A 72089-nucleotide genomic window follows, 5' to 3' on the forward strand; every position below is an offset into this window, starting at 1 on the left:
AGTATAAAAACAGCTTATTAATATGAATTCAGAGGCGCCAAAATTGGGTTCCCAGTTTAAAGTACTTAAATTCACCAACCCTGAACCCTATGAACCGTGCACATAATGAATTAGCTACGTTTCTTCTCAATGAAATAAAAAAAACTCGTTTGTTTCTCGAAATAATTATTCTGTCGTCAATAGTCAAAATCAAGTCAGTAAAGTCAAAGATCAGCGGTCTGACCAAGATGCTAAACTGTTTACATTAGACAATACGAACCTTTATACTAACGTACCTGTTCAAACGCTCATGTACTTTTGAAAAAGATATTTTTGACGAGCAAACCGCTGACCTAATTCGTTTGCTAAAAGTAGTAGTAAAATACATTTTTTTTTGTTTTCAATGGCAAACTATACCATCAGCCTGACGGCCTGGCAGGCATCTTAGCCGATATTTTCATCAGTTCGCTAGAAGAGAAATTCTTCAGTAATTTTTCTTCTGCTGATCCGAGTATTTTGCCGTATGCTCGACACGTGGACGACATTTCGATCATATACAGTGGTTTCCGGGAAGGAATTCATCTTTTTTTTTAAATTTTCAATAGTCTTTATGAAATAAATCAGCTTCATTTATGAATTAAAAAAAAACGATCGTCACCCTTATTACTTGGAGTTCAGTATTGTTATTGAAAACGACAGACTTCCTTCGATATTTTTCAAAATGCAACTAATACATATCAAATTGTGCCACTCTAGCTTAGTGAATCCCCATTCCCATAAAAAAGTATTTTTCCATTCAGCCATTCATCTTAGAGTTTCTGTACCTTCGTCATCGAACAAGCTTAACAAAGAGATGAATATAATAAACACTATTGCGTTTACTAACGGCTATGATCCCTGGATAGTTGAAAAAAAGGTCTTCAAACTTAAAACTAACGCCAAGTGAACACTGTAGGCAGCGATGCTGTTTCTGACAGTGCCGCGCGGGGTAGCCGCGCCGTCTCAGGCGGGTTTTCACGGTCCACGCGGCTCCCCCCGTAGAAGGTTCGAATCCTCCCTCGGGCATGAGTGTGTGTGTCGTCCTTAGCGTAAGTTAAAGTTAGATTAAAATATTGTGTAAGCTTAGGGACCGATGACCTAAGCATTCTGGTCCCATAAGACCATACCATAAATTTCTAAATTTCGTTTCTGACAGTAACAAGCACAAAACCATTTTCCCGATTCCATTTCTAGGCCTTGTTTCTTATAAAATTTGTCGTCGTTTTATTAAAAATACGTATGCGAAGTTACCTTCTCCACCAACAACAATTTGCTTAAAAATGTTATTCACAATCTCAAGTCCAGAGTTGGTCCAATGTACAATTCAGGAGTGTATAAAATCACTTGTGATACATGTCCCTTTTGTTATAAAGGACCAACTGGAACATCCTTTAATGTCACGTACAAAGAACATTACTGAGAAAAAGAGGCAGTAATGTACAAAATTCCACTTTTGATGATGATCTGTTAATTTCAAGTCACAAACTGAAAAGTGTTGAAGAAATTTCCATTCTACATAGCGAAATGAAAGGTCATAGACTGTACGTACACGAAGAGCTGGAGATTTTCAAGAACATTTCTAAGAACGATGGCATCATCGTAACAAAAAATTTTTCAATGGATTACTCCATTACCTGAAGAATTTTGGTTCTTCTATATTTATTATATTTTTCTGCTCCTAATTCCGATACATAATCTTCTTCGAATCTCACAGTTGCGTACTACTATAATTACGTTCATGCAGATATTTTTTGGAGAGTACAGCTGTTTGCATAAATGTTCTGTATTATTCTGTCGTTTAGGTAATAGTAATTTCTGTAAAGCCTATTAGATGACTCCTATACTTCATCTGCTTGACTACAGTGTAATTTCAAAAATACATTAAGCTCTTCCCTTGTAATTTGGTTTCATAATTAACTGTCTTTTTCAGTTATTTCTGTTATAATGTTCCAGTGGGCATGTGTGACTGTTTGTGCCCGATAGGCGGCGTTACTTGTATTGTTCTCGTGACAAAAAATTTAACCCAATCGGCCATCAGTCAGATGTTATTCCTTGCTACGCATACGTGAAAAGACTGGAACTTATTTTATTTTTGACCTGAGAATAGCTGCTCTAATTTCTGACCATTGCTTTCCAATGGTTCAAATGGCTCTATGCACTATGGGACTTAACATCCGAGGTCATCAGTCCCCTAGACTTAGAACTACTTAAACCTATCTAACCGAAGAGCATCACACACAGCCATGCCCGAGGCACGATTCGATCCTGCGACCGTAGCAGCAGCTTGGTTCCGAACTGAAGCGCCTAGAACCGCTCCGCCACAGCTGCCGGCTACCATTGCTTTCTCGTAATGCAGTTTTACCTAAGTAACCTTTGTACATCACAAAAATGGTTATCTTAGTTAAGGGAAGGTTTACTATCTTTTGGTTCAAAAAATCGATTTTTTTAAATTGCCTTTTTTGGATCCATAGAAGTGTTTAGAATTCACCTTTGAAACGGTTTTTTTCGAATATGGAACGGAAATGTTTGTTATTCGCTGTTAAAAAAAATGCACCTGCCTGAAATCGGCCTTTTTCACGCACAAGTTTTTTCTTTCGGAGGACGAGTTATTGTACCGGTGCTTCGGAGGAAACACACGAAATTAAAATGAAAGTTTGAACGCGTGTGTTTGGAAGTTAGCCCCCAAACATTTGCATCCTGGTGTGAAGACTGTGGAGACTGCGACTTTCCTGGCAGTGAGCAGTTTAAACGAAAGATATTCAGCAATTCTGAAGACCATGACCATGACTCTACTCGACGCAGTTCGCCAAGCATTCGGAGACCACCGGATTCAAGCGGCCGAAAACCGTACGAGCTGCTCTGGAACAGCGCAGGATGGCCCAGATCGAGCATAACGCCCTCTATGAGGAAGAGGGAGGACTAGTTTATGGACCCGGAATAGCAGATTGAACGTACGTCACATAATATTGCATTTATATGTAGTCAAAACTTCCAACCTTCTGAACCGATTGGCATGATTCTTTGTTTCTACCGAAGCTAACTAAATTGTCTAGGAGTTGTACCACTTTTATTCCGATCCATCAAACATAAATATTTTTACTTGGCCGACGAAGTCGAAAAGTCAATGAAAAAAACCCTATTTTTTTTTAAAATGGCCGCCATTTTGCTTCCTATGGTCCAAATAACTTAAGAGAGGTACAACTCCTAAAGAATCTTATATACTTCTCTAACTTCAACTCTATTATGATTTCAGACGAGCCGGCTGATCTGCGACATACAGCGCGTGGAGGCCTACATCGAAATTTTGTTTCGTTCCGACGGCATTTCCGCCTTTGCTCTTCGACATTTCCGGTCAAAAAAATTCCAGTTTCTAGAGGAAATAGCAATAAACATTATGATCTAATGTGACATTGATATCTATAACAAATCTTGCGAAAAAAATTCTCAAAGAACATGCTTTTTTTGGGCCAAAGATAGTAAACCTCCCCTTAATATGTTTTTTGTTCTACTTAACTTTGTGTGTACCATTTTATAGTGTCTGTCAAAATTTCAGTCTGATGAAGACACGCTTAGTAGGTGACGAAACCAGTCAGTTGTACCAATTGTATCAAACCGGCTGACCTTATAATTCCTATGATTGAAAACGGTATACGTTTACCGAGAAAAAGTCATTTTTAAAACTGTAATACTGAGTATATGTTATACTTTGTCATCTGCGTTGTCATCTTGGAAAATCGGGTTTTATGACGGTAATACACGTCGTACTTGCACGATACGCAAATACTACCCCTATTTCCAACAGAAATGTGAAATACACGACCAAGCCCTATGCAGTGCGACCAAATTTCCGTTTAAATGCGGCACGTTTGCTATTTTCCCCCTCCTGATCTACAGACAGCGTGCCGTGGCAGTGGGGGTAGTGTGCAGTTTGGCTGAGTGCTATTGCACTTATGCCAGGGCACAGCCCACGAGCCGAATTTTTTCTCGGCCGTGGTCAATGGTATCTACTTGTATGCAACAAACAGACTGGAATAACAGATTGGGCAATATCTCAACAGGTATTGGTTTATAGACGTATCATTATACGCACGTTTCTTTTAGTTTAGACCTGTACTACCACTTGTGAAGTGATAATTTTTTAACGTACCTTGTATTAATGAACAGTAAGTGGTGTCTTACGTGAAGGTCCCTCTCAGCCCACTCCTCATTATACATCCAATGTCGCAACCTGAGGAGAGCGCTGCGTCGCAGACTGGCAGAGCGCGGCGTGCCCTTGCAGAGCGGCCGTGCCGGCCGGCGCGCCCGCAGCCCCTTTATCATCCGCGCGGCCGCGACAATTCATTACCCGCGCGCCATTAGCCGTGATTTAGGGGGCCCGCCGCTACTTAGCGCGTCCGTGCCCGCGGCCCGGCGCCCGACCCTGCAGTGTCTCCGGCGCCACTTGCCGTCATTGTCGCCCGGCAACGGCCGCCGCTTAAGCCGAGCCGTAAATCTGCAGCCGACGCCGACCGCAGCCTCTAATCCGCTTTCACGCCGCAGTGGTGCTTTCTGGAACGTTATTCTCTCCTGTACGGTGTTTAATTTTCCTTCGGTAAACAAGACATCACACAGTAAACGTAAATACTACCACGTATCTATTCGTCATCTCTGTAAGGACGTAATAGTAGCTCGCTGCCAGAAGATAAGGCACTGGGCGTGTCTGCAGAGCGCCTTACTGTCAGCAGATTCGAAAGAGCACCGTTGATAATAAACATCGGGTATGTGCTGACTTTGAGCAAAATGTCTGCTGTGATAATGACGATGATACATGTAGTATGGCGCCATCGTCATACGGAACGAGTTAGCTAACTTTGATGTGGTACGACAAGACTTTCTTGATGTAACTTCCTTCACCCGGCCGATGTTTCCCAGCGCTTCTAGGCGCTTCAGTCTGGAACCGCGCGACCGCTACGGTCGCAGGTTCGAATCCTGCATCGGGCATGGATGTTTGTGATGCCCTTAGGTTAGTTAGGTTTATGTAGTTCTAATTTCTAGAGACTGATGACCTCAGATATTAAGTCCCATAATGCTCAGAGCCATTTGAACCATTTGAACGTAACTTCATTCCATTTCATGTTGAGCAACCATTTAGTCATCAATCTTTGGTGACGTGTGACGCAAAGTAGAGCCAGTAGCAACCAAGAACGTTTCCTGCGTCACAAACGGAATGTTTGAGGCCTGTAGAAAGCGAGATGACATATTGTCGCCGGTCGCGGTGGTCTCGCGGTTCTGGGCGCTCAGTCCGGAACCGCGCGACTGCTACGGTCGCAGGTTCGAATCCTGCCTCGGGCATGGATGTGTGTGATGTCCTTAGGTTAGTTAGGTTTAATTAGTTCTAAGTTCTAGGGGACTGATGACCTAAGATGTTAAGTCCCATAGTGCTCAGAGCCATTTGAACCAGTTTTTTGACATATTGTCTTTATAGTGTTCAGCAGAAGCTCATATTCGGAGAGTTTTATATTATACTTTACACCCCGTGAATATATGATGTTTATGAAGCACCAGTATATTTAATGTCTCGAGAATGAATCGTTATTGGTAAGATTTGTTGCAATAAAACGACGGGAAACGTCATATTGGTGATTTATCAATTTTCGTATTTAGTTATTAACGCGTTACAACTCGTTTTTGCTACGATCTGTTGGAATAAAATGACGGGAACCATCATACTGGTGCTACAAGACTTTAAGGCAGTAAAATTCTTCTGGGTTTGAGGCCGCATTGTCAACTATAAAATTCCGACGTTTCAGCGACTGTTACAAGACGCCTTCCTCAGGGTGTACTGCTATGGAAGGCGTCTTGCCGAAACGTCGTAATTTTATAATTGACAATGCGGCCTCAAACCCAAACGTGTATTATTGACTGTGACATCGGCCGCGGAGGCCTACGTTTACATGACTTTTTGTGTTTAGTTATTATCACGTTAGGACTCGCGTGTTATGTGAGTAAGCCGTTTTAAGGCAACTGCACAATCAAGATTCATGAAAAACCTGTCGTTCTTGTCAGGATATTTTATAATTAAATATAAATTTACAACATTTCGGCTAGTGAAGCCTATAAAAGATAATAAGATAAAATACAAAGTCGCTTATCAAACAGCTACAGCCAAGCGTAGTGGGTAGAGTCACAACGTTGCAGAAGAGAGATTAAGTCAGTAAGAGTCCTGTTGTATCTAATTGTTTCCAGCTTCGCGTTTTCTAAATGGTTGTAGGAATTAGTTGAAATAATTTCCATAATACTTGATGTTAAACACAGCAGAGCCAAAGAAACTGGTACACCTGCCTAATATCGTGTAGTGCCCCCGCGAGGTCGCAGAAGTCCCGCACCACGACATGGAATGGACTCGACCAATGTCTGAAGTAGTACTGGAGGGAACTGGCACTATGAATACGGCAGGACTCGCCATAAATCCGTAAGAGTACGAGGGGCCGAAGATCTCTTCTGAACAGTACGTTGCAAAAATGGTTCAAATGGCTCTGAGCACTATGGGACTCAACTGCTGTGGTTATCAGTCCCCTAGAACTTAGAACTACTTAAACCTAACTAACCTAAGGACATCACACACATCCATGCCCGAGGCAGGATTCGAACCTGCGACCGTAGCAGTCGCACGGTTCCGGACTGCGCGCCTAGAACCGCGAGACCACCGCGGCCGGCGAACAGTACGTTGCAAGGCGTTCCAGATTTGCTCAATAATGTTCATATCTGGGGAGTTTGGGGCCAGCGGAAGTGTTTAAACTCAGAAGAGTGTTCCTGGACCCACTCTGTAGCAATTCTGGACGTGTGGTGTGCCGTATTGTCCTGCTGGAATTTCCCAAGTCCGTCGGAATACACAATGGACACGGACGGATGCAGGTGATCAGCGTCGTATTCTGACTGTTTACATATCTTTGTATTTGAATACGCATGCCTATATCAGTTTCTTTGGCGCTTCAATGGGTAAACAAAAGCACGTTCTCTATCAGTAGTGAGTTTGTTGGATTTGGTGAACTTTTAAAAGTTGATGTCCTTACTAACTGGACAATTTTCTTTTTGTCTTATTACGTATTCAGGTATATTGATGTTTTTTATTTATGTACACCATGGACAGAATAACATGAGTAGCATATGGACAAGGGAGGAAATGTGCGTTTTAGTAGTGTTAACGTAGGAATTTTACGGACATCGATTTTCTGAAAAAAACGTGTAGTTTGGAGGCCAAATAAAGGCGAAAACCGCAGCTGGGGAGCGCTGAGAATGCATAATCACGTTAACCAGATTATCCCGCGTGCCGACAGTGCTGTGTCTCGTGACGCTGGATATGCCGTCTGCGTGCACGTCAACGTTAGCTGCCTCGTTCCGTGTGCCACTCGTTCTTTACTCAAATATATTCGATCTCGTTCCTTATCTACACATCCACTCTGCAAACCAGCAAAGGATACATCAGCCAATATGGCATAATCTAATCGCCACCAGGTTCCAGTCGTAACGGCTACACGGGAAGAACGAATAATGCTGCGCGGCCGATGTCTCGCACGACGACCAGGGATACACACTTCATTCACCTGTCATGTAATCATTGTGAGCCGTAACGCGCAATTTACCTGTCACGCTTGTGATGACTGAGTGATGTATGCGCATTTTAGGTGGTTGTTACCAGAGGGCAGACGGAAGATGCGTGACTACAGAGGAGCGCATGCGAGGGTAGAGCTCTCTGGCGACAGTGCTCTTACAAAGGTAACAAGTGGCAGTATTTTGCTCTGCAAATGGTTTGAGTGTAATGTCTGCGACAATAACGCTCAGCTGGGTTTCTGGGTTTGGCCTCGTGCAGAAGGCCAATGTAGCGTATAAGTCTCGCGTCCAGTGGTGTGAATTCTTCGGGAGATTTCGCTGACCAGGAGTGTATCAGACAGACAGACAATATTTACCTCTACAGTGGTGCGCTTTGAGAGGAGCCGTTGGGAGAACGTCACTGCAGCTGGGCGTATTTTAAATTTACACTCTGTCACGAATAAATTTCTACTGTGGTACTAGACCAGCTTACTTCGACCAGACTGCGTTTGTGTTAGTATAGACAGCATCTGTCTTTAATAAGTTCCTAAGTTCCTTCAAGAGGTTACCGGCTTCGTTCTAGGGAACCTACCGGCCTTTATAATCCTGGTTCCGAAGTCTGACGTATTATGGTTTATTAAGAGGTCACTGAGACTGCATTGCAACCTAAGGTGAATCTAGAATAAAGTGTAACATCGTGAATACGTGTTCCACTGCCATACACGTAGGGAAGTGTTGCCGTTTATCAAAAGTTACTGTATAGTTGTGACCCGAGAGGTGGGCAAGTGATTTTGCCATTAACTTATAGTGCAGTTAATCGGTACTTCCTTATTTCTGGCCTGTAAGGTTCCCGACCTCCTTCTGCTGTGACAGTTGTGTAATATTTCATAGATTGTCTTCAAGTTTTAAGTACTTTCGGCTATTGAGACTAGGTGTGTAGTAACTGTACTTACGGTTTTATGTTGGGTTGGGTTGTTTGGGGAAGGAGACCAGACAGCGAGGTCATCGGTCTCATCGGATTAGGGAAGGACGGGGAAGGACGTCGGCCGTGCCCTTTGAAACGAACCATCCCGGCATTTGCCTGGAGCGATTTAGGGAAATCACGGAAAACCTAAATCAGGGTGGCCGGACGCGGGATTGAACCGTCGTCCTCCCGAATGCGAGTCCAGTGTCTAACCACTGCGCCACCTCGCTCGGTACACGGTTTTATATATTTGATGTATTGCAGGTAGCTTATTTATTATATTGTAAAAGTTTTGAAACTACAATCAGTTACGTGGAAGTGGTGGCGTACGCTCCAGTAAACAGAGGTGGTTCAAATGGTTCAAATGGCTCTGAGCACTATGCGACTTAACTTCTGAGGTCATCAGTCGCCTAGAACTTAAAACTAATTAAACCTTACTAACCTAAGGACATCACACACATCGATGCCCGAGGCAGGATTCGAACCTGCGACCGTAGCGGTCGCTCGGTTCCAGACTGTAGCGCCTAGAACCGCTCGGCCACTCCGGCCGGCAGAGGTGGTTCGCTGCGACCACTTTGCATCTGTGGCATTCACTTTGTACAGCAGAGCTTGCATGGCCGTAGGTTTTGGAAATTACAGTTGTGAACCTGGTATTTTGTTTTCTTTAAAGAACGTGTTTTAAACACTGAAAGTTATTGTTTTAAAGTTTATGCATCGTCATTGAGTTTTGCGAGCTTAATTGACAGAAAAATTTATCAGAATACTTTAAGGTTTCTGTTTGTGAGTTTAATAGTCGCTTTTGGTTGGAGTTATTTTTAATGAAATTCATTGGGTTCAGAATTATTATTTCCTGTTGTCCATTATGGACATGTTGCATTGTAATAGAAAATGTTAAAGCTGTCTTCATATTCTGAGTTTTAGAATATTTAAATATATGTATTTAAAGTATTATAGTTTTTATTAAAGCCCGAAACTTACCACTCCTCCACCTAGCTCCCTGCCATTTCGCATGGCTTATACTGAATGAGGCAATGGACAACAGCGGATTACCATTCCTTCCATCACAGAAAGCCAATCTAATGAAGTTTCCTACTGCTTCCACAACAGGAGAGCAATACTATCAACAGATTTCTTTCTTTTTAAGTATGACATGTCACTTCCAGTAGAGCAGTCGCGAAGGAAAGTAAGCGGATCCTCGGCAATATAGTATACCAGTAGACACAGAGGACTACTGCTTCAAGGGTACCGAAACATCAGATCTATTCAGTGATAGTTCCTTTACAACATCACACGACACCATTCCCAGAGAAAGTTTATGTTAAATTTAATCTGTGTGAATAAAGGATGTGAGATATTACGAAACAGACTGTTGATGAGATACGCCCCTTTGAATGCCAATTTGAATGTGTCTCACTCGCTGTATTGCAGAGGCGGACCTGTATGCTGCGAGGTCTACAGGGTGTAGACTACACCAGGACTCAATATACAGGAATGTTCCCTTGCCATATGTGTCTCGCTTAAGTCTGCAGTATGAAGGGAAAGTGGTAACCTGTTTAATCACAGGAACATCATGAAATGGCTCTGAGCACTATGGGACTTAACATCTATGGTCATCAGTCCCCTAGAACTTAGAACTACTTAAACCTAACTAACCTAAGGACATCACACAACACCCAGCCATCACGAGGCAGAGAAAATCCCTGACCCCGCCGGGAATCGAACCCGGGAACCCGGGCGCGGGAAGCGAGAACGCTACCGTACGACCACGAGCTGCGGGCGAACATCATGAAAACAGACTAATCTGGTAGGGTTGGGTTGCTGATGTGGTTCAAATTTTAGTGGACAGCTTAATTGTGAAATAAAGAGATTGTGGGAATAAGAGAGGGAAAAAGTGCTGTAGAGAACCATTTTACTATAACACATAGGTTTGAGTCACAAGTGTGACAGCACAAAGACATTGTTAACAATGCGTTGAAAGAAACATAGAGACAGTTTGTAGGATTAGATATCACCATAAAGTGTAAAGCAATATATGTTGTGCATGTGGATATGGAGAGATTAATACGATGGCTGGCATGGTACAGAAGACTGTTTACGAAAAGTAGAAATCATTTATACTAAATTTATGCATTTAATCGTTTAACGACGAAGCAAAAGTGTTGTATTTATCACTTAGTTGTTACTTATCGATCAGAGTACGGAAACACGAGCATGACTGGTAGAAAATGAAAAATTTTAGCACCACAAAATATTATTTCCTGTGCCGAATCAGAGCTTAAAAATGGTTCAAATGGCTCTGAGCACTATAGGACTTAACTTCTGAGGTCATCAGTCTCCTAGAACTCAGAACTACTTAAACCTAACTAACCTAAGGACATCACACACATCCATGACTGAGGCAGGATTCGAACCTGCGACCGTAGCGGTCGCGCGGTTCCAGACTGTAGCGCCTAGAACCTCTCGTCCAACACGGCCGGCGAATCAGAGCTTAGTGTCAAGGGAAGTTTACTATTGTGATTCACTCCTGGATTCCGAAGTTTCCTAAATTATTGCATCTTAACGCTCTGTTATATTTTTGTCATAATCTTACTATGTCAAGAGTCTTCTACATGCAACAGGTCCATTAGAATACAAAACAAACATGAATTTAGAAACTAAGTAAAATAATGGTTTCTAGTATTAGAATCAGAAGTGTTTCTCCTTAGACGGCCTTAATTGTGGAGAAAAATAATTTAATCTACTGCGCTTTGTAAACGATGAGTTTTTATTTAGCAAATACTGCCTCTGGAGGCAAGCTCATAATTACATGTCCGTAAATTTCTTTGATATTTATGTCATCACTTTTTTTTCTTTCAACTTATAATTCGACATTATGGCCACCTACAACTAACAACTGTTCAGAAAATAACGGAAATTTTTCTAATTAGGACAATGATATCACCTTCAAAACAGTCGTCAATGGATATTATGCACTTATTTTATAGGTTTTCTTTCCAATCTCCGAAACTCCGCCTTTAAGACAGCGTGTAGCTCCCTCATCGATGCGTTTTTAATGTAACTTATTATTGCAAAACGATAGCCCTTTAAAGTTTTCTTTATTTTTGTAAATAAGAAAAGTCAATGGGCTCATGTCTGGTGAATAGGGAGGTTGGAGCATTACTGCAGTATTGTTCCACTCTCGAACAGCGCGGGAAAGACGAACACTCAGATTTTCCCTTGGGAGCTCTGATTTCTCTTATTTTATTGTGATGTTCGTTTCTCCCTATGTAGGTTTTCGTAATCAGGGGAGAAAGTTGGTGATTTAAATTTCGTGAAAAGATCCAGCCTCAACGGAAAACGCCTTTGTATTAATGATTTACATCCCAAATCGCGTATCATATTAGTGACACTTATTCCCGTATTTTGTGGGTAATCCAAAATGAGCTGAGTTTATTTTAACTTTTCCGATGTCCAGTGTCCTCTGATTCCAGTGTATCTGACGCGGAATTCACGCCGCAAGTGTAGGTAGTCTTTTTGGTAGAATTGTTACATCTTCTGAGTGATGTGTCAATAAATCGCAGTCTTTGCTTAGCTTTCCCCGCATCATTATCTATATGATAATGATGATTCCAATTGAAGTTATTCTAATTCTAGGTGATTCAGTTGAATTCAGAGCCTGTAGATTTGTGTGATTTACCGCGTAACTGAAAGTTAGGGAGTCCTTTTAGTACGCATATGGATGATTTCAGACTTTTCAGTATTGAGTGTCATTTGCCATATTTCACAGCATGCAAATACTATTGTAAATTATTTTGCAATTGGTTTTGATCATCTGATGATTTTACGAGACTGTAAATGACAGCATCATCTGCAAAAAAAAAAAAATCTAAGAGGGCTGCTCAGATTATCTCCTAAATTGTTTATATTGTTTACGAACAGTGTAGGGCCTATGACACATTTCTTGGGGAGCGCCAGATATCACTTGTATTTGACTCGATGACTAGCCGTCAGTTAGTAAGAACAGTGTTTGTTCTTCTTGACATGAACTCACGAAACCCGTCGCACAACTGAGGTGATACTCTGTAAGCACACAATATGATTAGGAGTCGCTTAAGAGGAACGGTCTCAAAGGGCATCTGGAAATCTTGAAATATGGAATCAATATAAGATACCATTTTGCTGGTATTCATTACTTCATGCTAATGAATAGCTAGCTGTATTTCAGACGGCTAGTATTTTCTAAATAGGTGCTGACTTTCTCTTAACAAATCGATTTCTTCGAGGTAATTCATAGTATTCGAATACAGTATATATTCCAGAGCCCTGCCACAAATAGACATTACTGATGTAGACCAGCCATTCAGTTGTTCACTGCTATTACCTGTCTTTAGTACTGATACGACATGTGCAGTTTTCAGTCTTAAGTTACGGAATCTTTCGTCGAGCGAACAGTTGTTTATGATCGCTAAGTATGGAGCTATTGAATTAGCAAATTCAGGAAGTAACCACATGGTATGAAGTCTGGACTTACGTTTGATACATGATTTATACTGCTTCTCTACCTCTAGGATATCTACTTCTAAGTTACTCAGTTGGCAGCTATTCTCGACTCAAATTCTGGAAAATTTACTTTGTTCTCTTGGGGGAGGAAGTTCGGAAAACGGTGTGTAGTAACCCAGCTTCAGTGGTGTGGTATCGTCCAAATATCACAGTGACACAGCAAAGTTGGCAACGTATATCAATACCACAGGCGTTAGAGAGACGAGCCGAGTTTGTGATCTCTGAAGGTGTCAACATCATAGTGTAGGACCAACAAGACTGTAAAGTTCTGATGAAGTTGTTCTTTCGTAAAGGTTGAACACTGAACCTATAGAAAATAGTTTCTTTATTAGTGCATCAAGTGATGCTTTCATAGCCAATGTCAGTTGTAAATTTTCAAGCGATTCTGTGGCAATTAAGTCTTTTATTCCTTTGTGTAATTAAGTAAACTAATATTTGTGTTCCAGTTTGATGAACCTTCTCCCAGAGAAATAAAAAAAACCGACAGTTATGGCCGGACAAAAGTAGTTTTGTCTGCTCACAACAAGTGGCACTTTCATCGGTAATGTTACCATTGCTGTTGCGCAGTGAAGGTATGGATTGTGCCTTGTTGCTTGTGTACTTTACAAATGACAAAAATCTGTTTCGATTTTATGGCAGTTTCATTGCGGAAACTACTGAGAGCACCTCGCATTGAAGTCCTGGTTGATTTTAGAGCCTAAGAAAACATCGCCAGTCTTGGATATTTCGTATTCTTTCAAATATGGTATGCTTTTTCACATGTCATCTTCAACGCTTCACGACCTTTTTCAAAATGCTTATGCTACTCGTTTACCCTTGCTCGATTCATGACTCTTCAAAAGCTACATCTAACTTTACTAAAATGTTGTCGCACTCTTTTACGTTCGTGCAGCAAAATGTAACAGAAATTCTCCAACCCAGCTTTGTGTAAAATAAAATAATCGCCGACAGTACCAAAACACATAGTACCTTCATTCACCTGAAAACAGACTAAATATCTGAATCGGCTAGTAGAGTGCTAATATTTTTCGCAACAACGAAATAATTGCACGAAACTGACTAATAGAAGAAGTGAAACTGCAAAATTCCTGTTACATTTAGAGCACTCCTGATATGCTAAAAAGAAGACCTGCTATCTTTCGGACGTCAACTAAAAATGGCAGAGCTAACTAAGGACAAATACAGTGATAGGTAGTACAGTCATTTTAGTTTATTTTGGTGCCATTATATACAGATGCCAGACTAAAATGCATAGGCACAATTTGAAGGAAATATAATTTATGTTAATTGAAATTTCCGTCGGTTTTTTGCAGAACAACATTATAATAAATGAAAAGCGTTAGTTTGCTTTAATTCTGCAGTATTGATTTATTCTGAGGGCTGCAACTACCAACCAGAGTCCCATGTCCTTCATTTAGCAAACAAAGGCCAAAAACTTAATCTTCTGGAAGCCATGTAAATCAACAGACATGTAGTCCACAGTCCAGATCTAACCTTAAATTATCAGACACAGGTTAATATGACCCGTCTTCTGAACTTCACATAATCCTCTCAGTTTTTCGTTGCTTCCTACTCTGTCTGTTCCTTCATATGCCCTCGTTTTGCTATATTCACTGAGTTCTATTATTTTATTGAAATTGCCTGTGTAATTCATGTAGTCTGTTGTTACAATTGTTCAGTCTTTCTATTAATTGGTACTTGTTTTATTTTCCATGTTTAGTACTTCTTGAAGTTGTCTCGTCAAGTACTGTTCTTATTTTACTTGGTTCATTTATCTAACGCAAACTATTGTATAGGCATTGCTTTCGACTTTAGTATAAATATTTTGCTCCCTTTATATTTGTACACTGTTCAACTTTTTACTTTTTAAAATGCATTACCACCACAACTGTATGTTCCGTCACATTCCTCCATTTTCGTGCATTTACGTATTTCTTTTTATCTTATTGATATTGCTCAAATTCTTCATACATTCTGTAGTTACAATTAATAATTCTTTCTTATAATTGGTTTGTGTATCACTCTGCATGTTTTATACCTCTTGAAGTGGCCTTGTCAAGTACTAATTTTAGCTTATTTTATTACTTTTGTTTAACTGTTATGTAGGCATGATTTTCCTATTTCCTTGTTAAGTTTTTTTCTTGCTTACTCCATTTACATTTACGTATTGTTCAATTTTGTACTTTTTACATTGCATTACGGCCACACTGTCGCAGATGTCATATACTGTGCGTTTGTGTTTCAATCTAAATGTATATCTTCTTTTCGAATGTCGTTTACAGAAATTTTAACTTGTTTGACGACAATAGTCAGTAACTGTCTGATGATGGCCTTGTGAAACGAAAACCGATTAACACAATAAACTAATACTGTAGATCCACGAAACAAGTGACTTATAAGCTGCTTGTCCGACCGATTGTTTTGTTCATCAGTTTGGGATCGTTACCAGGTTGGACTGATAGAAGTAACAGAGAAATCCAAGAAGACCGGGGCGTTTTGTGACTGGGTCGTTTAACCAGGGCAAGAGTGTTGCTGATATGTTCAACAAACTCCATTGGCAGTCTTTTCAGGAGAGGCGTTGACTATCACGGAGAGGTTTACTACTAGAACTTCGAGAGAGCACTTTCCAGGAAGCTTCGGACAACGTATTACTTCCTCCCCCATACAACCACGACGAGAAAATTAGAGAAATGAGAGCCAATGCGGAGGCTTACAGACAATCATTCTTCCCAGGGGCCATTCGCGATTGGAACAGGGTAGGATCGATCAGTTAGTGGCACCAGAAGTACTCTCCGCCAGACACCATTAGTTACCTTTCGCAGTATGATGTAGATATTGTATAGGTAATACAGCTTTTATGCTCATGAGTGTAAAAGAAAGACCTCATATAATGACGTGAGTGAGTGTCATAGCAATTGTAGTCTTCGTTCGATAGAACTGTCTGTCACAGCACAGGACAATTGGCTTCTGAAGACTGCAACAGCGAACTCCCGTGCGCTCGAAGCGTAATGCTCGGCCCTCGCCCCTCGCCGCCTCCCCCCTCCCCGTCTTTCGGCCGAGCACCGCCGCGGACTCGGCGCGGGCTACCGAGGCCGCCCCGAGCGCGTTTGGCTGGGCCGCGCTGTCGAAGAGTAATTGACTGTCATCGTGCGGGACGTCTTGATGGATGGCAGGAATTAACACAGCGGTGTGTTTGCTGCGGGAGCCGGCCGGGGGTGTAATGGGCGACGCTGCGGCGGCGCTTGCGGCCCGTATTGATTCGGCCGGCCCGGGCCGGGGTCACGGCGAGCCACGGGACGCGGCACAGTACCCGCCGAGCGCTCCTGATTGAGCGATTCGTCATGCGGCCGGCCGACCGCCTACCTGTCTCGCCCGTCCGTCACAGCGACCTGCGCAGGCTCGGCTGCGCGCGAGCCGTAATCAGTCCGTCGCCACGCACAGTAAAAAAAGCCACCCAGCCGACGCACCACACCTTGACAGTCGGCGCCCTGGCGGAGGCGCTACACCCATAGAACGATACAGGGTGTTCGACAATTCAATTCATACCCTTCGCGAGGTTGTTGTCCGCAGTTCGTGGTTTCACGGTAGTGCTCTCGCTTCCCGAGCACGGGGTTCCGGGTTCGATTCTGGGCGGCGTCAGGGATTTTCACCTGCCACGAGATCACTCGGTGTTTGTGCTGTCCTCATCATTTCATCATCATTCCTGCATAGTGGCGAGATTGGACTGAGCAAAGATTGGGACTTTGTACAGGCGCTAATAACGGAGTAGTTGAGCGCCCCACAAACCAATCATCATCATCGAGGTTGTAGAGAGGACCTAGCATATCAAGTTTTGTGTAGGAAACCATGTCTGGTGACTTCATCCAACGACGCTACAGACCGTCAAAATGTTTAGGTACCGGCGCCTGTAAAATGTATGTGCAGGAAGAACATAAAGTCCGGGAACACTTTGAATTATTTATTGCACAAGAACCAATTATTGTACAGATATCATACATATGTCATTTTGAAGAGGAACCCTGAAAGCTTTTTTTTTTTCATGTATGCCGCCATAGCGTAGTTTGGTAATTTGCCGATAGCGCTAGTCTCAGACATGGCGAGTTCAGGTACTGAGCGAGCTTTCTTGTGTTTGAGTTCGACAAAGTGTGCTACAGCTGTTCAATGGATGTTTAGAACCAAGTTCGGTAAGAAGCCACCAACAAGAAAGGCCGTTTACCACTAGCACAACAAATTCGTTACAACGGGTTGCTTATGCTTGGCAAAGAATTGTTCAAATGTGTGTGAAATCGTATGGTACTTAACTGCTAAGGTCATCAGTCCCTAAACTTACATCCTACTTAACCTAAATTAGCCTAAGCGCAAACACACACACCCATGCCCGAGGGAGGACTCGAACCTCCGCTTTCGTCCGCAGCTCGTGGTCGTGCGGTAGCGTTCTCGCTTCCCACGCCCGGGTTCCCGGGTTCGATTCCCGGCGGGGTCAGGGATTTTCTCTGCCTCGTGATGACTGGGTGTTGTGTGCTGTCCTTAGGTTAGTTAGGTTTAAGTAGTTCTAAGTTCTAGGGGACTGATGACCGTAGATGTTAAGTCCCATAGTGCTCAGAGACGTTTGAACCATTCGAACCTCCGCCGGGACCAGCCGCACAGTCCATGACTCCAGCGCCTGAGACCGCTCGGCTAATCTCGCGGGGCACTTGGCAAAAAGAAGCGGACGTCCCAATGTGAATGAAGTAACGTGGAGCGCGTACGAGAGACATTCATAAGGAGTCGTAAGAAATCAGTGCGTCATGCATCCTGTGAACTCTAAATGACTCCAGTGACAGTGTGGAAAGTCCTGCGACAGAAGCTGTCTATGAAACCATTCACATTGGAGCTAGTGCAGAAGCTCAATGACGACGACAAAGACTAGCGTGTTGAGTTTTGTTCGCAGTTGCAACAATTGAATGAGGATAGGGATGTCATAGCTGATCGCGCAATTTTTAGTGATGAAGCCGTTTTTCACACTAACGGGGAAGTGAACAGGCATGACTATCGAATCTGGGGTACAAAGCATCCACACGTATGCACTGAAATTGACCGTGATTCCCTAAAGGTAAATGTTTTTTGTGCCTTGTCACGTGGAAAACTGCACGGGATATTCCTCTTCGCCGAGAGCACTGTCCCTGGATATTCCTACTTGGACCATTTGCAGCAATGGCTGATGCCTCAAATGCAATCGGACTCTCCGTTCATCTTGCAGCAGGAAGGGGCTCCACCCCATTTCCAACGTGAAGTTCGTGGGTTCCCGAACACGGAGCTGCTGCATCGACGGATCGGCCGTGCCACAAAAGGGGACAGCAGTTTCATGAAACGGGCTCCCCGATCATCAGATCTCACTTTGTGCGATTTTCTTTTTTTTTTTGTGGGGACACATTACAGATCTGTTGAATGTAACTCCTCTACCACTTGATGTAGCTTCGGGTGAGAATACGGGAAGCGACTGCCACAGTCGACGATGCCATGCTGGGATGGGTATGGCAAGAATTCGATGACCGTATTGACGTCTACCGGGTCACTCATGGTTCGCATATGAATGTTTGTAAAAAACTTTCAGAGTTTCTCTTCAAAATGCTATATGTGTGACATCTGTACAATGTTTAGTTCTTGTGCAATAAATAATTGAAAGTGTCCCCGGACTTTATGTACACCCTTTATATAAAGTGTGATCCCATGATGATGTTACAGACTTTCTAGAGTGACGGAGAAGGATAAATGTATCATTTTAAGGTAAGTGTCTCTGTACCGGAAACGAACGAGTATAAGCGAAAATCGTTCTGATACCTCTGCAAGTGGAACAGATGCACCGGTACTGTTGTTGCTAATATTATAGTGTAGGAAACTTTAAGAATCGGCAGTATGGACCAAAACAAAAAAAGACTACTGAACATGGGCTCAAAAATGTGTACATGAGGAGGTATTAGCACCTGTCCAGTAAAACAGAAGTGCTTCACACCAGCGAAGACGAAAAACTATTCATAGTTCCTCGGGTATTCATTTTAGAGCCCATGTTTTCTAGTCATTTTTTTCATGTTTTGATCCATACGACCATTTCTGAATGTTTCTTACCCAACAGTCTTAGCAACAACGATACCCTAATCAGAAGTAACGGAACTGTGTTCGCCTATAACTTTCGACACGTTTGTTTCCGACATAGGGACGCTTACCTTATACTGATGCACTTATTTTTCTCCATCATCCTAGAAGGTTTATAAATTTATTATGGGATCACCCTCTATATCAAGGGTGTTGCCATGAGAGCTTGCAAAAACTGAGCAGGACACAGAGGATGCTCCACTGAACAATTTGAGGTAGTGAATGTGCGGTCGGAGAAGCCAGACTAAGGGTATGATAGAAATAAAATCACATTACTGTGTACTTTTTATTTACATTAGTTACAGTTAACTGCAAATACCATCAATGACACAGTGAATGTACAATTTGTACTGTATCTCACAAAATGTGCTGAAACTGACGGCCATCAACATCAATGCAAGAATAATATCGCCGAACAAGATACTGACGCACATTGACAAATGTCACTGGTGTGTTTCGAATCACATCATAGCCAGCTAAAATTCTGGCACTCATCCATTGAGAGAAATAAACACCCTTCGTGACGGATGATACCTGTTAGGAAATCGTTCCCTGTACAGCCTTTCAGCAGCGAGAACAATGCAACGTTCTTCCCCTATACACAAGGTGCTTGTCAGTGAGTTCTGCGAAACTGTACCGGTAGGCCTACTACTCCATCGTATTGTACTGTACGTCTCTGACTAGCACCGAGTGTAGAAGGGGCCTTTCGCTGATTCTTAGCACGTTCTGACATGGGACAATGTAAATACGATGCAACGGAGCCACCTTATGGACAAATGAAGTAAACAAAACCTGCATCATGACTTCCTAGTAATGAGGCTCGTCCTCCTTCTTTTCTTGCAGGAAATAAAGAATCTACATGCAAGTAAACAGCACAGTATGCGTAAACTTGTACGCATATTAGTTGCAAATAAGCTGGAAAACAGTGATGATAGAAAAAGCGGTGGACAAGTTTACTAACTTATTTCCTTAAGGTTGAAAGGTGGCTACACTGAGCCACAGCGCCAGAGATCGCTAGAGAGCATTGTTCCGCCGCCTCCACTGGCACAGTGATTATTGAGATGTCGTAGTGGGCAGTGCTTGTCGAGGACTCGTAGTAGTCAGTTCGTATTGAAATGTACTAGTGGGCAGTGCTTGTCCAGGACTCGTAGTAGTCAGTTCGTGTTGAGATGTGCTAGTAGGGTGTGCTTGCTGAGATGTGATACTGAAAAGTTCTTGTTGAGATGTGGTAATAGCGAGTCGGTGTGGAGATATATTGTATAGAGTGATTTTGGTCAATATATGAAGGTAACGAAACTTGATTTATTTTTCATTATTTCCATGTTTTAAATAATGCGTCATTACAGGTTCAGTCAACAAAGCATCTGGCTTGTGTTCTGGGATTAGAGTGTAATTCTGGTTTTCTTGAGTAATTATGGTATTTCTATTTCCTTTTATTAATTCAGTATAAATGATATTAAAAATTTCTTGTGTTGTTGAAGAAGAACCGTGCCAGATGCGTACGTTGAGTCATACTCCCACACACAGAACAGTTACACTTGTGCTTTGGTTTCGTAGGTTTTATAGTTGCTGGGGACTTAATTAATTAATTGTGTTAATGAAAATTTTCATTTCATTCTTTGTTGTTGTTCTATGCAGTCAGATAGCGTAATAATACTAGTCAGGGCCAACCGTTACGAGACTTCGTAATCGGACAGACAGCTACTGAAGGGCGACCGCTGCTTCGGATCGTCCCTTGGAATTCTTCTGATTGTAGAAATAGTAGACAGTAGGATTGTTGTAGTAATTTGTAGTTTAGTAATTGTAGTCTATATTGCATGTGTAGATTTGGTAATTGTTATTCTTCTAATGGTATTTTTTTTTTGCAAAATTTCATTTCTGTTGTCTTGTCTACGGGTTTGACAATTTAGTACAATTATTTCAATTGTTCGATTAATCGTGTTTGAGGGAAACATTTCGTGTGAATGGTATTGTTGGAGATAAAGAGTCATTGTGTGTAATTTTCATATTGTGACGAGTTTTGTATGTTTTGTAAATGATTACGCGATCGATGAAAAAGGTAACAATGATGAATAGTGAGAATGACGAAATTGTTGACATGGCGAACTCGCCAACAGAGGAAAACAGTATCATGAATAATGAAGTGGAAAACAATTTAATAAGTCGGGAAAATAGTCCGGAACCATTTCAAAATTTTTCTCAATCAGAAAATTCACAGAATACGAGATTAACGATAGAAGATTCTGAAATAGTATCGAACACAGATAGCTTTACAGCTATGACGAAGGAAACTGGTTTTGCGGGAAATGTTAGGGGCGAAAGGAGTTTCGAATCAGTTACACTGGGACAGTTGATGAGTGCTATATTAAAAATGGAAACACGGTTTGGATCTGAATTAAAAACACAAATGGGAACAATGGAGCAGTTTCGATCTGAATCAAAAACACAGATGGAAACAATGGAAACACGGTTAAGCTCACTGGGATCACAGTTACGATCTGAATTAAAAACAGATAGGGAAACAATGGAAACACGGTTAGACTCACTGGGATCACAAATAGGAACAATCAAAACCGAGATGGAAACCTTGGGATCTGAATTAAAAACTGATATGGAAACAATGGAAACACGGTTTGGATCTGAATTAAAAACACAGATGGGAACAATGGAAACACGGTTAGACTCACGAATAGGGACATGTTTCAAAAACATGAAAGATGAATTAAAGAAAGAAATCAGAGAAGAAGTACAACCGATTTTGAATGCTCACAATAATAGATTAATTGCAGTAGAGATTAGACAAAGGGAACAGGATAGAGAACAGGAGGAAAGAGATCGCGTGATAGTGCAGAAATTTTCAGAGTTAAATTTACAACGTGCACACGATAAGGAAGAAATATTTGAGAGAATCGAGGAATCCGTACCAAATGACAGATTAAATAACCTAACACAACAATATGAACAGTTAACTACCAAATGTGTTAACACTGAAACCCGAGTTGCGACACTTACGGAAGACGTAGGTAAACAGAAAGAAAAAATAGGTGACTTATCGGAAAGAGTTGAGGAGATTTCAGATAAATTGACAAATCTTAGTTTACATGGGGACAGAGATTCAGATGATACAGCACCATTGCCATTTGCAGAAACCGAAGAGTATCAGGACATAAATAAGCATGTTGAAAATCAGGGAAAATTTAATGAACGCGTGAAAAGGGAATTTGAGGCATTAAAAAAGCAAGTCAAACAAATTGAAGGCGAAATCGTAGGAAAAGACGGCAAAAGAGATTTAGAATCACAGATACCAGAGGGGTTTGAAGAAAATAATTTCTTTCATTTACGGGATGCAACAAGAGAGCGCCAGGCGCGCAAACTTGACAATAATCGACATTCAAACTGGGACAGACGCGGTAGGTCTTTGTCGCCACGAGGCGAAAACTTTGACTATAAACACTTTTTGACTGTTCGGAAATTTAAGATCTTCCGCAATTCTAAGAATGACATACATCCATGTGCATGGTTAGATCAATTTATGTATGCACTCCCACCAAATTGGCCACTAAGTCACAAACTGGAATTTATGTGTGGATATTTAGAAAACGAACCGGCGACGCGGATGCGCGCACTCATTAGAGATTGTAATAATCTGAATGATTTTTATCATGCATTTCTATCGGCATATTGGTCCGAAAACACGCAAGACAGAGTCAAACACAGTCTTATTATGCAGCGTAATTTCAAACAGTCTGAGTTCCGCACGCCAGCAGAATATTTTGAAGACATGATTCGAAAGAATCAGTTCCTTTCCAACCCTTACAGCCCGACTGAATTAATTCGCATTTGTTTAACTAAGCTGCCACAATCCATAAGACAAATTGCTTTAGCTGGAATATGTAAAGACGACATTGAGACTTTTAAGACTTTGTTACAAGAACTTGAGTATGACAACGACGACGGGACTTCTTGTAACTTTTTCAGTAACAGTAATTACGATAGATTTTCAGAGAAAAGGGATAGTGATCGAAACGGGCGTTATATGGGTAACTTTGAGAATGACAGACGTAACAGACAGGACAATAGATACCAGCCTTATGACAATAACAGACGTTCTAACAGAAATTACACAGACAATTATGATAACGGTAATTCGTACCGGAATGATCAATCATACGGAAACAGTAATCGGTATCATCAAGACAGAAATTATCCATACAGTAACAGAAATTCTTACTACAGAAATAACCAGAGTAGTAGGTCTAACAATAATTTCAGAAGTGACAGTCGAAATTATACAAGAAGTAGTTATGCAGACAGACAGGAAAACAGAAATTTTGATAACAGACACAACCAAGAATTTGCATCTAACAGACAGGAAGGACCTAATTGGCATCCTCCGCGTGACAGAAATTCAGAGAGACAAGTGGAAATAGTAGAAATTGATCCGCGAAATGTCGGAAATAATCAAAGACGTGACGCAAACAATCGACAATGACTAGCAGCTTCGGCTTCTGGCAGCAATATAGACGGTTCAGAAAGTAATGACACTACGACTTTACACTACGTACGCCTGGAAGACATTAGAGACATTTTGCTAGATGAAAAGGAAAATAGGGTAGACGCATTTTTACATCCTGTTATTGAAGTATGTGTGGGTAAGAATAAGTTCACTGCAGTTTTAGATTCTGGGAGCCCATTGAACGTCATTAGTGAATCAGTTTTTCGTATATGTGAAAGAACTATTGCCTGTCCTGTGTTACCTATTTCTAAAACTACAATTCGAGGAGCGATTTCTGGAAAAGGTGTGGAAGTTAAACAACAGACCAACCTAAATTTCATTTGTCAAGGATACGAATTGTCTGCTAATTTTATTATTGTTCCATTACTCAGTACACAGATTATATTAGGCATGGAGTTTCTTAACACACATAAGGCAATTTTGAACTTTAAAGAAGGAAGTGTGAATTTGACTGTTGCCGGAATGCCGAAATGTTTGAAATTTTTCGAGTGTTTAGCAAGATCTGAATCAGATACAAAATGTTTAAGGTTTCTTACTTCTGATGTTTTTGTTGAGCATTATGACGACAGTGTGTTTATTCATGACAATGACAATAGATACAGGGACGCGATGGATGATGTAATTAGTAGCGAAGAATTAATTAATGAAAAGGTTAAGAAAGCTGAAGTGCCAGATGACGTTGCAAGAGAAGAGCTGCACCACATTTTGACTTCACATGCTACAGTGTTTAGTCACCACACAGGAACTATACAAGGCTTACAATATTTATTTAAAGTAAAAGAACACACACCATTTCGCGGGAAAACGTACGCTATTCCTTTGGCTTACAGAGACAAGGTTAAGAATGAACTTCAATACATGTTAGATCAGGGCATTATTGAGCCAGCAGTCAGCCCTTATACCAGCCCATTACACGTTGTTCTTAAAAAGGATGGGTCAATTCGTTTGGTTCTGGATTCCAGACAGATAAACAATATTATTATTCCTGAAACTGACCGTCCACAAAATTTAGATGAACTTCTTCAACATTTCCATGGAATTAAAGTTTTATCCACGATTGATATGCGCGCAAGTTTTTGGCAAATAGAACTCCACCCTGATTGTAGAAAATATACTGCTTTTTTAGCCTTTGGTAACTGTTACCAGTTTCGGAAATTACCGTTTGGACTTACTGTATCTTCAGCAGCATTCATTCGTAGCTTAAATGAAATTTTACCTGTTTATCTTCGTGACAATATTACTTCATATGTTGACGATATTCTTATTGCTAAACGTTCTTGGAGTGAGCATAACAAAATTTTGGATTCATTATTACGTATTTTTGCACGAGTTGGCATGACAGTGAACTTGGAAAAATCAGATTTTGGTCGTTCTCAGGTGAAATTTCTCGGTCACATTATTTCTACAGAAGGTATTCTCCCTGATCCAGAGAAACTAGACGCTATTCGTAATTATGCTGTTCCTACCACAAAACGTGAGGTTCGTAGTTTCCAAAATTTTTGTGGAATGATATACTTTTGAAAAAAATTTTGTGGAATGACATACTTGTGAGAAACTAACAGCTACATGTAAACATGCAGAGAATACAAGGATACCGCGCTGTGTTTTGGCGGCGGCACGTACTCAAAGCAACAGTCAAGTCGGCGCGCCGCACAAGGCAGTCGTTGACCGCAAACAATCACTTCTTACGTCACGCGCCTACAGCTGATCGAGCGCCCAGTGTGAATGCACTGACAGCCGTAAACAAATACACAGTCTAATTTCTCGGATTAAATTCTGTATAAAGCTATAAGGACTTCAAAAATTATGTTATTAATGTTCAGTATTTTTCAGGATACGGTTGTGTAAAATATTTAAGACCTTCAGGTAAATTGTGTGCATGTCCGACGTTAAGACGACTTACTATGGAGAAAATTTCAGGAAGAATGTAATTTCGAAGAAAAAAAAGTAATAAATTAAAAAGGGTAACTATTAATTGAGTTTATTTTTCAGGTAACATAATTCCACTTAGGTACGTACTTTAGACGTAATTTGCTGCTTGCGATTACGTGATTCATACTTTGTGCTAATTTCATGTTCTATGAATTTACTAGTGAAGCGACGTGCTTACGCACATTAACTGATTTTGACAATGATTCATTAATGAACAGGGTTGTTATTTGTATATATTATGCATCGCTTGGCTGCTATGCTTTTTCACTGATGTCATATTTTTCTATTATGTGCCTGCTGTGCTTATTTATTTAAATTATAATTGTCACCTGATTAATTGTGCTGATGTGGTTAGATATGTAAGTTATACTTTGTGATTTATCTGCTTGCGCCTTCATGTTTACTTATTAAGATTACATATAAACATTTATTTGCTTATGCTGATATGATGCTAATGACCTGTTTATTATGATAGATAACATATTTGCTGCCTTGCTTATGGATTGCATATTTACACATTTCTGTTTTGTTGTCATAACTACTCTTCAATTTAGTATATAGAAATGCTGATATACTGTGTACAAACATAGAGACTAGGTTACACTATGGTATTAATTGTAGATTGTTCGCTTGGCAGAGCCTTGTTATAGGGATTGTGCTGCATTCACTTGTTGACATTCTGTTCTCTACTGGTACATTTACTCGCTATTGCATGTTTTGCTTACGCTCAGTGCCTTATATTTTTAAGATAAGAAAATGAACTGCAGTAATTCGAGAACGACATTAGTACAAGAAACTTCATAGAAGTCACATGAGCTGAGGTTTTAGGGAAGCTGTATAAATTTATGTTACTAGGAAGGAAGCTAACGACATGACAGACCAAAACTAGGTTTAGACCATTGACAGTATTACACTGCATTTTCGTGAGCAATTGAAATAGGAAGTGACACTTGACACAAAAATACTCCACATGTTTGCTTCTGCTATGATTCTTGAAGTGGTGTACACACTGTGAAATATTATGATCAGTCACACTCCGTAATCGCACTTAATTACTGAGAGTTATTCGAACTAAAGTCTGTTAGAGGTCATGTATGCATTTCTTTTATTTAATGATGGACAAAGAACCAAAATGTATCTTATAATTTATAATGAGTAGAAAATTTGGGTCGGATGGATTACACAGAGGTTGTGTGTGGACACTGTGTCTTCGGATTGTATGGGATGATGAATTGAAGTTGCACTAGGATTTTGTCTGTACTTGTTCGAGGAGACTGACTAGAGGAAAGAGTTGTTATGGAAGTGAAATGATATTGGTGCTGAGGTTTATATGTATCGACGTATTATTGAGGTATTGAGATTAGGTGAAGTAGATGATTATTGGAGTTTTCGTGGACAAAAGGTAAGATAAATGATATTGATGATCGACGTATTGAAAAGGTATTAGTGAAGTATTGAGATTAAGTTGATGATTATTGGAGTTTTGGTGGATAAGAGGTAAAGTAAATGAGGAGCATATTTTTTTTTGTTGGTCCATATGGAACAAGGAGGATAAAGATGGCAGACTAGAACACTCAAGTAGAAGGAAGATTGTCTACACACACACTTTGTCAAATCACTAAGCAGTATACACTTTTTTTTGAAGAGAGGAAGTATTTGCATATCTTGGCTCACTGACAGTTGTTCAGCAACAGTACAATTTGATCTGGCTTGGCAAACATTGGTCTAGACATGATGACTATGACGTTGACTAACTATTATTGACTGTTATACATTGCTGCCACTACTACTTGATACACATAATGAACATAAAATTTCGACAGAATTGCATTTACACAGTTAACACTATTCAATTACACAGTAGCACTGATGTGGATGAAAGATGAGTGAGTGTGTTTTGTGTGTTTTCCTTTTATAATCCCAGAGAAGTGATCCCAACCTATCTCCTAAATATTATTTCACTTGTTTGTTGTGGCTTGCACTGACACCCATAAATATTATAGGTTAACTGTTATTGTGTACTGTAATAGTTAATGTGACAATTACCTGATATCATTTGTGTGTTTATTATGATTTGTATGTTTAGTGTAAGAGCATTGATAATAATTTGTTAAAGAAATTGTATGTGCATTCAAACTATTGTTCATGACTGAACTGTCTCAGTAGTTATGGTGAATAGTATGGACTGTTACTTGCACTTTTTCTACATGATTGGTGCCACAAGGACATGTTTAATTTCTGCTGATGAACTGTGTGATCAGTGATTGTAAAAAATTATGGACTGATACTTGTACCTTTTCTACATGATTGGTGCCACTAGGACATGTTTAATTTCGGCTTATAAACTCTGATGAACAGTGTGATCAGTGCTAGTGAATTTTATGGAACTGCTTCTGCTGAGAAATGTGACTTGTTGCTGTGTGCACCTGATCAACATTGCTGGTGCCACTAATGGACTGCTTCTACTGAAATGGTGTTACTTGTTGCTGTCTGCACCTGCTCAACATTGCTGGGTGCCACTGATGGATTGCTTCCACTGAAATGAAGTCACCTGTTGCTGTGTGCACCTGATCAACATTTCTGGTGCCACTAATGGACTGCTTCTACTGAAATGGTGTTACTTGTTGGTGTCTGCACCTGCTCAACATTGCGGGTGCCACTGATGGACTGCTTCTATTGAAAAAATGTTACTTATTGGTATTTGCACCTGTTGACCATTGCTGGGTGCTACTGCTGGAACTGTCAACTGCTTATTCTTGGGCTATGGAAAGCGTTTATGTGAATATTTGTATAAACTGATTTATTGTGTATTACTGTTTGTGGAAAGTTATGAGACTCTTACCTGCACATATTCGTCATGGCTGACGCTATTGATTGAACTGTTTAACCACATAATACTTGTATAAACTGTTATGTAAAGTCACATGTATGAAAGAATTTGTATTGCTTACTGTATTCTATATAATAGGTTATTGAAAGGTCAGTGTAAAGCCAAAATTTTATCTAGTTATATGATATTTACGTATTAATATTATCTTTCATTTTTGTCTGTATTTTTTTTTTTGACGAATTTGGTGGTATTTTCACCACCAATGCTGGCAAAAATACCATCAAATTCTAGCCGTGGAGGAAGGGCATATGAAATGTGGCTACACTGAGCCACAGCGCCAGAGATCGCTAGAGAGCATTGTTCCGCCGCCTCCACTGGCACAGTGATTATTGAGATGTCGTAGTGGGCAGTGCTTGTCGAGGACTCGTAGTAGTCAGTTCGTATTGAAATGTACTAGTGGGCAGTGCTTGTCCAGGACTCGTAGTAGTCAGTTCGTGTTGAGATGTGCTAGTAGGGTGTGCTTGCTGAGATGTGATACTGAAAAGTTCTTGTTGAGATGTGGTAATAGCGAGTCGGTGTGGAGATATATTGTATAGAGTGATTTTGGTCAATATATGAAGGTAACGAAACTTGATTTATTTTTCATTATTTCCATGTTTTAAATAATGCGTCATTACAGGTTCAGTCAACAAAGCATCTGGCTTGTGTTCTGGGATTAGAGTGTAATTCTGGTTTTCTTGAGTAATTATGGTATTTCTATTTCCTTTTATTAATTCAGTATAAATGATATTAAAAATTTCTTGTGTTGTTGAAGAAGAACCGTGCCAGATGCGTACGTTGAGTCATACTCCCACACACAGAACAGTTACACTTGTGCTTTGGTTTCGTAGGTTTTATAGTTGCTGGGGACTTAATTAATTAATTGTGTTAATGAAAATTTTCATTTCATTCTTTGTTGTTGTTCTATGCAGTCAGATAGCGTAATAATACTAGTCAGGGCCAACCGTTACGAGACTTCGTAATCGGACAGACAGCTACTGAAGCATAAAATTAAAATTATTTTCATTACATTTAATTAAGCCCCCATGCAAGGTGGCTTCCCCGAACACAGGTTCCCTGCTTCGAATTGTCCAGTGGAACATTCCTATGTCCTGTTAAATAATTGCACGCTCTTACGGAAGCACCCTGTATACACGTACACCGATGCCTGCACCTATAGCTTTGACGCCCTGTGGCGTCGCTTGATGCTGTTTCCGGACGTGGGTTCCAGTAAAACGTGATATATAAGCCCGCTCTGTAACCTATTGAAGTGTGTAACATGAATTGAGAATCACCATGTATGTGGAGTGAGCATAACCTTCTGCATATATTATCAACGTCAAAGCGAGCTAAACACGCTGCTTGTCTACAATTTACGGTAATAGCCAAACTTGAACGTTAAAGGAATTCACTTGTTTTATACACATTTCTTCACGTTCGAGCTTTAGTAACATCTATGGCGCAGCATTGTTGTTGCTACGGATGTAAAGAGAGGCATGTGAAAGGAGGATGAGTTACACGCTGAAAAATATCAAGAGTCTTTATTGTATTGTAGAGATAATTTCTGCGATTTTATGGCATGTATTTGCGAGACAAATTTGCAGATAAATTTGCGTGTATGTCTGAGTAAACTGCCTGTCATAGAAAACGGATTTCATAACATGAATAAGTTCAATACAAATGGTAAAAAAGTATTGTTCACTAGAAATTCTTATCCTGTTATCGAAAAAACGTAAAGAAAATGGAAACTCAGCTATGATTGGTGAAAATGCAGAATGCTATTGCTCTTCATGTCTTTAAGCCCACTTAAGTTCCTGGTATCAAGCAGTGGTCTGTAAGACAAATGTACAAAGCTTTTTCGTACTTCTGAAGGTGATCTCTCTGTAGCAGCGACGTAATAACACTCAAAATACGCTAAGCCCTCTACGGGCTAAAATGCGCCGTCACAAAACCACGTGACTTCAGCTGCACCCGATGATACGGAAAGAGTTCTCGTTCTGCTTATCCTTATGCTCACTCCATAGATATTTATACTCTGTGGCTACGCCTACAGGTCTACCTAGAGAGTTCTCTATGCTGTCTCTGGCTCTCGAATCAACTGTGTATTGCCGTACTGTCCTCTGCTGAGAATAATGTGTGCAAAAGGAATGCACCCGCGTACAGCGTGTGCGTCTTCGTGAGCTGTAGACTAGAATAACGAGCGCAATTTAGAAGAAAAAGTAACGGATGGAATTACGTCCATATTGCGACCGTGACTTTGGATCAAATGGCTCTGAGCAGTATGGGACTTAACTTCTGAGGTCATCAGTCCCCTAAAACTTAGAACTACTTAAACCTAACTAACCTAAGGACATCGCACACATCCATGCCCGGGGCAGGATTCGAACCTGCGAACGTAGCGGTCGCTCGGCTCCAGACTGTAGCGCATAGAACCGCACGGCCACTCCGGCCGGCGACCGTGACTTTCTTGATGAGGTTCCAACGACATAAATATACACAGAATTCAGCTGCAGGTCGTAACAATATTCCAATGCAGATGATCAACATCCTCATCGATCGATTACTGCCGATAATAATGTATATTTTTAACTACTGTCTAATCTCCAGCATCTTTCCAGTAGCCTGGAAAAGTGGACTCTTAAAGCTTCTAACCAAAAAGGAATCTGCCAAAGAACCTTCTGATAGAGATTCATTTGCATTTTACCAGCAGTACCTAAGGCTTCAGAATAAATCAATCACGATTAGCTTACCAGTCACTTAACATCAAATAACAATCAGGATGAATACCGATCTGGTTTCTGGAAAAATCGCAGCACAACGACTGCTCTTATGATAGTGACCGGCGAACTGAAATAAGCTTTGAAGAAACAAGAGGCGACTATTAGATGCTTTTTGCACTTCAACAAAGCTTTCGACATTATCGACCTCGATATTCTACTTGTTAAACTCAGAAGTCAAAATTTTTATTCAAATGCCGTTCAATGGCTTCACTCATACCGTATATACGGCCGACAATATGTAATGATCGGAACAAAGAAGTCACAATGGAAGAATGTAATATTAGGGGTCCCACAAGGATCAGTATTGGGCTCATTACTATTCTCATTACATGTCACTGATCTATCGGCTCTACAAATATCATTTATACGTTAATGAGCCTCGGTTATTGGCAAGTGCAAGCCCAACAACTCTACTCAAAGCCTTGCAGATCGTTAATGCTGACTTACTTGCTTTATCGAAATTGGCGCAAAAAAATTATTGCAACTTAACGCTTCTAAAACGCAAGAGATTTATTACTCCTCGGTTCAGAGAATCTCTTTCCCCCTTAATCCTAATCAGCATAAAAATCATTTTTTATTCATCTGAAAATAATTTGGCGATAATTTTGGACCATCGCCTACACTATGCAGATCACACAACTGCAGTTTGTAAGATGGTGGCAGTATCACTTCATTCATTACAAAACTGTAAAAAAATATCCCCTATTGATGATAAAAAGAAATTTGTAGAGTCAGTAATACTCCATATTCTTGATTATGGAGATCCTATTTTCCAAGGGCTTTTGCTTGAGAACTCACGTCGGGTGGAACTGGCAATGAATGCTTGCATACGATACATCTGCGATGTATGATATTACGACCATATCACTTCTGCCTACGAACAATTACCACGGGTACGTGCTGATACGCATAGATATTATCGTATCCTCTGTCTCCTGTATTGTCTTCTAAATCACTCCACTCCTTCCTATTTACCTTCCACCCTTTCACTCCTCTCTGAACAAAACAGCTTAAATATTCATCCTCAAGAAACTAAAACCCTCTCTGTATCACTACAGACTGTCGCCATGTTCTCTAAATCATTCTCTGTATCAGGAAATGGCATTTAGAACCATCTTCCTCAAAATATTACAGAAATTAAAATCCTTTCTAACGTCAAAAAGCAGCTAATGGCCTACCCTCTGTTAGAACAGGTATCCCTTCTTGCAGTTCGCGCTCATCAGCCCTCCCTTCGCAATCACTTTTCCTTTTCCTTGTCTAAAGTATTCTCTATTGAACTTTTCTTTTCTCCTAGCAGTCATTCTAACTTTCATTTCAATTCTCTTTCATTATCCCTTCCACTTCTTCTAATACCAAAAAAGGCTTCAAAACTGCTGAACTAATTAGTATGATTCTTAACGCCTCCCTTATTTTATTACTGTTGTTATAAGTTTTACTATTATTGTTATGGGAAATTATCACTTTTTGTTAATAATGCAAATTATTGTTATTGAGTCTCTTACGCAATAACAAAATAATATCGTTCTTAATTCCAGCATTTTTATTTCCATTGTTTTTACTGTTACATTTATTATTGTCAATTATTACTTTTGTTAATAATGCATATTATAATAATAGTGATTGTTATGAAATTTCTTTGTATGTGTTGTTCCTGGTCAAATGTAAGAGAGGGCGTACTATTATTATTATTATTGTAAATTATCAGTTTTTGTTAATAATGCAAATTATTGTTATTGAAGCTCTTATGTAATGAAAGGTCTCTGTTGGATTCCTTTCATGTTTAATTTCTAAAATTTGTTATCTTTTATGGAATAAATTCCTCTTCTAAATTTACTGTGGCGTTTCTGACTATCTGGGAGGAGACTGAGTAGTGGAACGTGTTACTTTTACACGTAAACAAGAACAATCTGTCACACTACTACACTTTAAAACGCAGTTAATATGTAATTCATGTCACACAGTCTCATACGGAACCTACATACGCTTTCTGTTATATACTGTATATGATAAGATACTGTCATCCCCCTTCCCTTCTGTGTGAGAGGATGAATGATCAAATGTGTTTGTAGTTGCATGCTTGAGGGTAGCAGACAAGGCTGTCTGCTAGAGAACAGTAGGACCAACGTCGGAACAGGTAGCTACGGTTCCTAAAAGCAAAGAGGTTTCTATTCTTAGTATGGTCCGGTCCGTCCCTTGTCATGTTGGTATAGGAAGCTGCCCCTCTGGCCCCTTCCGTTTGTCTTTGTGAGCCACTCTCAGGAGCACGCTGGTAGTGGGAGTTGCAGTCTGGCGGTAGGCAGTGGCAGTCTGGCGGTAGCGAGCGTCTGAAATGGTAAGATCTCCGGCTAAGCGCGTGTCTGCTAAGTCCGTAGGACAATGGATTTGTTAAGTTCAGCCTAACTGAAAATTTAATCACCGTGATTTCAGGTTTAGCTCTAAAATATCTAAGGTTATCTTTAATTGCAGCGGAGTGTAATTCTCGTGTCCAGTTCAGATTATTTTGCGGTAGTTGCTTTGTCACTACTTTATGAGTAAAATGGAACCACGTGTTGGTCAGTAACTCTAACTAAGATCAATCTTAAATGCGAATGCTTGTGTGATTATAACGTCTCGTATTGATAATATTTTCAATATAGCAACTTTTCTTTATGTTCAACCCACGTGGTGTGTACTTTGTGAGACCAGTACCACGTGCTTATATAACTGTTTGACCCATCAGGTTAATAGTAAGACGTTAGTAACCAGTTCAAGGTTTTTCTTTTGTAATTTGCTTTTCGATCTAATTTATTTTAATTATCAGAATTACTGTGGAGTTATACGCTTTCTGTAAACCAATTTGACCACGTGAAGCATGTGGTGTAATCATCAAAGTAGCCCTCAGCTATTCTTCTTGGGAAGATTTCACAAAGAGTTAATATGAATTTAGTATACCAGTGTGTGGTAATTACATGACGGACAGGATTGTGCTACGAACGTAATTTCTTTGACTGAAAATTTGAATCTGTTGGTTGTGGTTAACTTTCTCTTGCATGTGTTTCAATGTTCTTTGTGTGTTGTTTTATGAATGCAGTGTTGTATCCAGTCTCCCAATCTTGGCTCCATATTTTATGTGTTCCGTAAGATTCCAATCTCACATTTTCACAATCGTAAATAAGGCACCAGCTCAGTTATAACTCACGTATAATATCCTGAAATTTCAATGAACAATCTTAAAATAAATTTGCAAATATAAACTGATTTCTTTCTTTTTATTTAAATTCTCCTTTTTATATATAGATATATTACCGGTTGTTGTATGACTGTAAAAGATTATAATCAGTGTTAGTCTGATTGGTAATGTGGTAAACCTAGACTAGTTACCTGCTGAAACAGTTGCCCAGTAAACGCACGGTTAACCTCCCCAGACAGCTCACAGCTTGTAACCCGCTTTTATTCAACTATTAGCACCCGATTTCAGCATAGCAAATTAGTGTAGAAACATTACAGTAATAACAAAATAATACTGCTCTTAATTCCTGCTTTGTTATAATCGTTATTGGTGTTACTTTTATTGTTGCCAATTACTATTTTTATTAATAATATAAATTATTATTATAGTAATTGTTATGAAATTTCTATGTATGTATTATTCCTGGTCAAATGTAAGAGAGGGCGTTATGGCCCTAATCTGGCCAGGCTAAATAAGAAATAAAGTAAATAAATTAATTAAATAAGGCGAAAAACTATGAATGCGGTCCATCGAGCAATTTAATGCCTCGTGGTGGCTATGTGGACTTGTGATGCGATACAGAAAGTGTGCATGTGGAGCAGTTACACGTGGGTAGTCATTCTACATCTACATGATTACTCTGCAATTGACATTTAAGTGCTTGACAGATGGACAGTACCGGCCGCTACTGGAATAATCGACATTCATAAACGTTACACTTTTGTGGCCCGGCGCTTGGGAACGAACATCTCGGAAAAATGGTCGACTGTTCACGTGGTGCTTTCCTGATCATCTACGGAAGAAGAACAGTGAAATCAGCAGTTGACGAAAAGGTACTGTACAGCAGAGTAGGAGGTGATCTGTGGCGGATTGGACGACAAAGTACAACGTTGGTGCAAGTATTTCGGAGCACGCTGTTTAGCACACAGTGCAGGACGAGAGGCGTCACAGCAAACGACGTATACTTGTCCCCATGTTGAAAGAGCGACATCGTCAATTGCGATTTCAGAAGAGACGGAATCATCGACACTGCATTGAGGGTCAATGGAAATGTGTTACTCAGTCGGATGAATTCCGTTTCATGTCCTTTTCAGGTCGATGATCGGGTCCGGAAACGCTGTCACCCGGGTGAACGGCCACTGGACACACGAACCGTGACATTAGCACAGGTTGGTTGGGCAGCATTACGCTATGGGGGACATTCATCCGGGCATCCATAGGACCTGTAACTCTTGTCGAAGATACTATGAAATTTGTGGGCTACGTGAACATTATCCGAACCACTTTAACCCTTCATAATTGATGCCTTCCCCCACAGCACGAGATCTTCCAGCAGGTTACTCCAGCAGGTTACATGTCTGTGTCACAAGGACAGAATCGGGCTAAAGCGTTTTGGGATAGAAATGTTGGTTATCGCTGAAAACAACCGGTTTTTTGCTATATGGGCTTTTTCTCAGGCCACTTTAACCTGTCTGTTGAAACCGCTCAGAATAACTGATTTCTGAAATAATTGATTTTCTGTTTTTTATTCCTATTATTTCCCGTAAAAAACGAAGGAATCAAACAAAGATTGAAAAATTTTGACTCATTCAGTGTCAAAATACATAGAATCCAAATATTAAATTACACAGATACTTAAAAGAAAACTTAGTCTGTCCACTGTTCGCTGCTTAGTTTGTAAGGCGTACCTTGAAGCAGATATAGATTCAGATCACTGTCTATTAATGATGAAAGAAGACTGAAGTTCAGGAGAACTGTGCGGAAGAATCAGTGCAGAAGGAATTGGGATACTAAAAGAGTGAAGAATTGTGAGGTGCATTTGAAGTTCGCTAAAGATGTGGACATTGCGGTAAGGAATACTACACCAGACTGTTCAGTTGACGAGAAATAACAGATGTTGGAAGGCCAAACATATGCATTAGGTAGGAAACTGTTAAGAAACCTAGGTAATAATTGAAATACTTCTGTTGATAGTCGAAGGAGCAGGAGGAGATTAGTGCATAATGTCCCGTCGACAGCGAGGTCATTAGAGACCGAGCTCAAGCTCTGATTAAAGATTGTTGGGGAGGGAAATCTGTCGTGCCCTCAAGGAACCATCCCGGCCTTTGCCTGAAGCGATTTAGGGAAATCGCGGAAAACATAAATTGGGATAGCCGGACGGGGGTTTCAACCGTCGTCCTCGATCGTCGAAAGAAGGAAGTACAAAATCGTTCAGGGAAAGACAGGAACGCAGCAATATAAATCACACAAGAATGAAATAAATAGGAAGTGCGTGGAAGAGAAGGTGAAATGTCTGAGGAAAAATGTCAAGAAATCGAATAAGAAATTATCGCCGGAAGGACTGACATAGCATATAAAAATGTCGAAAAACCTTCAGTGTAATTAACAGCGAGGGCGACGACATTAAAAGTGCAATGGAAATTCCACTGCTAAACGCAAAGCAGAGGATGAGTAGGTGGAAAGAGAGCACTGAAGGCCTCTATGACGGGGTGAAATTCTCTGATGAGACAGAAGAAGAAATTGGAGTCGATGTGGAAGAGATACGGGGTCCATAATGAGAAGCAGAATTTAAAAGAGCTTTGAAAATGTTGAGATCAAATAAGACAGACACGGATAAATAATATTACATTTGAATTTCTAAAATCTTTGTTGAAATGGAAACCAGCAACAGCTCAAGATGGTTTGTAGAATTTATGAGGCTGGCGACACATCCTCCGACTTTCGGAACAATATCATTCATGAATGTAATTATGGAGCACAGCACTGTATGGTAGTGAATCATGGATTGTACAAAGATCAGAACAGAAAAAAAGTCGAACCGTTCGAATGTGATTCTACAGAAGAATGTTGAAAATTAGGTGGACTGGTAAGGTAAAGAATGAGGAGGTTCTCCGCAGAAAGAGAGAAGATACGAGCACGAGGAAAACAATGTCAGAGAAGTAGGATGAGATGATACGACATGTGTTAAGACTTCAGGGAATAGCTGCCATTGTACAAGATGGAGCTGCACAGGATAAAAACTTTAGAGGAAAACAGGATTTGGAATATATCAAACGAACTGAGGATGTAGGGTGGGACTGCTATTCTGAGATCACGAGTAGTATACACAACGGAGTGCACAAAAGAATCAAATCACAATTTAAATTTAGTCCTTAAAGGCACTGTTGAGGCTAAGAGGCTAATCAAATAGTTGAGAACATCTACAATTTTGTTGGTCACTGTATTCCGTGAATACCTCCAAAGCAAAGCTAAAGAGCCCAGATCCATAAGGTTGGACTGACGGATGAGAAGCCGTTTATACATTTAAAGGTTCATTGAATTTATTAAGTCTGACAAACGTAATTCTTAACAATAAGAAATTTGAGGAACAAAGTATAGCAATAGGCCTTAAAAACATGATCTTACACTTTTTAGATATGACATAAACCACTCGAAAGAATTAATACACCACCTTATACCTTCCACCCTGAGAAAGTGGACGTTGTAATTAAATATGACTTGTTAGGAAAGGCGTTATCACAAACATATATGGAAGATCAGGGTTCAACGGACCGTCTATATCGCGGTAATTAAAGACGCGACGTAAACTCACGTAAGAAAAGGATGGGAAGGAAATCCGCTTATCCTTTTCAAAGGAGGAATCGCGACACTTGCCCTAAGTGGTTTTGGGAGGAATCATGGAAAAGATCAATCCTAATCAGCAGGCGGGTATGTGGATCACCTTCCTCCTGAACGTGAGTCCAGTGTATGGCCACTGCGACTTATCGCTCTAATGTTCGCAGCATACGAGACAATTTCTGATGTTGTGAACACTGTAGCATTTAACAGCATCAATAGTGAGCGTGAAACTGCTGAAATAATAATTTTTTTTCGTCTTGAACTTCTTTTCTTATTGAAGTCCCTCAAATGAATTGGTCCTTTCGAATAGTCTTTAATATATGGTTCAGCAACACTTATCCGCAGAGAAGCAGTTTATAATGATCTGCATGCAGATGAAGAGATAGGGGAGAGCGGGGCAATGCCGTACAGCGGGGTAATACCGTGCACCGCTTCAAGTTTCCCAGAGAGCGCAAAGAGCGCTGCATGGTGCTGCGACATAGCGGAAGTAACTATAATCAGGTACAGAGGGGTCTATATCGTTCAACGGCACAGACGTCCTCGACAATCGGTTCCAACTGATTTCGACTGTTTTCTTATAAAATCTGAAGATGATAAGTCGAGAGGTGAGCGAAATATGTTAATAGCAACAATATTTAAAGTAGCTCTATTTAGTTACGCATTTCTTGATCTTCTTTTAAAAGTCAAATGTTAGACGTTAAATTTCGTGATTGTTGGGTTAGAATTTACAATGGCACGGTATTGACCCGCGGTGAACGGTATTACCCCATATGGTAATTTCTTTTGGTATTTTCGTGAACTATATACGAGGGCCGTTCAGAAAGTAACCTCCGGTTGATTTAAAAAAATACACCAAGTTAAATAAAAATATTTTAATATATACATCTTACAACTACATCTTTGCACTATTTTTCTACATAGTCTCCATAGCGATTGAGGCACTTATCGTATCTCTTCACAAGCTTTGAAATTCCTTCTGCATAAAAATCACCCGCTTGTGCCTGGAGCCAGCCTGTGACCGCATCTTTGAGCTCTTCGTCGTCATCAAACCGCTGTGACCCGAGCCATTTCTTCAAATGCATGAAGAGGTGATAATCACTTGGCGCCATGTCTCGGCTGTAAGGCGGATGGTTGATAACGTCCCACTTGAAGGACTCAAGAAGGGCCGTTGTTCTGCGAGCAGAGTGAGGACGGGCGTTATCGTGCAAAAAAACGATACCGGAAGTCAGCATACCACGGCGTTTGTTCTGTATAGCCCGTCGTAACTTTTTTATTGTTTCACAGTACACGTCTTGATTAATGGTCGTACCACGTTCCATGAATTCAACCAACAACACCCATTTGGCATCCCAAAACACCGTTGCCATCAGTTTTCTGGCAGAAAAATCTTGCGAGGCTTTTCTTGGTTTGGTAGGCGAATTTGAATGTGCCCACATCTTTGATTGTTCTTTTGTCTCAGGGTTCACGTACTTAATCCAGGTTTCGTCAACGGTCACGATTCTGTTTAACAATGGTTCTCCTTCGTCCTCATAACGTGACAGAAAGTCTAATGCAGAGGCCATTCTTTGAGTTTTGTGGTGGTCGGTAAGAATTTTGGGCACCCATCGTGCACAGAACTTACGGTAACCCAATCTTGCTGTCACTATCTCGTACAAGAGAGTCTTAGAAATCTGTGGAAAACCAGTAGACAACTCCGACATTGAGAAACGTCGATTTTCACGAACTTTTGCATCAACTGTCTGAACGAGTTCGTCAGTCACCAATGATGGTCTACCACTCCTCTCTTCATCATGAACGTTTTCTCGTCCACTTTTAAATAAACGTACCCATTCACGGACAACTCCTTCACTCATAACTCTTGGTCCGTACACGGCACAAAGCTCATGATGAATAGCTGCTGCAGAATATCTTTTGGCTGTAAAAAACCTTATGACAGCACGCACTTCACATTTGGCGGGGTTTTCTATTGCAGCACACATTTCAAACTGCCACAAAAACTAAACTAGCGCAGGTACGACGTTCACTCGACCACGGCTTGATGCCGACTGACCTGTTGAGTGCGTGAACGCACAGATGGCGTCGCTACTCCCCCCACAACCTGCACTGTGACCAATCGGAGGTTACTTTCTGAACCGCCCTCGTATTTTGAAGTGTGTGTGTATGCGTGTCATCTTAGAAGTTTCCTTTCTTTCTTTTTAATCGCAGATGGTGAGAAACAGAGCCAAAACCAGAGAAAGAGTCAAAGGGTGGACGGAACATGAAATTAATTGCGCACCCCACGATGTTATAGAAAATGCAAAGCCACAGAGAGTAGCTGCAAGAATGTACGGAATACCTCTTTCTACTTTAAGAGATAGGCTAAAAGCAGGAGATCGCTCTAAAGTAAATTTGGGAAGAAAACCTATATTATCAAAAGAACAGGAAGATGACATAGCTAAGCATGTTCTTTTGCTAGCAAATACATTTTATGGAATATCGTCGGTGGAGTTGAGGAGATTAGTTTATGAATATGCCGAGGCAAATAATATTCAGCATAATTTTAATAAAATATCAAAAAGAGCTGGACAGGATTGGCTCTCTGGGTTTCTTAGAAGAAATCCATCAGTCAGCATTCGCAAACCTGAGGCTACCAGTATCAATCGGATCTCCGCTTTTAATTCAAGTGCAGTTAAGCTTTTCTTCTCGAATCTGATCACTGTGTTGGACGTTCATAAGTTCGATGCCTCCAGCATTTACAATTTTGATGAGACAGGAATATCAACGGTTCAGAAGCCAGGAAAAATTTTAGCACCCAAAGGAGCTAAACAAGTTGGCTCGCAACAAGCTGGGAGCGTGGGAAAAATATTACAGTGTGTTGTGCAGAGAGTACCGGTGGGGTATATGTGCCTCCAATGTTTATTTTTCCGAGGCTTAGGATGACGCCTGCCCTACAGAGAGGAGGACCACCAAATTCAATAAACGAATGTAGCAAGAATGGTTGGATGACTGAGAAGCTCTTCCCAAAGTGTCTGAAACATTTTGCTAACTTTACCAAATTCTCTAAGGACCACACCATTCTCTTGATTTTAGAAAATCACACTAGCCATGTCTCTCTAGAAGCCTACAACTTCTGGAAAGTCCATGGAATAGTAGTGGTAACACTGCCGACTCACTGCTCACACAGGCTACAACCTTTAGATGTGGCCTTTTTCAGTAGCCTGAAGGCTGCATTTAATCAAGAATGTGACAATTTTATGAGGTCTAATCCCCACCAGAAAATAACTCCTTACGAAATTTGTCCTATAATTAGCAAAGCCTTCATGAGGATTGCTAATATTGAGAATGGTATCTCTGGCTTTAGCAAAACAGGAATTTTCCCTCTAAATCCTACCACATTTAATGACGAAGATATCATGCGTGTGCACCGAGACGGAGAAATAGGCCTAGCTTTACCAGTTGTTAGAAATTTTAGCGCTAGTAATGACGAAAGTAGTGACACAGTTGTGCTCTGTTCTTCAGAGACAGCGACTGGTGTCCCCGATGATAGAGACAAAGCCTTAGGCCTACACGTTCAGCCCGAAGTTGGGCTACAATTCAAAGATATTTCTCCCTTACCAGGACCTCTTAAACTGAAGAAAACTGCCAGACAACATCATTCCTCAATTTTTGCTTTGACTCCTAACAAAGCTAGTTTACAAAAAGCAGCGGAGAACAAAAAAGTAAAATTAATAAATAGAGAAAGAAAATGAGTGCTAAAGCCTAAGATAAAAAGCAAGTTCAGAAAGTTTGCTTCAAAGATAAAACCTCAAGAATTTGAAAGAAAGAAATGTCGACGGAATCTTTCTTTTGATTCTTCATCGAATGATGATTTGGACCTACCATTGCACAAAATTTGTAGTGACGATGAGATGGATGACGTTGTCCTTTTCGGAGAAACTAGTGTTAGGCCTACGAGCAAGAATGGAACTTTTAGGGACGACGACACTGTTTGCATGCTTTGCGTCGAGTTTGGGAAAAACAGGGAGCTGTGGTTTCGATGTGTGATTTGCAGTGGATGGGTTCATTCAGAGTGTAGTGCATGTGACACAGCTGAAAACTATATTTGCGACTACTGCCATTAAAACAGGGGATAAATGTGTTCAGAGACAAGATAACACGATAATCCAATAATTTTGTTTTACCAGTAAAAGGATTTTCTGTCTTTAGTGACTTTAATAAGTTGTAAAATTTATGTTTTCCAATTCTAAATAAATTCTGAATTTCGAATTTCTTAATTTGATTTATTTTTACAGAGTATTTGTCATTTTATGTGCTATGCTGTATCATAAGACATATTGCGCGGTATTACCCCACCCCTCGGGGTAATACCGTGCAACGTAACACTTTTGTAAAACAGCTGTAGGAACGTAAATCGATTTAATATAGCAAATATGAAGCCATAAACGTGTGGGGCATTGATTTCTTGCCCAAAAAAAGGTGTTTAGCATTTCAATTGAGTTCGAAAAATGCGAAATATTTGAAAAATGGCTTCCTTGCATGATATTTCCCCGCTCTCCCCTAGGTGTTCAAGTTATGTAGACACACGAAAGATAACGAAATATGGATTTTTATGAAATGAAGAACAATTTTCCACGAAAAAGAACATCGAAAGTCAGTTTCAGGTAAGACGACAGTTTAGGTCACGAAGCAAACATTTTAATTAGTAGCTTGTCATATTATTTGGATATTCAAACTTATGTACTTCTTTGAAATTATCTGTTCCTTCTAATTTAGTACTGCAGTAGTGTACTAATATTATTTCAATATTGGTTACATTGCATCAGTTTTTTGTGGTACACGTAGTGTCTTCGACCATTAAACAAGACATCCTGTGTCCCTGGATCTAACCTCGCCACTGCTTCAGTTTTGAATAAAAATTGTTAGGAATTTTAGCGCTAGTAATGACGAAAGTAGTGACACAGTTGTGCTCTGTTCTTCAGAGACAGCGACTGGTGTCCCCGATGATAGAGACAAAGCCTTAGGGGGGAATGTCGAAAGCTGTAGCCCGCTAGATTTACGACTAGCTAATGATGGGGCCAACTGTCTTTCTGATTATTGGGTGAAACATACTTAAACTCTAAATTTCGTCCCAGCTAACTTATACTAGAATTAAATGTGTGTTATTCGGGACACAGAAAATAAATTAATAACAGCAGTAGAAAATAGTATAACAGGAGTAGGATTCGTTATGAGTAGGAAGGTAGGTCAGAAAGTGAGTTACTGTGAACAGTTCAGTGATAGGGCTGTTCTCATCAGAATAGACAGCAAACCACCACATACAACAATTGTTCAAGTATACAGGCTGACGTTGGAAGCCGAAGATAATGAGGCAGAGGAAAGAATACTAACCAGGTAAGTCAGTATGTAAAGGGAAATGAAAATATAATAGTCATGGCGGTTTAGTATGTGGTTGTAGGGGAAGGAGTAGAAGAAATGGATACTGGACAATATGAGCTTCATGGTAGGAATAGATAGGTATTACAGGAAACTGATGTGCATGTAATGGGTAAATCTACGTTAGTTCAACAGAAGGCACCACAAGATGTAGAGCGACTTTCATATCTCTGTAATGATGGACACGTGGATGTAGATATCACCAGCCAGCAGAAATGGATAAACTTCTGTAATCTTTCCAATCATAGGATTCAAATGGCGATTAGACTCAATAAGTATGTAGACAAAGCTTCGGGTGGGTGTACAGCCTCATCATTCTAACGACGCCCATACATGCGTTTGAGACCTGAAAAGAGTCAGCAAAATTACACATGCATGGGTGGCTCTAGGGTGGAGGAGGGGGGGGGGCAGATCACATTGCCGGGGTGGGGGGTGGGGGGAAGATACAAAAAGGATGAATCAGGTAAATTAAACAAACAAACACCATCCAAATAGGTCTTCAAGACCCAGCACTACAAACTAGCCTCCATGTCATCCTCAGCCACTAGGCGTCATGTATGCTGATATGGAGGGGCATGTGGTCAGCACACTGCTCTCCCAGCCATAGTCAGATTTTGTGGACTGGTGCCGCTACTTCTCAATGAAGTATTTCCTCAACTGGCCTCACAAAGGCTGAGTGCGTCCCGTTTGCTAACGGCAGTCGGCAAACCCGGATGGTGACCCATCAAAGTACTAGCCAAACCCAAAAGCACTTAACTTCGGTGACCTGAAGGGGAACAGTGTTACCACTGCGGCAGTGCCATTGGCATCAATTAAACCATACTACGGAAATTTTGCAGAAATGAAGAATTGTGAGAATAAGTTGAAAACATAGATCATTCATAAAATAAAGTGTCTTACAGGAAACTATCCACACTATCATGAAACAAATGAGAAATAAAGCACTTAAGTTGGTCACTTTGGGTACGTTTCCCAAAATGGCAAAGCTTGCTACTGGCAGTATTGCCAACTCAGTTTCGGCCATGCACCTACACAATACTTGAAATATACCTACAACAGCTTTAACCCCAATTGAGAAGCGAAAACTTTATAATAAATAAATAAAGGTAAATGTCAGCATATGATGGCATAATAACTCCTGCACAACAAACTCAAACATCTACAGCAATGTCACCGAGAAAAACACTCTGTAATAAATAAAGAATATGTAAAATACGCATTGCCTGTCGTATGTCACAGTCTTTTTAATTCAGTCTGTGATTAAGTGGCGCTTACATATGAAAATTTGAATGGCATTCTTACACTCCTTCCACTGCATCTCGTTTGGATTGCCACTAATGCCATTTACATGGCTTTTATTCTCGCCACTCTCCTCTAAAATAATTTCTTCTGCTTTGCCTCAACTTCTTTTAAATTTTCTCTCACTGCCTTTTCTTTATCGGTGCTGAAACGACAGTAAGGAAGGATATATTAGCATTAAGATAATACAGAAAAATCCCATAAAATTTTGTTTGGGGATGCAGCATCTGAAATGCACTACAGGAATTGTTTTTTCTGTTTCGTCATATTTGACACTGTTCGCTTACCAGTAGTTGGAAACAAAGTTTGTGGATCTCCAAAGCACGAGCGTGAACTGGATGGAGCTGAAAACCTGTTATGTGATAGAGTTCGCTGGGGGAAATTTGTTGCCTTATATCCTACCTAACATTACAGGAACTCAGTGTACGTAAACCCACAGCAATTGGCGCAATATTAACCAACCTTAACCCACCGAAACTCAGCAAACTAGCAGCATTCTTACACATGACAGCCTACTAAGAATAAACACAGCAATACTCCACAAACAACTTGACTTCAAGGTGCATATATCCAAAAACAACCTACAGACTGGTAACACTGGTAAACAACTACAAAACAAGTAACAACAGTAAACACAAAACTACAATCAGTGTCACCCGAGACATGCAAACATACTTAACACTAAAGAAACGACGTAAGCTAAACAGGAAAGAAAGAAAATACATCATGGTGCCAAATGACATACAGACATAAACTACACGTGAAAACACCAACACTTCAAAAAGATCCGGGCTTATTCCTAAAAGCAGGTATATACAAGTTACGTTGCAACACGTTTGGTGGGCGGGTTTAATGTGGCGCAAATTGGCAGACCATCCGAAATTCGCAACAAAAGTAATGAGGGAACCCTTAACTATGAGTCAAATAATTCCACATTTCCTAAGTATCTCAGAGAATGTAATCATAATCGAAACTCCCTTTCCAATGACCAAGTGAAGATGACAAAGAACTAAGGGTTTACACTAATAGGAGAAATAGTAGAACAGTACGCCAACATGTAATCAGGAGAATATTGACACACAGCCTCCTCTCCCCTTCCTGTCTTGATCTACATCAAATAACTTATAACCTAAAATACCGTCCGTGAACATCTCGCTGAGCTCCCTCTAATCCATTTCTCTACAGCATCATACCCAAATTCAAAATTGTACCCTTCCTTCTATCCTATAGTCTTCATGATGCAGATATCCACAAACAAAGAACAGAATATCCACAAAGAACGCACAGAATAGTAAAGTAGGCAGAGAGGAACCAAAATAACAAAGGAATAGACGACAGCTGGGTAACACTTCTTCGAACGAACAAGACAACAGACGCCGAGCAAACAAATAGTTATGCAAGCATAAATTGTAATTCTATTGTTACAAATCTGAAGTAGTCGCCAGACCACCAGTGACTTCTCACATATAGCGCACTGAAAATAAAGCATGAAAATCAAGAAAACCGACAATTGGGAAGCCAACACATGTGTGTAAGTTTCTTGAGCACAGTACGAATGCATATTCATTCATTCATGCATTGTGTTAATCTACGACCATGCGAGACAAATTGTCAAGACATACAAAAATGTAACAGAAACGTATTTTACTTTGTAAAAAATTATGGAGTGAACTACTTCTAATTTTTAACGGCATTTGTGAAAATAAAACTGCATATTTTTCGAGAAACATCCACTAAACTAGCTTTAATATCAAAGGACACGTTCGTCTGGAAAGTAAAAAGGAAAAGTAGAGAGAGACTAAATGAGTTCTGTAATAAATTTCAGCTAGTGATAGCAAATTCTCTGTTCAGTAATCACAAGAGGTAGAGATATACTTGGAACAGGCAAGGTGATCGGGAAGATTTGAGTTAGATTACATCATGATCAGACAGAGATTTCGTAATCAGATCTACATCTACATCTACATTTATACTCCGCAAGCCACCCAACGGTGTGTGGCGGAGGGCACTTTACGTGCCACTGTCATTACCTCCCTTTCCTGTTCCAGTCGCGTATGGTTCGCGGGAAGAACGACTGTCTGAAAGCCTCCGTGTGCGCTCTAATCTCTCTAATTTTACATTCGTGATCTCCTCGGGAGGTATAAGTAGGGGGAAGCAATATATTCGATACCTCATCCAGAAACGCACCCTCTCGAAACCTGGCGAGCAAGCTACACCGCGATGCAGAGTCTGCCACTTGAGTGTATTAAACATCTCCGTAACGCTATCACGGTTACCAAATAACCCTGTGACGAAACGCGCCGCTCTTCTTTGGATCTTCTCTATCTCCTCCGTCAACCCGATCTGGTACGGATCCCACACTGTTGAGCAATACTCAAGTATAGGTCGAACGAGTGTTTTGTAAGCCACCTCCTTTGTTGATGGACTACATTTTCTAAGCACTCTCCCAATGAATCTCAACCTGGTACCCGCCTACCAGCAATTAATTTTATATGATCATTCCACTTCAAATCGTTCCGCACGCATACTCCCAGATATTTTACAGAGGTAACTGCTACCAGTGTTTGTTCCGCTATCATATAATCATACAATAAAGGATCCTTCTTTCTATGTATTCGCAATACATTACATTTGTCTATGTTAAGGGACAGTTGCCACTCCCTGCACCAAGTGCCTATCCGCTGCAGATCTTCCTGCATTTCGCTACAATTTTCTAACGCTGCAACTTCTCTATATACTACAGCATCATCCGCGAAAAGCCGCATGGAACTGACGAATCTAAATACATATACTAATTCGTCCAACACCGGCAGCTCCGTCTGCTAATGCGAAGCAGTTGTGGGAGGCGGTATCAACTATTGTATGCGTGAAGCGGCTTGACTGTGATCAGCAGTGGCTGTGTGATGGCCTGCGCATAGTTTCTGTAATAGCAGCTGTTCATCAGAGGCGCCGTTAGCGCGACTCCTCAATCACCATGTGCCGGCGGCTAATCGGTGATCTCTTCGTTAGGCACTGCGTTAACAGCGCCTAATGTATGACCCCATGCTACCGAAATGTTGGCCGTTACATGTCGGCACATACGTACAAGCACGAATAATGCCCACCCCAGGGTATTTATGCGGCACTGAATGCTACTTGAGTTATTGGTCTCTGTAATTGTTCCTCACGTCGTTCTTGCAATAAACGCATTTACGGGTGGAACAATGGTACTTCTAAACTCGAAGAGGTGCTGTGGTAAAGATGAATTATTACAGCATTAATTTGCTGATGATTTCAGTGGCCTGGCAAATCAAGTGCTCTAACGGATGTACTATTTCTTTTTTGGGATAGTAATTTTATGCTAATACACTGATTCTTCTTCTGCGATTCATACCACCATGTTCCCTACCACCAGCAAACGCACACGGTCTGCTTGTCTTTCCGCAGATTTTTATTGTTTGTGATGATCTGAAAGCGACTCAGGGATATAAACTGCATGGAACATTGCAACACTGATAAGCAGGAAGTGCCATTTTCAGAAGAGAGTTTAAAAATGTGGCTGAAGTGATGTGTTAGAATGTAAAAAGCAGTAAATTTCTCAACTCTGTCCATAGTACGTGAGCCATGGTGAACTGGCATCAATCTTATTTTGTTCATGTATTGAAATCGATTGTGGTTGATGTAAGCTACATTTTCTTTTCGCGTATCTTATCTTGCGGCTTCGCAAGCGAAGTGAGATGGTTGTTAGTCCTCGATGTGCAGCCTTTCACATAAAGGAACTGCATGAAAGGGTGTGGCCCTCAACTACGTACCCTAAGACTCATAGTTAAAACATTAAAAGTTTTAGCTGGTTTCGTTGTCTAGGGGCTGGGATAAGTGGTTGCCGCATTAGAAGCCAAACACTGCTGAGTCCACAGTATACAATATGAATATATACATGAATCGAATGGGCGAAGATCCTATCACTCGGCAATTGCGAATTTTGAAAGTAATATACAACTTTATAAATGAAAGACTGCAATTGAATAAAATCTACAGGTACTATCTTAACGACTTTAAATGACGAATACCATAGTAGAAGTAGTTTTGAGAATGTGGTATATTTCTGAAAAACACTTATTGGTGTCGATTGTCCAGCAAGTAAATAAAACGTAAGTTGAATAACAGGGAAACAAAGATTCCTGCTTCACTTAATTAGTTGTGAACAACAACATAGCTCGTGAGACATTCACTTCTAAACGCACACTACGTCTTCACTGCAGAAGCCACGGAAATCTCACAAGTGCACAAGTCGGCACTACGAAATATTTCTATCTCGCGCGACAACGCGTAAATTGCCCCAAGTCTTTCCCGCGACTCTCTCGCGACCGTGCGTCTGTCGCCCGTATCGTCCGTGTCCTGTGCCGTCCTGCCCAGAACTACCCCTGCGTCCTCTCTCGAATCGATGCTCCTCCCCCACTCCCATACAGTCTCACCAGCGCTGTGATTGGCTAGAGCGCTCCCGCCAAGTCTTACAGCCAATGCACAGTCACATACATAAAACACATACGAAATACTGGATTTACATTTAAATACTTTAAATTAAATAAATATTCCTACTGCTGGACCACAAACACGCTCTAACACACATTATTAAATACATAAACAATTAAATAAACACATATCAAAAGAAAAGATGAAAAGGCAGGCCAGGAGCCTAATTTCTCTGTGCTTTCTAAGACACAGTAAATATTTAAACAATTTCTTCATGAATAGTATATATCGGATGTATACAAAGACATAGATGAATAAATATATTTATAAGCATGCTGATACCGTCATTTCGTGTAACTGAATTACTTCTAGCCTAACGCGATCGATAGTAATCGGCCACTTTGACCTCCAATAACTCATGTACTATTTACGTTACATGCCTGTAATTATTACCAATTTAGGTTTACACTAATAGCTTTCTAAAGACACGGCGATCGACAAAATCGGATGAAGCGTCTATATTTTGGAAATTCGTTGCTAGGTGTTACTTGTATAATTTACTGTCAGATACTAAACTTTAAACTAATAAAGATATTGAAAATCTGATTACACCCACAGAATCGTCGTGCAAATAATAGTAATGCACATGTTTCTTTTTGAGGTATCATTATTCATCTGGATACTATTAATTTCTATTCGAACTGTGAAATGTCTGCCACTAAGGTTTCACAAAGTCCACCATCTTTGGCACTCCCGGCATAGACATCTCCTCCATCGACACAAATCACTATCCTCGTCACAGCAGAATTCCCAGCCACGCGGCTGAACCATGCGCTGGGGCTACCCCTCTCGTCCGGCTAACGTTTGCCACCACGTGTTTGCTGTCGGGCCCCGCCTTTGACGTGCGTCCTGTGCGGCCGCCCCAATTCCAAACATATAATATATCCAGGGCGCCACAACTCGCCCGTTACGGTACAGACGGGTAACCCTCGAGATCTCGTGACATTCGCGGAGAGACGAATGTCAATGGCTGCCGAACGTGCGTGATGACCGTTACACGTTGTGGTGTGAAATTGGTTGGGCGTTTTGCCGACATGGGCAGCTTGGAGATATAAGTTCCGTGACTTCGCTGGGAACAAAATTTGAAGGGAAGCGGTGTAGCTGTGAAACTCGCTCCCTCGTATAGTGTGCCTGGTTTGTAGTAAGACGTCCTAATTGTATGTTCACCGACACACTCAGAGATTTTAAACATTATTTTTATGGTGATACTTTCATAGTCGAACCTTAAGACGGTGTGGAAGAGTTTAGTTGGCCTAGTTAAATGGTGGCTGTTATTTGAAAATTTTCTCAGAAGTTATACTAGTGCTTTGTCTCTCTTTGAATCAAATGATTTTATGTTGCTGTTTTTAAAGCCTGCACTCTATTAATACAGTTGTCCATGTGTGAGTCAAAGGTTCTCCCCAGTGTTTCTATGTTTCAGAGTTATTGCAATGTCTTTGTGATTCGGGCAGAAGCTTTTAATTGTGCCAGCGCCTAGGCGGAGAGTGATATGTCATCCGAGGTCTAGGCCTGGCAGTGTTTAAGAACGTGGCCACTACCGGGAGTTGTTCACATATCGCCCTCCAAAATTTAGTATTTATCTTCCTTCCGTCAAGACGGGTTAAGCTGGTAGATGTATATATTGTATGTTACCTGTTTGTATATGAACTTGTTTTCTTAAATATTAGGGACTGGCAGCTGGCTAAACCTTAAACTGCATAGCATCTGCTGAGAACTGCTTCTATCATGTTATCTAATGGCATCTTAACTTGGCACTTGTGTTGAAGTGTATTAAGTCACCCTTTACCTGTCATTGTTTCATTGTATCCATTTGAGCGAAGTCATATATGGGAGTTGGAAGTTCTCAAGTTTGTGAATAACCCTATTTTCTTAATTTGGAATTGTTTGTTTGAGTACTGATTACGCTGGATTTCTAATTCTATTTGCGAAGTTTTATCTAGTGGCTCGTTCACAATATGTAATTGTCAATTTTCTTTTTAAAGGGGTATTGTCAAAACAACTGTCTTAATTATAAATTGTGACTACCAACCATGATTTCATCCCGCTTCCTCTTTCATGGTATTTAAGATACGGTGTGTAAGTGTGGTACGATTAAGGAATCACGTATCAGTACAAATCTGTACTGATGTCACAAATGAACAACGCAGCTATCACCACTTCTTTTAAATATTTTCTATTTAAATTTTTGAATCAGGCTAATCGTTATAAGTGCTTACGAAATGGATGTAGCGAATGTGACACTTGGAACAATTCTCGCCATTTGTTTTTGGTAAAACAACTAATAAGTTCGTTATTGAAAAATGAACTTGATTCATATGCCTGAGGCAGCGTGATACACATTCAAGCGTAGAAGTTGTGAATGAAGAAAATTTAAAATTTTGGCGTTTTGTTTTCTCTTTCCGTACTTCACACCGTACTCCAGAGTCTTCTAGATAACAGTGAACAAAGTAAAATGAAGCACTTCACGTGGAAAGCTGTTAACGCTGCTATTAATCGATGAGTAAGCGTATATTTATGATGTATTTGTGGAAAAAGTTGGTTCTATAAGACATACTTAAATTATCAAATCTCTTAGAGATGTTATATAATAAAACCCAAACTGATGTTACAGTAGTTTAATGTTTGAAACGTCCCCTTAGAAAAATTATAAATGACTGTGCTTAAATTGACACACAATATTTTTAGCGCAACGCAGTCTGACTTTCAATAATCCCTACAAAAGAATGGCCCTGACTAGCATTAACCTATACTTTTCACAAATCACTTACCTCACAAAAATCTTCGTTACTCGAACTACTGCAATACGGCGAGCGCCACTACTGCCAGCTAAATAAAAGATTCAAATTACTGAAGGCACAAACTACTGATAGGCATAGTTAGCAAATGAAAGATTTTGATAGAGAACAAACAATGTATTTACCTTAATGATGTTCAAATGTCATAATATATGTAGCAGTTCATGACATCCATTCTCACAAATGTACTTTTTCTGATGGACACACGTCCAGATCATCCGCTCTCAAAACTCCGCCATTTCTCTCCCCACATCCACCACTGCTGGCGGCTCACCTCCAACTGCGCAACGCTATGCGCTGTTAACAGCCAACTGCCCAACACTACAATAGCGAATATTACAACAATGCCACCCAGTCACAGACTGCACACAGCACAGCCAGTGATTTTCATACAGAGCGCTACGTGGCGGTGGCGTTACCAATATAAGAACCTAAACAGCCTACTTACATGTTTTTATTGTGATGGGTCCAGTTCGGCTAGACTGCCGTCTTCAGACCATCCGCGAAAGTTAAACAATTTTTTTTTTATACTCACATCATATACCATCGCTGGTCACTGTCACTTCGTATTGCATTACAAGGTGGTGTAGATTTAGGTCTCTTATACTAAATACCGTTTTGTAGTTTGCTGTTATTGTTAATCGTCCTTTCTTGTAATATTTGTTATTTGACATTTTATCGCCAGATTTCACAGACTGATAGTTGTGACAGTGGGGAAAAAGATGCTACATGGTTACAGCTGCCATGATGTCTTTATTCTATCATTTTGTTCTGTATGTATGATCTTTCTAATCGACGTGTCTATGGGAAGTTGTCTGTCTCTGTCCGTTACCTTTGGTTATAAATTCAATAAAATTTTGTATGTAATGTTCGTGATTAGATCCGTCCTCATGACATTTTAAAGGAATGAATAGAATATTTATATTTTAAATTCATTCGTTCATTTAAAATGTCACCAGGGCGGATTTAAAACACAAATATTTCACACAAAATTTTATTGAATTTATAACCAAAGATAATCAATATACACCGGCCGGACAAGTTAGGTTTTTGAACAGTGATTTATAGCATCTTCAAGACATTAGAAACTTGGTCTCTCATGAGCTGTTCATTTGAACAACCTAGATCGCATCCAGTTCACTGAGAATATTTAAGAAAAGAAATAAACGTATCCTTTCTTTTGCACAAAGTATATCCGTTATTCCAATCAGTGTGCACTCCAAAGCTCGAAATTTAACGCGGACTTCAATACGAGATGCTTATAACAGTTTCCACAATGAAACTATGTCTCGAAACCTGGCAGAAAGTACAAAGAGATTCTGGTCGTATGTGAAGCATGTTAGCGGCAAGAAACAATCAATGCCTTCTCTGCGTGATAGCAATGGAGATACTATCGAAGACAATGCTGCCAAGGCACAGTTACTAAATACAGCCTTCCAAAATGCCTTAACAAAATAAGACGAAGTAAATATTCCAGAATTCGAATCAAGAACAGCTGCCAACATGAGTAGCGCAGAAGTAAATATCCCCGGAGTAGAAAAGCTACTTAAATCACTTAATAACAGCAAGTCTTCTGGTCCAGGTTGTATAACAATTAGGTTCCTTTCATAGTATGCTGATACATTAGTCCAATACTTGGCAATCATATAAACCGTTCGCTCGACGAAAGATCCGTAGCCAAAGACTGGAAACTTGCACAGGTCACACCAATATTCAAGATAGTTTGTAACAGTTATCCACTTAATTGCATGCCCATATCATTAACGTCGATACGCAGCAGGATTCTGGAACATATAATGTGTTAGAACATTATGAATTACCTCGAAGAAAACGGTCTATTGACACACAGTCAACATGGGTTCATAAAACATCGTTCTTGTGAAACACAATCAGCTCTTTATTCGCATGAAGTGTCGAGTGCTATAGACAAGGGATTTCAGATCGATCCCGTATTTATGGATTTCCAGAAGGCATTTGTCACTGTATCACACACGCGGCTTATAATGAAATTGCGTGCTTATGGAATATTGTCTCAGTTATGTGACTCGATTTGTGATTTCCTGCCAGAGAGGTCACAGTTCGTAGTAACTGACGGAAAGACAACGAGCAAAACAACAGTGATTTTTGGCGTTCCCCAAGGTAATGTTATACACCCTTTTTTGTTCCTTATCTCTATAAACAATTTGGGAGACAATCTGAGGCACCGTCTTAGGTTATTTGCGGATGACACTGTCGTTTATCGACTAATAAAGTCGTCAGAAGATCCAAACAAATTGCAAAAGATTTAGAAAAGGTATCTGAATGGTGCGAAAATTGACAGTTGGCCCTAAATAACGAAAAGTGTGAGGTCATCCACATGAGTGCTAAAAGGAATCCGTTAAACTTCTGTTACACGATAAATCAATCTAATCTAAAGGCCGTAAATTAAATTAAATACCTAGGAATTACAATTAGGAACAACTTAAATTGTAAAGAACTTTTAGAAGTTGTTGTGGGGAAGGCTGACCAAAGACTGCGCTTTATTATCAGGACATTTAGAAAATGTAACAGACCTACTAAGGAGTATGCCCACACTACGCTTGTCCGTCTTCTTTCAGAATACCGCTGCGCGGTGTGGGATCCTTACCAGATAGGACTGACGGAATACATCGAAAAAGTTCAAAGAAGGGCAGCACATTTTGTATTATCGCGAAATATCGGAGAGAGTGTCACTGAAATGATACAGGATTTGGGCTGAAAATCATTAAAAGAAAGGTGTTTTTCGTTGCGGCGGAATATTCTCACGAAATTCCTATCACCAACTTTCTCCTCCCAATGCGAAAATATTTTGTTGACACCGACCTACATATCACCACTATAAAATAAGGGAAGTCAGAGCTCGCACGGAAAGATATAGGTGTTCGTTCTTTCCGCACGCTATACGTGATGGGATAATAGAGAATCGTGAAGGTGGTTCGATGAACCCTCTGCCAGACACCTGAATTTGATTTACAGCGTATCCAAGTATATATCGATGTAGATGTAGAAAGTGAGGTGCACTCTTTTGTTTGGCCTGAAAAACTAAACCTCTGAGGAATCATCCATCATCATGAGCGTGATCATTTAGACATCAAAAGAAACTATTCTTCTAAAGAAATCTAGCACATTGCTAGGGCATTCAATCTTTTTAACACTATTTTGAAGATTACACAATATTTGCAAAGACTCCAGGGGAAACCAACCTCCAGTCAAATCTCCGATTGTACCCGGGAAACTTGTCAAATCATGCAGTGTTAAAAGCTTGAAAATACACGGGGCGATGTAAAAAGTTTCCGTTCGAAGGCCGTGCAGTTCATCCCACCGACGCACCACGTTGAAGATAACCGTTTGGCAAAACACCGTGTCTTGCTGCACGAAGAAGTCTGGAAGTGATGCAAATCACGGTCAGACAGGAATCGTCGACCCTTCAAGGCCTTTTGTAATGGATCGAAGGCGTGATAATCACGTGGGAAGAGATTATGAATATAGGGCGGGTTCTCGAGTGTCTCCCAGTTGAGTTGGCGTAACGTCTGGATCACAGAATTCGTGATATGGCAACATGCGATATCATGAAGCAGGAACTGCATTTTTCGCCCGCCATTTCACAAAGTTGCTTTTCGACAGGCATGCTGCCCTATACACATTCATCACTAGCCGATGGATGTCTACGGGGGTGTGTCCTTCGGCAGCCAACAAAAGAATAACAGCTCGTTGGTCCTGTTTGGAGTTCACGTTTCCGCATTTACCCTACGCACGTCTGAAATATAGGAATGCCACAAAAAGCCCTTGCTACCAGTCAGTGCTTATGTACCCACACTTTGCTTATACGATGAAGAAACTAGGTAAAACGGAAACTTTTTAATCACCAAAAGGAAAACTGACACTTGAAGAAGAGGATGGATAGCTTAAGGTAAGTCAATATAGCTTATAGAGTTGAACCAGAAAAAAACTGAAGGTTTTTGGTCAAACGAGTAAAGGACGCTAACCGACTGACCAGCCTAGTTAACACAAAATTTCAGTGAATTACAAACATCAGCTGTGTATGGAAGGTTGAGGAGAGTTGAAAATGTGTGTCGAATCGGAATTCGAACCTCGGATCTCCGGCTTATTACGCAGGTGCTCTAACCACCGGGGAGAAGAGAATTAGCGCGACTGCGCGGATTTATCCCAAGCACGCTCCCCAGCGGACCCACATTTTCAACTCAATAAACACACTCCGAAAGTAGAGTTCCCTGCCCATTAATCTCAATACTCGTGGGAAGGCCTATTCCCTCATGAGTTCGAGCGTGCATGTGCGCCCGTACAGAAATGATCCTTGGGTTGTGATTGCCGTAATTATATGTGTATGACGTATGTTCTTTGGGACATGTCCGAAAGAACAGACACGATACACATATTTACAGAAAACATAGTGACAGGGAAACCGAGGCATAAAGTTAGCTACAATGAAAACGAAAGGCAAACGGGTTTAACGCAATTTGCACTCGAGGAATTTACGTTCCCAAAACAACTAACTGCTGCTGAAAATGAAGAAATACAAGGTAAAACTTAGGAATTATTAATATGTAAAAGACGGTACGGACGTTTGAACCAGAAAGTAGAATAGGGAGAAAAAGGTAAAGAACCGAGTCGAGATTTCAGCCAAAGCGTGAGTTAACCATAATACAAGAGAAACGGAGACGAAGATAAGAAGAAAGAAATATCTGTTTCAAAGTGGATATTTCTTACCCTATTTACAGCTTTTTCCTTTTGGCGTGCCGGTATTGCTGAAGTTTTGGTCATATTTCCTCCCTTGTTGTTTGGGTAATTTGATCATGATTATTCCTTCCACTCATTTTATTCTCTGACGGTCAAAGGAATGAAGTGTACTTGTTTTAATATTTTCTATTATCTTCCATCTAGTATACTGAAGTAATTGATTTTGGCCTAGCACTATATTTACTGAGTTAAACAACACGGAGCCACGAATTATGTGTTTGATTAATTCACTTGAGGGATAATAATTTTTGGACACTTAATGAAGACGATGTGTAGTTATTAAGAGACTGAAGGTTTTATACGAGTGAATAGGTTAACTTCCGTACTTCGACAGTTAAGATTCTCTATGTTTGTCTGATAACACAAGAAATTCATTATATTCATTACATCTTAACCTTCATACGCATTGCGGGAGTAAGAATGAGGCGAAAACTAAGATTTTCTTTGAATATCTAGAGTAATTAATTGTATACAAAAGCATTCGGCCATCATACATAACAAACACATTGAAAATAGTCAATACGTGTGTGAATACTCATTTCCAGTGTTGGTATTTTCCTGCCTTCCGATTCAAGTAACAACATACCATGAAGATAGTTGAATATTTTTCTACAAATTAACTCCTTACTCAATTTTTTTCAGAATAAAATTGAAACAATCTCGACCAATTAACTGGTTTAATTTACATATTAGATTTCTAGAAACACGAGTTTTAGTGTTCTGTATCATCAGAATTTCTGTTTGAAGAGTCGATCGCTAAAATTTGATAGATAAAGTTATTGGTTTGCAAGAAAAAAAGAAGAAAATCTGAAGTAAAATCAGAATCACAACTTAACCGTTCGACAACATGACGAACGACAAGTTTCGTGGGACTTCACTCAGGAAAGTTTGTAAAATGCGCTAAGAAAAGAAACAATGATGTCATAATAAAATTATTTAAAGATATCCATTCCAATAATACTTCTATTATTTGAAATTCCTGTACATAAAGTAATTTAGAGGCATTTCAGTTACCGTTAATCAGCACAAAGTAAAGTTATGACGGATTGATGCCAGTGAAGTTGAATACAAATCCTATTTTTTTGCGTCTTCTCACAAATTATTCGTTTATCTGTACTAGTAAGTTAAGGGCAGGTTTCATAGAAGTAGTAACTGGGCATTTATTAGCATAATGGCTTTATGAAATAGTATGAAGTTCCAGCAAAACCTGCTCGGGTGCAAAAGTATACTTCCCGGATTCCAGAACATAAAACAGTATCGCACAACATTCAGTGAAGTTGCGAGTTCTTTCAAACTGATGTCCCGAAATATAGCGCGAAATTGTAGCAATCTTGTGCCTTTTTCACGCACATGGCACAAGCTAATTCTTGAGTACTCTGTCTACCTAAAACAAAGGCATAACCTTGACAACTGCTGTAACAGACTGGAGTTTTACTCTCAGCTCTTTGTTCAGTTCATGAAGTCTCTCAGACCTTAGTTCCACACTGCTATTGTTCTCACAAACAATGCGTCTCAACAAAATGCATAATACGCAGCTTACCGCGCAATTATGTTTCAAAGCTGCAATTGTCCTCAGTCGGCCTGTGTCATCTACTACCGCCGCGTCACCAACTTTCTCCTTTAGCCGGTATTGATTTATTTTCGTTACTAGCATCGACGAAGTCGGTTAAAGCCACTCCTTTTGCTTACAGACCTGAGCTTTACGTCAGACCCACCGTTTTGTCCACTTAATTTAGGCGTAATAATCTCGTAAGCGTAAGAGACATCCGTCTTGAACGTTATTGATGTTTGACTTCCGTTAATTCCGTATCATACTTGCATTTCCCGTTACTTCCATAATCTAACTCTCCTACTCTGCCCTATGAATTCGGGCTGGATGGAAAGAAGAAAGGAAAATTAAGGCTGAAGTTTCTGTCGACGACGAGATCATTATGGACGCAGTTGAAGTTCAGAAGGGTGGGGAAAAATCAGTTCAACTCTTTCAACGTATTCATTCCGACATTTGCCTTAATCATTTTAGAGACATCAAGGAAAATTCACATCTGGGTGGCCAGGTGGGGATTTAAACAGAGACTATTCTCAACAACTGTCGCCCTTTGTCTTTCTCTCTTTTGTGTATACATAACCAAGCTTAGACACAAAAGTAATCTCAAGAGCTCCTGCAAAATGGTATCAGGTTGTTAACGGAAAATGCATAACATAATTTCGCCTACATGCCATTAACGTGACAGATTCGCCGTTTTGTCCCCAGTGGCAAACGCTTGACACGGATGAACTTCGACTGGAGAGTGAATCTTCTGCAGAGATGTGGCAGCTGATTCGGAAAGTAGGCCTATCGACCTCTTAATTGTTTCATGAAGAAGATAATAGTGTTCTTGGTTTTCAGACGCTCGTGCAAGATCCTTCTAGCTTTACCACGAAAAATTCGCGATACCATCAACACTAAGCAAATTTTTTGGTCTTCCAAACGGAATAATCTTCGACAAGACGCGTGCGGAACACGTCTGATGGACTTGGGATTCTGAGTGCATATACCCACATGCTGGCGGGTGTGATCTTGTTTGTATGTTTTGTAGTTGTCGGCGCTAATTTCACGTCGATGTGAGTATGTTATACAGCCACTTTTCGCACCTGGTGACCTCGCTCTCTCTCAGAATTTGATATCAGTGCCCTAACCACAGAATCCATACTCGTTTTTGTTAATGGCTCGTGGTCTACTGGTTCGTTCTAAACTGTGAGATCGCGTGAGCATTTCCCGGACATGTCTGAAATTTTCTTCGTTCAGGACTGAATGTTTGTGTTGTCCTATCATTTCATTTCATCCTCGTCACAACGACGCACAAGTCGTGAAAGTGCCGCGACCTGCAAAGACTAGCACTAGGCAGTCAAACAACCTCGCATGATGCCTCCCCGCCAAAAATGCCATTCGTTCATTTCGCTTCATTTTTCAGTGAGTCTCTTATGTTCCATTTCATCTACTTCTTTTTTTTTCTCTTCTTTTTCATCCAATGTTGCCCTCCCTCTCCCTCCAAACCTCGAGATAATATGTCCGTTCTCTTCTGTCCTATTTTCACTTTGCTTGCGCCTACGCCCATATTCAATGAAATCATTTTAGAATTTTGTTGCAGTTCAATAGTTTCCACGGTAGTATGGACATATCATACAGTCACGTAACCTCTATCCAAATATACACAGTAACTCTTGCATGACGATTTTAATACATTTCAGGATACATTTGTAATGGTCGCTCTCCTACATTCTAAACACTTAACGTGGCAAGTACGTATTGCCCAAAATTGTATCCACCGTAGTATTCAGTAAGTGAACGATAGGCAGAAAAATGTTACGAACAGCATAACACTCTCTCAATGGGTCTACGGAGAAAGATGGGATTCCGCAGGCTCCAGTTTCGATAGGCTTCCCGTGGCAACGAAGAATCCTCACGATAAACAAGTTTCTCTCTTGTGCCTACTTCTTTATTTTGTAACGGCACTGGTACCGTACGTCCTCAACTATTTGTTAGTTAGTTAGACAGTTTCTTACATGCTCCTTATATCATTTCAAGGATTCTTTGTCAAAATGATGAGGAAAGAGACCGTTTACAGAATATGTAAACATGGCCTGTGTTAACATTAATCAACACATTATTTTTATTTCTACTCGTGCCACTGCACTTAAAATGATTTTTTTCACTTCTATATTTATTTTTTATTTTATTTTATTTTTGACAGGTTACCAATTTTGAAGCAGAAATTCATCGAAGGAGAAGAAGAAGTTGCCCGGGAGAAATGATTTTAGGGTAGAAAAAAAAACTGTTTTTCCATCTGTTAGACATTTAATGTTTTTGGGCAAATGATAAAATATTTTGTTGCTGCATGCTGAACTTCTTCCTGAGGCCCGACAGCTTTAATGATGGCTAATAACGCTCACATTTTTCCTTCTAAGCTTGTAGATCTGGACCTAGCTCTTCTTCTCAAATTTTGATGGATCTTAGGACGAATTCCATTAGCGAATATACGTATTGTGATGGCGCATTTAAAATGCCTGCCGGCTTAGTGGCCGAGCGGTTCTAGGCGCTTCAGTCTGGAACCGCGCGACCACTACGGTCGCAGTTTCGAATCCTCCCTCGGGCATGGATGTGTGTGATGTCCTTAGGTTACTTAGGTTTAAGTAGTTCTAAGTTCTAGGGGACTGATGAACTCAGATGTTAAGTCCTATAATGCTCAGAGCCATTTGAACCATTTAAAACTCCTAGCTCCTTGAAGAGCTACGTACATGACTTTCGTGGGTGAAACAACATGTTATTTTTGCTGCTCGTTTTCGTGCAACCAAAAGTATATTCCGTAAGACATTATTGAGTGAAAAATACGCAAAATTTCTCATGAGGTTAATTCGTTTGCTTCTAAGATTAGCAATTACACGAAGAGCTAAATTAGCTGAAATTAATTGTTTGAGACGCTCAGTAATAAGCCTCGTCCAGTTCATTTTCGCATCAATACTTACACCAAAAATTTGGACGAGTCTACTCTGTTTACTGACTCCTGCTCATGGACTACTTCAGTTATTGATATGACTCTGTTTGTTGTACAGAACTTAAAATATTCCTCAAAGTTTAGGGAGAATCCATTTTCTCAGCACTACTGTATAATTCATTGGTAAACATCATTTAAATCACTTCCTCGGAGTTCAGGTAGAATCTTTTTCTGAGTACTACTGTATAATTCATTAGAAAACATCATTTAAATCTCTTCTCTTGTTTTCTCTCCATTGGGATTTATTACAAAATTGGTATCGTGTGCAAGAAGTACATACTCTGGTCGTTGAATATTAAGCGTAAGGTCATTCACATATACAGTGTATGGAGTAGGAATGGACCCAAAGCTGAACCTTTTGGGATTCTATTTGTGATTTCACCCCAGTCACTGAAATATCATACCCTTCCCACACTGTTGTTACTTATTCAGCACAAAGTTTTATTAAGTATGATTCAGACCAATTGTATGCTCTGTGTAGAGCCACCAAATCCATAAAACTTGAGTAACATAATTAACACATTCAAACGCTTCGGAATGCTCGCAAAAAATTTCCAGGTTGCGATATTTTATTATTTAACACTTATGCTGTTTGACGAATTAATGCATAAACAGCATTCTCAGACTAACAGCCTCTCTGGAATACAAACTGTGGCATGCTGAGTAAGCTGTTTCTACTTAAGTGTGAGGCTGCTCTTCAGTACAATACTTTTTCTTTGCAAAAATATGTTAGTAAGGAAATTGGTCAATAACTGTTCAGGTCTTTCTTATGAAGAGGTTTAACAATTGCATATTTTAAACTGCCTGCAAAAATTCTCTGTTACAGTGATGCATAATATATGCCATTAAGAACACAAACTACGCAGAATTCTCTTTGAATTTCTATCAACAACACATGTTCTTTTGTTTTTTTACAATTTTTATGGTTCTATTTATTTCAGGGAAGGATGTTGGTGCCACTTCCTGGTGCTTACAGTTTTGTCAAACTCAGTTTTTTAATACGATTCTCCCATCTGCTACTGAACTATTTAATCCTATTTATGATGATAATTTAGAAAACTATTGATAAAAGTACTCACAACCTCTGAATTATCAGTCGCAAGATTGTGATTTAGTTTAACTGTTATGCCATCTTGTACACAGACTGTCTGGCTTGTCTTCCATTTGCCAATATCCCATACAGTTTTAATCTTAAAACACGCATTACTAATTTCTTTCAAGACGTACATATTTCACAACATTTTACTACTTTCCTTAAAATATTACAGAATTTTTTGTAGCATGCAAGTAATGTCGGATCTTGACTTATTCTGACCTATATATAAATTGACCTCTGTATCTTGCATGAGATTTTAATTCTATGGAATAAAATGAGTATGACACAAGCATCTGTTTCTACACATATCTCATCCCATACCACCTTTTAACTTTAGATTATTTCAACTAATTTCACATCGGGATTAGATAGTTTATTAACAGTTGGGTACAAATTTATTGCTTCAGCCTGGTTGTCTTTAAAAGCGTTATCAGTCAGCGTCCTACTATCTTCCTGCACAGGAGCTGGAAAATTGACTCCTGAAATTACATTGAAAGCGCCAAACTATGATTCTAGTTCATTTTTCCTCTGCGTATGTTTAGGATGTATTCTAATCTCTGTTTTGTTCTCCAATTTTTACCCTCTACAACTGCCTCTAGTACCATGGAAGTTATTCTCTGATGTCTCAACAGATGTTCTGCGTCTCCTGTCCCTTCTATCTTTGTTTTCAATATATTTCTTTCTTCGCCGGATCCGTGGAAAAACATCCCATTCCTTAGTTTATCAGTTCACCTAATTTTCAACATCTTTGAGCAGCACCACCTCTCATATATCTAGATTCTATCCGCCTCCAGGTTTCCTACGGTCCTTGATTCACTGTCGTACAATTTTGTGCTCCAAATGTTCAGGTGACGCGTTAACTACGCGTAGAAATTTTATGAAAGAGTATTTGCTAGATAACAGTTAATACATACTTACTAGACAGTCCCGTCAATATACCATGGTTTGCTCGTTTACGAGCAACAACGCCTCTCCAACGCTTCGCGTGAGTTTCTTTCCCTTGTTACTGCTAACCGCTGCAATCCATGTGTGGGACTTAATCCTGAGGTTTATTTGTTGATACCTAAAAGAGAGTGAATTTGGCGCCGGCATTAATGGCTGGTTGAAATGGCTCTGAGTACTATGGGACTTAACTTCTGAGGTCATCAGTCCCCTAGAACTTAGAACTACTTAAGCCTGTCTATCCTAAGGATATCACATACATCCCTGCCCGAGGCAGGATTCGAACCTGCGACCGTATCGGTCGCGTGGTTCCAGACTGTAGCGCCTAGAACCGCTCGGCCACTCCGGCCGGCCGGCATTAATGCACTAGCTGTGTAGAGCACTGAGGTATTACGAAACATAGCGTCCACATTTAAAGTGTGGAACAGCACAGAAAGTGATACAATGTCCACACTTCAAGAGACTTTGTGGAAAGGTATCAGATTTAAGTTCGGGCAACGATAGATACTCTTGCGATTCGGGCGTTAACGACCGTAGCAGTTTTGCGCCCTAAAACCATAAAAAAAAAAAACCTCTTGCGATTAGGAGCTGTGTGCAAAGAAATCTCCTACTTTTACCATATGGACAAGAGCGAGAAACTTTAGACTGATGTCGGAATTAGAACCGTCCGCAATTTCGTGCGTTAACAACTCTTATTGCTTTGGGGAAACATCTCGTCCGCAGGCGCTCAGTTTCCTGCGTGACATGCGCTACGTAAACTGACACACCGAACAACCAGGTCCGGGCTGCAGCAGGAATTTTGACATTTTCACTGAATAAACAATGATCATCATACTTCACAATTTCGTCCCGTTGTATCCTTACAAAGTAAGTCACGCTGTCCTAGAAATCGAATCAGCCTGGCAGTTACATCAAGGAGGTATGCGTAAAACACCTCGTTCATTCGATATCCTGACGGCTAGCAGAACCTAGCTATTTTAACGGTTGCTTCACTCCAATCAAGTCAGTGTAAGAAGATCCCTGACTGTTACAGTCTGCTGGGGTCGGCAGATTCGCCCATCTACTTTCACTAACCGTGTAACGCGATTTTGTAAACGTCTCTAATGCAATGCCTCTGTGTTGTCGCAGCTCCATGGATGACTATTACTTTCGCTTGGAGCCGTTTGTGCTTCGCAACTGGAGGCTAATAACAACTCTACCTGCTGTCAGGGAACTTCTTACGCCAATCCGACTATTGCTTCATTTCTAGAGAAAGACTTTCACGCGATGACCATAGTATCGACTTTTTTACCGAAAAATTGGCGATAGGTCTACATGGCCTGAGTTTCAAGCTCTGCTATCACTTTGCGCAGAAGATTGCTGCCTGTTTGGGCGCAGATCGATGTGGGATCCATTGTAGTCATCGATTCCACTTAACAAAATAACTGCCATCTTTCGATCCGACCTAGACCTTGGGCTACGCTACAGAACAATGTGTCCCACAACCTTCGGCGGCTGAGTAACCGCGTCGTCTAGGGCGTCTTGTCACGGACCACGCGGCTCCCCACGTTGGAGGTTCGAGTCCTCCACCGATCATGGGTGTGTGTGTCGTATTTAGCGTAAGTTAGTTTAAGTTAGATTCAGTAGTGAATAAGTTTAGGGACCGATTACCTCAGCAGTATGGTCCATATGACGTTACTACAAATTTCCAATTTTTTTTTCAAATCTTCGTTCAGAATATAGTACAGACACATGAAGAATGTTCTGTGTCATGTTCTCTTTCTTTTCCCAGACGTATGGCGCCACAACATCAATGCGTTACCGGTGAAAGAGGAGGTTGAGTATCGTCAAGTTCATTTGACCCGCTGATGTCCGGTATCGGTAAGTTCAATTGCCCCGACGGCACGTTTTGTGTAAGAATCCCCGACTGTGTACGAATAGGACAAATGTTGAGAACCTTTCCGCGGATGGAGGCACTACTTCGAAAGCTCGGCCAGTGCTTCCGTCACAAGAGCAGTGTCAACAAGAGGTCAGTGTTTATGAACTTGTCTAAATGCCTTACTGGCTCAGTTTGACGTCGTCCGTCGAAACCGTTCCTTTGTATGGCGGCCGCCACGTGTTTGCGATCGCGAATGGTGCTCGAGCAGGCGCGGCGCTCGGCGGCGTGGCCAGAGGCGGGGCGCGCTGGGCCACGCGCCGCGCCGGTGCAAACACTTGCTGCCGCCCACCGCGCCGCCGGCCGAGCCCAGACGCCGGCCTCCTGTTTGCTCTCTGCTCGACCTCGACTCTCCACTCCAACCATCTGTGGCTCTGAGTATTCCTTTACACAGTTTCTAAGGTACGGGCCTCGCTCTAACTGAGCAGCTGCTCAGATGTGATGGAAGCTCGCTGCAGGCGGCAATACTGCGAAAAATTACCAATCTTGTATAAGGCAAAGATTTTCAATTAATTGTATCTGCCAGCTAATTTATCACCATACGATACCTCTTAATGAAAAGCATACATTAATACCGGAACGGACTTTCAGTTTCAACAAACCTTGAAACTTCTTGGCAGATTAAAGCTGGACTGGGACTCGAACATTCCAAGGGCTTTACCGTCTGAGCTATCCATGCACGACTCACGACCCACTCTTGCAGCTTCACTTCCACCAATACTACTTCTCCCTTGGAAACTTCACAGTTCTCCTGCATATCTTGGCAGTGGCAGTGCTGGAAGAAATTGCTGAGAAGTGCTGGAGAAATGTAGAGTGAATATTCATTCCAGAAACGTTGTTACCTATCTCGGCTTCGTCATAATCCTGCATCAGAGTCACAGTTTCAGCTATTCCTACTAGACGGAAGGAATTCTTAGTTTCCTGTGACGTCTCTGCCTATTCTTTACTGCTGAGTGGTCGAATGCTGCGAGATCAGAAACAGTGGTTTAGAAACTGCATCCGAAGTCAGTAGGAGTATGTTTCAAATTCTGGATCGGGCAACTAGATTTATGTTTACTGCGATTTATGGAACAGATTAATTAGAACACTGTGAATTAAAAAGCCAAAGAATTTTGAAAGAATGACGAATGAATTCTTCACCGAGCCATAATAATTCAAAGCATTAGCTCTGTCACTGAGATCACGTCACCAATGGGACGTTAAACCCTAGTCTTCCTCAATTTTCGTTTTTGCTTTAATTTATTTTCTGTTTCAGAAAATTATTCATACTGTCTAAAACATAAGGAGAGACACCGTTTACTTTTAAGGTACTAAGATCAATGTGAGCACACAGCACATGTCAGGCACCTGACTGGAAAGAAGCGCTAGTTATTCTCGTTTTCATGAAGGGCCGTAGAACACACTTACATAACTTTATGGTTACAACGTTGACGTCAAACTCTTTCGGACATAAGGATCATGTTTTATGCTAAATAAATTAAGAGATTTTCTGAGAACGAATATACCCTCTATAAAAATTAACATGGATTGTGCAAACAGAGGTATTGCGAAACTCAGGCATCTCTGTTGCTCCATGAGATCCACAGCGCTGTAGACAACGGTGCTCAGGTTGACGCCCAGTTCCTGGACTTGAGGAAGGCATTTGACAACATCTCTCATTGTCTTTTAGTGAAAAACATACAAGCTTGTCGAGTATCGGACAAAATTTTTGATTGAATTCAGGACTTCTCTGCAGATGGAGCTCAACACTTCGCTCTTAACGGAACAAAATCGACAGATTCAAAGATAATTTCCGCAGTACACAGAGTGAAATACTATTGTGCAACTACATGATTGATGACAAACTGCTGGAACGAGTATCTGCCGAAAAATATCTAGTAATAACTATCCAGAGCGACCTTAAGAGGAATGCGCACATAAAACAAATAGCAGGAAAAACAGGTGCCAGACTAAGATAGACAGAAAGAATCTTAAGGAAATGTAGCACAGCCACGAAAGCAATAGGTTACAAGGTGATTGTCCCACCGGTTCTTGAATACTGTTCATCAATCTGGGGTCCTTACCAGTCAGGACAGATAGAAGAGGTAGTAAAGATGCAAGGAAGAACAGAACGTTTCATCACGAAATGGTTACAGAGATCAAGAAACTACAGTTGCACATGGTGCAAGACAGACATGCTGTTCCATGGAGAGGTTTAGTACTGAATTTTCTAGAGTCATCCACTGAAGCATCTGGCAGCATATTACTTCCTCCAACATACATCTCTCGAAAAGACCACGATGAAAAAATTCGAGATATTTGAGGTAATACAGAGAACCTACCGATAATAACTCCTCCCACGTGCCATTCGCAAGAGGAACAGGAAAGGGGGAATCAGTTGCTGATTTCAGAAGTGCAATCCGCGACCGGCACCGTCGCACCGTCAGGTAGCTCGCAGAGTATTTGTGTACATTTAGAATGGATTTCCCTGGACTCACTTTCAAGACTGTCCAATAGGTCCCATTTATTCCTTAGTTGCTTACACTTACCAATACTCGTTCTGATTCAAAGTTGCCCATAATTTCCTCGGGAGGTTAAATCCATCGATCTTCTTGTTGGGCTCGTCCATCAGGTTTTCGGCTCTTATTTCACTTACAGCCCATGGTTCTTTCTAAGCTGTCTGCGAGTGGAAACCCTACAGTTCTTCCTCAATTTTCCACAATGGTGATGTGGATTGAAGTCTGTTTTTTCGGTGCCAGTTCTTGATGCATAACGAGTTCTGCGTTGTCTAGGATATTCCTGTGTGAACTTGAGTCCAACAGTACTTGCATAATTCTAGGGGGCTCTGTGTTTGCTAGGACGGGCAACCACGCACACGGGGTGGCCGTGAGTGTTCCTGAGGTTATTCACATTGTTCCCCCCTGTTTGTAGCCCAAGTTAACTTTGGCGTGATACGCAGTTAGTTCAGTGATTGTATTTCACAGTGTCTTTTTAATTCCATGCAAATGTCCTTAGGAAACGTCTAAAGCTATTTGGAACAATGGGTGAAAATCCGCTCTCAACAACCACACCGTTTGGTAGCTGCAATGGATCTGATTTACGACCGTTCCATATGCCATATCTGAAGAAAGAGCAACATTTAATAACAAAGAATATCGAAATAAACATCCTGATAGCTGAGACTTTTTCACAGTAACCTGAAAGAGTGAGTCCTGGCAAGTCGGCGCACTCAACATCTTGCATAATATTAAAAGAGGCAAAATCTTGCTACATAGACCGCACTACACGCTTTCAGTCAGCTACTGTCCATTATCTGTGTATTTCGGCCCATGGACACTACTGCTTTATGTACCACTTTCAGGAAAGGCTTTTCGTTTGGTGCCCGGCTTCACATGTCAGTAGCAATGTTCGCTATGAAGTTGTTTGATATGGACCTTCATTTCCTGACAGCAATATTTTCTCCCCGATTTGAAACCGATTGTCATTGTAAGTCGTCTCTGGTCGTTACCAGTTGTTTATCAGACCACTGTTCATTACCATGTTACATGGGTTCAGTGCTATCATGGCTTAAAGACATGTTGACAGCCCACCAAAATCGGGAAATTTCTTTCATGGTGTGGTCATACACACGTCCAAACACGGTAGCTTTTTTTATCATTATGTTACGCCTCCACCTCGACCCATCTTGCTACAATGATTCCGTACAGCTGTCTGGTACATACACATCATTTCACAACCACGATTCACGTCAGCGATGGAGACACACATTGCTGACTGATACCGCTTAAAAACTATCTACAATACTCCAAAGTTGTCTGTGTTTTCTTTTGGGAAAGGACTAATATTTTGCCTAATGATCTCTCTAATTACCGTTAATCCCTCTAAACCAAGACTCTGTTCAGTAATACAATTTTAGTGAACAGTGATTTAGTACTTCATTGGTTCATGGGCGCCACATTAGATAATGTTGTGGAAGCTGCACAGTATTTTGACGAGAGAGCTGTTTGTCATCCTCAGGTGCTTACTGACCTGTTGGTGTTTCTTTATTTTTCTTTATTCGATTTCGATTCCCCCCCCCCTCCCCCCGCCATACAGGGGGCGGTCTGGCAGCATCACAATACGCTGCTCTGCAGAAAAGTTAAAAAACAGAATTAGGAGATATGAAAAACAAAATAAAAGCAGGCGATAGAACGGTGACTGTTAAAAACTGAACATTGAGAAAAGGATACGAAAAAAATATGAAAACAAAACGGTTGGCGAAGCTGACTAAAACACATAGTAAACAGACAGGCACAATTAAAAAACCTGGCGACAGTCTAGTGTCTGTTCGCACAAGATAAAGAAACACAACTAGTGACAGTATGGTGGCTGTTCGCAACACTGACAGGGGACGTACTACACTGAACACTCACTTAAAACAGCACTATACAGGCGGCACAGTGGCAGATGGGGGGTGTGAGGACCTGGACCAAGGAGGGGAAAAGGGGGGGAAGGTGAGGAAAGGAAAAAAAGGAGGAACCGATGGGGGAGGGGACATAGAGAAAGAGGAGGGGGGGGCTGGTCAGATGCGAGAAAGTGTGGGAAAGGCAGTGGAGGGAAGAGCAAATTTGACTTGGGGGAGAGAAGGGAGGCAGAGAGAGAGTAGGCAGGGAAAAAACAGGATGGAAGGGGTGGAGATGGAGCCCGGGAAAAGGACAGAGGAAGGGAGGGGGAGGTGAGGATCAGAGTTGACATGATGGATAAATGGGGGGAGAGAGAGCATCACCTGGGAGAGATGAATGGTGTAGATATGGAGGGTAGGGGGGACACAATGGTGAAGGCGCGTCCTAGAGCAGGGGTTGGAGAGGAGAGGAGCAACCAGGGGATGAGGGGGATCAAGGCGGTGGGAGGTGTAGAGGACGTTGATATCTTCGAGGAAAAGGAGCAGATTGGGGAAAGGAATCAGGTCATAGAGGATCCACATGGGGGATGGGAGGCGTATACAGAAGGCGAGACGGAGTGTATGGCGCTCGAGGATCTGGAGGGACTTATAGAATTTGGGGCGGGGGAGGACCTGTTGGTGCAATGGCTCGCCAATATACATGCTGAATCGCAAGAAAAACGCAGGTGCCAAGGGTTGAGGCTATAACGTCATCGTAGACGAACCATAGAGCACGGCGACATCTAGTGCCCCCTGCCGGACAAACGGGGCACGGGCTTCTCATTCGCGACTCGGGAAAAGCGAGGCCGCAAATAGCGGGCCAGCGTGCTCGCGGGCAGAGTGTTGTCACCCAGTTTAAGTATGCAGACTTTGATTCTCTGCCTGTGTTGACACAGGTTCGTCCGTCTGCGGCCGACAACGCCTTAGTACCGCCAATGCTGTTTCCTATGTCTTGCTGAGTTGAAATCCCACGTCTGTATTGATCAGATCGTTACTTACACAAATTTCGACTGCTTCTTTAATGATGGAATCCCAGTACGTGGAAGCGGGCGAAAGAATGTTTCTCTCTCCGTTTTTCATGCTGTGTCCCGTGTCAAGATAGTGTTCAGCCACAACAAACTTCTCTGGATGACCCAGTCTGGTGTGACGTCTATGTTCAACACATCTATCCTTTAACAGCGCGACACGTCTTGCCAATGTGTGATTTCCCACACTGGCACTGATTTTATATATCCCTGGTCTCCTTAGACCTAGGTAGTCTTTAACAAAACCAAGCACAGTTTGCACTCGCGCTGGAGGATGGAAGACGCATTTCATTTGATGATTTTTTAAGAGCCTGCCAATCTTAAAGGACACACCGCCTACATACAGTACAAAAACCATCCTCGTGGAGTTCTCTGTTTCTTCTGGCTGTTGTTGAGCTTTAGAGGCTGCAGGTTGAAATGCAGTACTGATCGGTTTGCGAAACACACTGTGGCCCAAGAAACCAAGTTCTTTTCTGTGGACCAAGACATCAAGAAACGGGAGGTCTCCATATTTCTCCACTTGGATGGTGAAGCAGATGCTGAAATGGAGAGAGTTAAGGTGTTCCACAAATGTAGGAAGCGTTGCTGCTCTGTGTGGCCAAACTACAAAACTGTCGTCCACGTATCTCCAAAACATTTAGGTTTCAACAACGCTGACTAAAGTGCTTTTTTTGCCGGCTGCGGTGGTCTAGCGGTTCTAGGCGCTCAGTCCGGAACCGCGCGACTGCTACGGTCGCAGGTTCGAATCCTGCCTCGGGCATGGATGTGTGTGATGTCCTTAGGTTAGTTAGGTTTAAGTAGTTCTAAGTTCTAGGGGACTGATGACCACAGATGTTAAGTCCCATAGTGCTCAGACCAATTGAACCATTTTTTTAAAGTGCTTTTTCCTCGAAGTCTTCCATAAAAAGATTAACTACTGTGAGAGACAAAGGGCTCCCCATACCTACACCGTCAGTCTGCTCAAAATATTATTCGCTAAATAAAAAGTACGTCGAGGTAAGCACATCTTTGAATAGATGTACGATATCCTCCTCCAAATGAGTCCATATAAGTTGTAATGAGTCCACCAAAGCTATTCGTGAGAACAAAGAGACCAAATCGAAACTCAGTAACATGTCAGCTGTTTCGAGACGCAAAGTCTCCAGTCGTTGTATAAAATATTCAGAGTTTCGAATGTGACCACATTTTCCTACCAGTGGGCTTAGAAAAGAAGCCAGATGTTTTGCCAGGTAATATGTTGG

This window comes from Schistocerca nitens, chromosome 4 (assembly GCF_023898315.1).
Source record: "Schistocerca nitens isolate TAMUIC-IGC-003100 chromosome 4, iqSchNite1.1, whole genome shotgun sequence".
In the NCBI taxonomy this organism is placed as follows: domain Eukaryota; kingdom Metazoa; phylum Arthropoda; class Insecta; order Orthoptera; family Acrididae; genus Schistocerca; species Schistocerca nitens.